This window comes from Electrophorus electricus, chromosome 25, assembly GCF_013358815.1.
Source record: "Electrophorus electricus isolate fEleEle1 chromosome 25, fEleEle1.pri, whole genome shotgun sequence".
Classification (NCBI taxonomy): domain Eukaryota; kingdom Metazoa; phylum Chordata; class Actinopteri; order Gymnotiformes; family Gymnotidae; genus Electrophorus; species Electrophorus electricus.
The window spans coordinates 3,648,848-3,720,936 of NC_049559.1; the positions used below are offsets into that span (position 1 = coordinate 3,648,848).

Below are 72,089 nucleotides of genomic sequence, written 5' to 3' on the forward strand. Positions count from 1 at the left end.
ACACTGTCCACCAACAAGTGCTACATAATGCCATTAGAAACAGGAACAGACAGGGGTGAGGAGTATTATGATAATAACATATCCCCCTTGCTTTTCAGTACTCTGATGTGATAAATATGCCGATTGATGCTTCAAATAATGAGCCTTATTCAGAAATCTGTCAAGCGCTGCCTAAAAATAAATGCAGACTGTGACTGCTTGTTTGGGCTGTTATTGTGGAAGGTCTGAAGGAAAAGATGACTGATTGCTGGTCAGCTCAAAAAGAAACACAGAATACAGCAATGAGCTTGAGAGACATGTTAAGGCATGTAAATCAATGACAGAGTAGGAAGGAGATTAGCTACTTGAAAAGCAATGAGTTACCAGAGAAGATGGTTAGGTGCTACCAGAACATTGCATATGGTTTTCTGCAGCTTTTCAGCTGTGTGTATTGACTCATAATATAGGACAGCTAATCAGCTTTCCACTGAAACTACCAGTTTCATCTGCAGTCATATGGAACCTGGACATTGCTGGACATGGCTAACTGAATCCAAAGATCTACACTGTAGACGAAATGTGGGAAATGTAGTAAAAGCCATCTGGTAATTTGTGTCATTGCAGTCACAAGGGCACTGCACAGTGAATATTTCTGTGTGCCTGTCTCACTTCACTGGTTAATTATCGAAGCTTCTGTAAGCTGAGGCAGTCATAGCATGGCAGCAGGGGAAGCACATAAATCTGGGATCCCCAGGACTGAGCTTGAGAAGCACTACTGTGGATAGAGGCACATGCACAATATCCATTATAATAATAAAGGTATATGCTCACTCCTCAACCTCATGTAATAATCCTTTACTCTTCCTTCACTTTGTCAAAAGACCATATGTTCTTCATACAATATAAATGCACAATTGCCAGTTTCTTTTAATGAATATATTGGCTTCTACCTAATGGCCTTTTTCTGCTGAGAGGGGCAGAAAGATCAGGCAAGCCGTGCCTTTTTGTGCATGCAAATTTAATATAGACAAACTTTGCAAGAGCAAATAGAGTAATTCATAGAGCTGCTCAGTAATAAAGAAAACCAAAAATGAAAAGAGAAAACAAACAAAAAAAAAACCTGAAGCCAGCCTGTTAGCTTTCAGCATAAACTCAAAATACCCCCCCCCCCCCCCCCCCAGCTCATTTCCTGCCCCGCAAACTCTGTGAATCATCCGGGACTGCGTGCTGAACGTGCTGTACCTCACATTTAATGTTGATCTAATCTCCAGTATAGCACGTTTCCCACTGTGCCACCCCAGGGAAATGGGTTAGTAGATGACAGAAGGCCGAGGTCAGGACGCCACGTGACACTTAAACCACTCCAGGGACTCTGTCCAGCACTAATGAAAGTTCTGACTCTTCCTACAGTCAGCCACACATGCTCAGTGTTATTTGTCCCCTTGAGCGAAAGGAAATATTAGAAGTAGTTATGTTCAGTGAGGAAAACAATCAAAGCTCTGATTTGTAAGATGCCCGACGAAAGTACTTGACAAATTTTCCCTGATTGACATTGCTTGAAACATTTATAACATATGTAACTTAATTAGAAGTCATGTACAGACATTTGTGAATGCTTAGGTATAAAGTTGATGGCAATGTTATGTCCATGGTTATTGACCTAAGTGTTCATGCCATTATATGCATTAGAAATGTTGAATGAAGTTCAGAAATAGGACTTTTTATAAACACCTATAATCGAACATTACATTGCAGATATCCATTTTTTCATGTCTGATAGTCTTTTGTGGCAGAAGTTGTCACTGCTGCAGAGTTCTTTGCTGAGACCTCCTAATCCCACAGAAGGTTAATTTCCATTTAAATGGTTACTGATCCCCACAGGTGAACTGTGGCAGATGTTTCTGTAAGGTTAAGCCATTCAACCATTGCATGTAAGAGACAACAATCAGGTACATGTAATTGATTTGACTGTCTCCTATACTGCTTACGTAGTGATTGTGAACATTATAAATCAATGCCAGGAGTGGCTTTTGTCCCAGTCCCATCGGTTATGTAGGGACAACTGGAGAGATGCAATCAAGATAAGCAGACAGATAAGCAATAACAATCTGCTCAGCATTTGGCCAATATTTATCACATTTCTTTGACCACTGATCTTGGATCAGTTTTTGTCATTTACATTCAGCACAGGTACTGCCAGACAAATATGATGTTTTTCATAAGTCTGACTACAAATGGGTTATCAAACCCATTTTATTATATATATTAAGATTAACACATGAATGGGGAAATCTGGAAGGGTATAGAGATTTTAGCTGTAGATATTAATGTCAAGGTGTAACATGTTTTATTAGTTTCCACGATTGTTGAAGCTCTCTACAAACCACAACCTTTAAAAGGTTTTAAGACATAAACTTTAAACTTGTAAGGACTGTAAATTTATATCCACCTCAGACTGCATAGTTGATGTTTTTTGAAAGTGTTTATATAGATGAGCAAAGATCATTAGCATATGATATTTAAAGCTGAATTGTACAACATGGATATGAGGGGGACTGGACGTCCAGTAGTTGGTCATATTTTGGCAAACAGATAAATTATCTCAATTATCTATGTGTGAGATCTGTTCATTTTACCAGACTAATACAATTACCAGACTAATAATCTTTTACATCAGTACTTCCAAATAACAGACCCTGTGCACATATTTTCTGAATCTAAATAACACACTTTTATCTATCTATTTATCTATTTAGATATATAGATATAGGATATACACATAGGATGGCTTCTCAGTTACTGTAAATTAAATAAAGGTATTGACATGCTCTGAAAGGCCCATTCTACCTTGTCCTAGAAATGCTCTATAAGATTAAAATCTGGGAACCGTGAAGGCCAGAGCTGCAAGGAAAACTCACTGTCATGTTCCTGGAACCAATCCATGACTATATGACCTTTGTGGCATGCGGCATTGCTGAAAGTGTCCTTCTGCCATAGGGTAAATAGCTGTTATGACGGGATGAAATTGGTCACCTATAATGCTTAGGTAAGCCCTACTGTCCAAATGTCCATCTACAGGCATTCATGCTGTTTGTGTCAAATTCTGTCCTTCCCAAAAGCATGGTACAACAGAATTCATTTGACCCGGCGATGTTTTTCCATTACACATTAATCCAAATTTTGTACTCTTTTGCTCACTGAAGTCTTTCTGTTTCCCATAGAGAGCAATCCCACTTGAACTAAACATCTGCCCTTATAGTCTATTCATGCTAAGGAAAGACCAGATGTGTTCATTATATTAGTTGTACTATTGTTGTATTCGGCAGCCTGTTCATCAGAACTATTCTGGACATCCTCATCTGACCCCTTTAATTGAAAAAAATTGCTTATGTCTATTGGATCCTCTTTTGCTAGATGTTTTCCTGGATTACACCATTCTCTGTAAACTCTCAGCACCGTTGTACAACAAAACAAGAAAATGTCACAAGGTTGGCAGATTTTGAAATACTGGTACCAGCTAGTCTAGCACTGTTGGCCATGCCTCATTTGAAATATTCTAGCGTGAACTCACACTGAAACTGACCAATAGCACAAATCACCATCAAGTGCAGGATTTACCAAGTAGATGCCCTTTACCCACTGCTCTTCTGCACAGGCCTGGACCACCTAAGTGAAATCATCACCAAGAGTGGCTACAGATACCAGCTACAGAATGGAGCATCCTTTAGCCACTTCCTCTTCATGCTGTGTGCCAGCTGTCATGCTGTATGCCCGAAGTGAAAGAGACAGTGACTAATTAATCTCACCAGGTTATACAGCAATGACATCGGAATGTCTTGGTTACAAGGAGAGGAAAAGTAGCTAGAACAGAGGGGATTGTACTAACAGAAGGTAACATAACCAATGTTGAGGACACCTACTAGTACCTTGTAATCCCACAAGCAAATGGAAATCTTGAAGAGGCTACAAGGAACTCAGATACAAGCAAATACCTATAAAGATTGAGGCAAGTCCTGAGACGTCAGCTGAATGGGGAGAACAAGATCCAGGCTATGAACACCTATCAACACCTGCTCTACCAGTCATCAGATACCCCTTTGGCATAAGAAGATGGCCAAACAATAAGAAACTCCTCACAATGCATTGCGGGCTTCATCCCAAATCTAGCAATCTAAGACTGTCACTAAGTGAAAGGAAGGGGGCCGAGGACTAGTGAGCATCAGAGCTACCATCTAGGATGAGACAACCAAGACCCAGGGGTACACCAGGAAGATGGCTCCAAGTGATGGAGTGCTTACTGAGTAGCTCAGACAGCAGACACCAGAGGAGAATGGGAATGAGGAGGTGCAGGAACCATCATGGAAGGTTAAACCCCTACACGGTATGGAACACCAGCAAATAGTGGAAGTGGTTATTATGGAGAAATCCTACCAATGATCCTACCAATCCTACCAAGCTCTGAATGCAAGACCAAGAGAGATGCAAGATGCAGACATAGTGTACATAGAATTCCATAACCAAGTGCCTTGCATAGTATACAGAAACATCTGTGCCAAGTACAGGCTGGAAGTACCAAGGACAAAGTGGGATACACCCCCATAGGTAGTGGAGAATGACCATCCTAGGATCCTGTGGGATGTCCAGATGCAGACAGACAAAATGGTAAAGTATAACCAACAAGATATAGTAGTGGTGTATAAATAGCAGAAGAGGACCATATCAATAGATGTAGCAATCAAAAGCAATAACAACATCAGGCACAAGGAACACAAAAAACTGTTGAAGGCAACAGTAGTTCCATTAGTAATAGGAGCACTAGGGACTGTGACCCTCAACCTGGGAGAATGGCTCCAGCAGATCCCAGGAACAACATTTGAGATCTCTGTCTAGTGCAGTCTTGGGAACAACTAAGATGCTAAGCAGGACCTTCAAGCTCCCAGGCCTTATATTCAGTATAGAGTACTATACACAATGGCCAGAGGAGGATGGGCCCCTCCTTCGAGTCTTGATTCCCCTCAAGGTTTCTTGCTCATGCTCTAAGGAGTTTTTCCTTGCCAATTTCACCCTTGGCTTGTTCACTGGGGGCTTGGACTCAGACATTCTGCTTTGTGAAGCTGTTTTGTGAGAACAACTGTTATAAAATGTGCTATAAAAATAAATTTGACTTGACTTGACACAACAACAATGTCCAGTGGTTAGAGAGCAGACCACAGCAACCTCCCTGAACAGGATCCAGTAACCTTAATGCCAGCAGACATACAAAAAAAAATGGTCTCTAGTATGAGGAATTGGACAGCTCCAGGCCCTGGGATGGTCCATGCCTATTGGCTTAAGAAGCTGACTGAACTTCATGAGCACCTGGCAGCACATGTGAACCAGCTGCTAATAGATAGAACCCATGTTAAATTATATATATATATATATATATATATATATATATATATATATATATATATATATATATATATATATATATATATATATATATATATATATATATATATATATATATATATATATATATATATATATATATATCTCAAACCTGAAGTCAAGTACGTAAGGATTCCAGAGAAAGGATTCCATATATATGAAGTGAATGATGTGTGTGTCACGGAATGCTCCCCTCACCACTGGTCATGGATCGCTGTGTGCAGTGGGAGTTCATTGTCTGTCTCATTTATAACCACACCTATGTTGTTTAGCACACACCTGCACCTGGTTTAGTCTTGTTGTCTGTCTGTATTTAAACTGCTGTAGGAGTGTGCTTAGTTGTCAGTCATTGCCCATGTTCGTATCCATGGTCATGTTAGTTGTATTCATGTTAATTGTTGATGTTGCATGTAAGTGCCAATTGTCTTTATTGATTGTTTATTGTTAATAAACATCTGTCTATGTCAAGGGAGTCTCTAAGTCCTGCTCCTTGCCCTGCGGTGCTCAGGCTGTTACAATGAGTTTTGGGTGTATGTGTGTGTTTCCATTTAATATTAATTGTCTATGACTAACCATTGTTCTGTGGTCCTAAATAGGCATGACTTTTTTGATCCCAAAAATGTATGAAAAACACACGCACGCACGCACACACACACACACACACACACACACACACACACACACACACACACACACACACACACACACACACACACACACACACACACACACACACAAATACAAACAAACAAACACTATGCAGCCACCTGCACCAGTCACAATCCATGTCCAACCCACCAGTCAGTGTCTGGGGTATGTGTTTTGGCATTCATGCTCTAACCCTCCCTCTGTGCTAAAGCAGGCGGCATAGATTTCCAGTTTCCAAGCATTAACACCTCCCACCCTCAACACACACACACACACACACACACACACACACACACACACACACACACACACCCTCTCCACTCTGTAGTCTGCAGGGGTGAGCTAGCGTGAAGTGAGGATGAAAACAAGGGTGAAGGAGAGTGAAGAGCAGAGCAGGTGGGTAAGATAGAGAGAGAGAAATAGGAATGATTGGAGAGGGAGGAACAGATATATACGGACAGAGAGATAATGGCACAGCTGTGAAAACATTACTTCATGGGCTACAGAACTGGACTAACCTATAGCTGCATTTTAAACCAGAACCTGATTCTTGCATTGTACTGAGTTTGTTCCAACTGAATATTGGAACTTCTTTTAAAAGGCACCCATTTCTGGTTAAAATAGTGGTAAATTTAGGTAAAATATTAGTTACAATGTTTTGTTAGCACTAGAGTCTGACAAAAAAACAGTTTTTCAACATCCATCACCATGCACTGGAAACCAAAATTATTTTCCCATTCCTTAGGAAACCTCTTTCCTATCAAATTTCTTTGAATGTTAAAGACCCAGGCAAATCACTGTGTGGTAGGCTCATGTTTCACTGCAGTAAAGAATGTTTCCATTTTCTGCAATGCTCACTAATATAATCTCTGATTTCATAAACCAACTTTAATTCCCAGTGTGTTCATTGCGTTTTAAAAGCCAATAAAAATGTTCGCAAAGAAAGCTATCATGATATCGTACAATGCCACACCACACCTCTGCAGTGGTTCTCCTCACTGTTGAAAGTCATTCAAGTCATGCATGTTTAGGGATCAGAGCGCCACCTATAGGGAGTATCAGTGCATTGTCTCATTACCTCCGTGTCATGGCACCTGACTGCTCTTTTTCCTTAGTTTTTTGGGGGAGTTTTGTATGTGTGGGTTTGATCTTTAAGATATTCCAGGCAAAATGGAACACAGGAAGCCGAGGGCTCATGGATGAAAGAGATGGTGTAATTAATGGATAATTAATGAGTTATTAATATGTCTGTGTACCACTCAGTACATGAGTGTACATCTTTACGTATTTGGGTGAGTCTCTCTCTCTCTCTCACACACACACACACACACACACACACACACACACACACACACACACACACACACACACAAAAAAGCTTCTCCTCACTGCTTCTTCTGCCCCTTCAGGGGGCAACGATATGGTGTTCAGCAGATGCATCTGTGCCTTCTATTACCTCACACCTCAGCACTCATCCAATCTTCCCCCTCAACTCATGACGGTTCTCTGTGATGGCAGCAGATCTTTTTTTTAAGGTTGTGACTCAGTCCTAACAAGCGACTCACAGAAGTCCCCAGAGCACTTTCACAAATGTAGCAAAAACTTAAAGATATGTTTTCTATGGCACAACTATCTGTGAGCACAGAAAGGGTGTTCAAAGATCACAGGGATCAAATGAAGCGTCTGCTGTTTTCATCTGGTCAGAAAGATAAAATATCTTTGTAATTATGTAATTATGGTGTTTTTATAAATTTTTTAGTATTCTTTTTTTGGTCATTTTTCAGTAGCTTTTGGTCCAAATGATTATTTTTGTTCTATGAAATAAGGTTTTTGCTGGAACACTGGGCTGTGGGTTTATCCATCTAGCCATTGATAAGTGGATTGACAGCACTAAACAGGTATGTAATAGATGGTAACACACTAGATGAATATGCACTAGATAGGTATGCACAATATGAGTATGCTCAAAAACAAGTATGCACTAGATGAGTATACTTTAAATGAGTATGCAATAGATAAGTATGCATTAGAGCAAAGTATCAGACTGCAGTCTCTGGTTGCATATTCACTAGAGTATGCTCTAGACAGGTATCATTACACGAGTATGCACTAGGTGAGTATGCTCTAGATGATTAAGCTCTAGATGATTAGGCTCTAGATGATTAGGCTCTAGATGAGTATGCATTAGAGTAAAATATCAGATTGCAATCTCCAGGCCAGGGCACAGCAAAGTTTTGTGTTTTCCCTGATTACACCCACCTAATTCAGCCAATCAGATAATTACAGAACCTTTCACGAGTAGCCCTGGGTGTATTGGAGCAGAGAGGATGCTGTAATCTCAGCAGTACTGCAGCCCTCAAACAAACATAAGCCAGTATCACCTTTATACTGTTAATGATGTCGCTGCCCTAATTCATCACATTTTGTCATTTATAGGCTGACATGTTCCATGTTGTAAATGAGCCATCCAAATGTATAAATAAGTAGAAATAAACTGTGAGGCCTATCTGCATGCTGAAAGCTGTTTGTAGGGCTTGTTAATTTTTTCACCTGTCCCCTAGATTTTGAACAGTTGCACAACTCCCTTTGGCCAGTGATAGCAGACAGCTGAAAAATTTAATCTTTGTTCATACTACTTGGGTAATTTTACCTGCATCCACTTTATATCCAATAGCACACGTCCTGGTCAAAGCTTAAAGTCTAGCATCACTACATTGTCAAAAGTCATTAATTCAGTTATTAGATACATAAATAAAAACAAGAAATGTACACAATGACTATTTAGGACTATGAAGGGACCTGCATGGATAGTAGTGATGGGAGAGATTCCTTACTGACTGCCTGTTTTTATTGAATCTGCCTGTCTTGAATGCTTACAAACAAATAACATATTAAGCATTTTTAAAATATGTTTTGCCAAATATTCAGTATAGTTAAGATACAGCCAGTGAAAGAATGGATATCAGTTCTGTAGGTTAAATTTTCCCACTTTCCTAACTCTTTCAAGTGCAACCTTCAAAGTTATTTATGTTACAAGGACAATACTAGTTCTAGTTGACATCATAAACAGCTCTCCCTGGTAACCTAGATTTGTTCTGGCACTAAAGAACTGCAGTCTCCAGAGACACTATCTTAATTACTGAAGTCAAACTGGCTTACAGAGAAGCACACTTCAGCCAAGTAAGACAGTGTATTTCTGGAATTTTCATTTGTCCACTTTATTTGCCTTTCATGACAGCCAACAGATGAAAGAGGCTTCACAGTGAAATGGGACCTGCATGAAAATGAGAAAAAAATTTTAACAGTGCTGCAAAAGTACACTAGCCTACAGAATTATTGGTTTTCTTGGTACCAGTGAGCAAAACAGGAGGGAATAACATATCAATAAAATAAAATTATTCAAAGGAATATATATATATATATATATATATATATACATTGATTAACTCATTACAGTGTCACCTGTCAAGGGTTGGAATATATTAAGCAACAAGTGAACAGTCAGTTCTTGATGACAATGTCTTGGAAACAGTAAAAATGGCAAGAATATGGATCTAAGCAACTTGAGATTATGATGGCTACACAACTGGGTCTGAGCATCTCCAAAATGGCAGGTCTTGTGGAGTTTCCCCTGTATTTTTTGTTCCTACAAAAACTTGTACAAGGTCCTGGCCTTGACACATACTATCCACATAAACATTATTAGAGTTCAAGTATACCCCTTCTTGGCAATGGTATACCCTTATACCTGGTGTGTGTGTGTGTGTGTGTGTGTGTGTGTATGTGTGTGTGTGTGTGTGTGTGTGTGTGTGTGCGCGTGCCTGTGTGTCTGTGTGTGCATTTTGTTTAGATCCGCTTGCACAAAACAGCTGACGGCCTATTTCTCTGGAAACCTTGTGTACCTTTTTTTTGACTACCTTGACTACATCAATTCATTGCAGTTACTCTCTCTCTCTCTCTCTCTCTCTCTCTCATATATATATATATATATATATATATATATATTCAAACCTTTAGTCATTCATCAACCAGTGAGTACAAAAATGAAAGGTAATGAAGTTGTTGACCATCTCTGATTAATGTTTCTTTTTGTTTTGTTTTTTTATTAAAAGTAAAAAAAGGTTTCATACCTTACAATGTCCTTACAACGTTTCAGAGGTTTCAGACAGCTGGAGCCAGATGAACCTTCCTGGGGCAGTTTGTGTCTTTTGCCCCCATATGCTCATCAAAAAGAGGAAATGCATTCTGCAAGGATCACTGTCAGTTCCATCCTAGGGTCACTGTGAAGCATGCTGGAGGATCAAGAGAACACTTGGGGTTCTAATTTCCTGACTGCTCTGAGGTGCTGCCTATTGTTGCATTTTGCTAATTTAGCATGTTTGCCTCTCAGCACTAGAGTCTTGGGTTTGAGTCCCTATCTGGGTGGAGTTTCCACTTTCTCCCTGTGTCTGTGTGGGTTTCCTCCAGGGTCTCTGGTTTCCTCCCACAGTCCAAAAACATGGAGGTAAGGTTCATTGGATATTCTAAATTGTCCTGCATGAATGTGACCTGTCCTGGTCTTAACCTCCTCCCATTCCCTTCTGGTGCAGTCCCCCAGGGAGCTGTGCTTTCTGATTGAGATTATGCTGTGCACAAATTGGCTGCCACTTCTCATCGTCGTGTGAGTGATTGTGAAAAGCAGATATCTGTCTGTAAAGTGTCCTTGAGTATGAGAAAGGTGCTATATAACTAATAAAAGTAAGGGCATATGACATTTAAAATCTGCAAGTGCAATGGTATTTTTGAAGATTTTTTGGGTTAAAACAGTGCTGGGGCTCCCAGTTCCTTGGACCTGCTATTTACATAAATGCAAGTTTAACAGTATTTTTCTCACTTGTTAACAATGAACATCACCTCAATCAAAATATATCTCAGTAACTAAGTACAACTGATTGGCTTTTTTTGTTGTTGTTGTAAGGACTATTAAATGTGAATCAGACAATTTGCTTATTACAGATGGACATGGACAGTTATCTAAATATTAACTGTATTCTCATCATAGTGAAAAATAAGTCCCATATATTTTGTGTGCCAACTCTGTACTTCCCTGACATGTATGTGTAACACAACACACCTGAGACAGATGGTCACAGATAAAACCAAATATATTAGGTTTATTTAAAGAGGGACAAGCCAGAGCTATAGTTGTTAAACAGGCATGGGTCAAATACCAGGGCACATAAAACTAATATGTAGGGGGCAGGTGCAAATAAAAACAAGAGAGCAGTCTAAAATCCACGTAACCAAAGAGAAGTCTGAGAGAGTGAATAAACCAGTAAGAGACAAGCAAATGATAACCAAAAAGGCCGGTAAACAGAGATGCAAACACAGGAGAAAATGCTTAAAATGCATGAAAATCCAGTGTGGAAGTGAAACAGACAGAAACAGATTGAGGAAGAGAGCGGTGATTGGTGGACATAGTAAAGTGATAGATGGGTGGTGGCAGTGGATACTGGGAGAGGTAGTCCGAGGCAGGCAAGGGGCTTGCAGGAAGCATGACAGTGCCGCCCCCCAATCAGTCCAGGCAGGGCATGATGACTAACACCCAAACTCCCAGAGGGGGCTCGGGACTGACCACCAGATCACCATGGCCGCAGTCACACCACTGGACATACGAGAGAGAGCAACCACCAGAGGATTCTACGGCAAAGTTCCTGGGGTGCCTCCTTAGATGGCGCCGGGGACAAGACGCAGGCCTCCCAAGATGGAATGAATGGTAATCAGTCACCAACCCCAGGTTCTGGATATCCCATACCAGCACCCAACACCTCTCCTCAGGACTATAACCCTAAATGACCAAGCATTAACATTCATTAATCTGTTTGGATATTATGGCACTTAACCACACCTGTTGATCATGTATTCAGTCAAACTCAAGCATTGTCTGCCACCCCCACATGTGCCTGTGCTGCAGTCATATGCCTTATTTGTGCGCTTGTGCTGGGTCCTCAAATATAGGGCCCTAATTGTGTTACCCTAGCAGATGCACAAAGTACTAAATGCACTGGTGATGACTGTGATCTTTTTCTGAGATGATTTTTAGGGATTTTGGTATTATATATAGTTTTACCTTAGTTAATGGTAACATATATTTTTTTGTAGTTTGCTCCATTCCCCAATAGTGCCAACAATTTGGAGAGCTCTGTGATGCATTCTAAAATACCCAGTATTCTTGATAAGAGTACTATGAAGTGGCTGCAAGTATTAAATTAGCTTCATCCACCAAAAAAAGCAATGATAAATAATCTGTTTTTTAGAGGTTTTTAGGGGTAGCAGCTTTTTATAGGCACAAGCCCCTGACTCATTCTTGAGCTACAAGCCCCTGACTCCTTTTAGAGGTATGAACCCCTGAATCTTGACAAACCTGCAAGGAATGCAAATTCAAAAGATATGTTTTCGTTTTAAAGTGTTGGCACCAATGAAGCTTGACTGGGCGATCCGCATGCACTCACAAAAGGTTTAGATGGTGTTATCAACATTAGGAAACAGAAAACTACCTGATTCGTATTTAATTACATTTCTACTTTAACACACTCATGCCCTTTAAAACAGCCACTTTCACAGATTAATTTTGCCAAAATTAATATTGTTTTCACAGTCACTAAGTAGGTCAATGAGGAAAAAATTGCACTATAAATGCATAAACCTCTGCTATATTACCTATTTCAGGCCAGAGTTGCATTAAACAGCCCAATGTAAAGCTTTACTTGTAGGTGCATATACAATGACTGATTTAGATTTAGGCTCATTCCATCCAAAATAATTAACATCTTGTAGATGAGAGAGGTGTTAATGGAATTTGTTGGCACAATTTCCCTTGTTATTGATTTCTCCCTCTCTCTCTCTCTTTCTCTCTCTCTCTCTCTCTCTCTCTCTCTCTCTCTCTCTCGCTCTGTGTGTGTGTGTGTGTGTGTGTGTGTGTGTGTGTGTGTGTGTGTGTGTGTGTGTGTGTGTGAGAGAGAGAGAGATACTGCAACATTCTCAGATGAAGCCCATCAGTCTGAACCTGCCTGCTCAGAAAGGATGGGGGCTTGTGATTTCGGTAATTATAGTAAACAACCATCTTGCTAATGGATGAGAATGAGTGGTCCCAGACAAGCAGTGGAAGACAGGAGAAACACTAGCTTCATGCCTGCTTTAGTCAAATTAGGAAAACACTGTGTTTTGTATTCTGTAGGCCAGTGAGGAAGTTGCATTATGCATTAAGTGGAAAGGTGCATGTTGCATAAGTAAATCCACATGGAATACTGAGCAGTCAGGCTATACTGCAGCCCCAATCAAGCGCAGCTCAAGCTTGATTTTTGGGAAGAGAAATGGGGCTTTCTGGCTGAGGATCCCACCAAGCCTCTCGCACTGTCATCTTCACCAATGTTATCTTTCACTTCTGTTGCTTTGGCTAAATCATTTTTCTCTTTAGATTACAATGCTAATGAATAGGTTCATCAAAGAGTCTGCAGAAAAGACGTCTCATGCCCCCAGGAGCGCGTGGCACATTTCAAGACTTTTCTTTTTCCTTTTTTCTTTAGTAATTGATAGAGTCATAGGAGACAATGGGTCGACATCTGGCCCATGCCAAGCAGCTCGGAGGAAAACCAATTTGCGCAGCATCTGTAGTCTCCAGCAGCCAGGAGTCAACCCGCCTTTTTTAAAGAGGAAAATGGCAGCAATTAAAAAGCCATTCTGCTTCCACACGGGCGAGCTTTAGTTACATCATGGTTAATCAATGTGGCAACAGTGTCCCAGTACGCTGCACGGTGGTAGAGTGATGGGAATGTGAGATCACATTTTACTTAGGGATTGATGTTTATGTTGCAAATCAGACTCTCCTGGGCTGTTCTACTGTTTGCATATTATCTCTAATTTCTTGGTTAAAAAATTATATTCTTACCCCATTTTACAATTAGAAAATTGATATTTTGTTTGTACATTATCTCTGCTGTTACCGTAATGCATAAAGTGTTCTGTTGCACATTGTGAAAAATTGAATTTTTTTTGTTGTTGTTGCTTTTTTTGTTGTGTACTATATTTATTTTGCCTATGCTAATTCAATATTAGTTAATTACTATGATGTACTTTCTAAAAGCTATGTGATTCATAATGTATTTTTCCTGTTGCATTTCCTTTCCTCTGGCAGCTGTTGCATTCTGTTGCTAGCTGTGACTCAAAGGTAGGACTACTGTAAAACAATGCATCAGCAATCTTAGCAAACTTAGCTTTCACTGAAAATTCTGCTTCTTCTCCCACCTGTTTCCTGTTTCTCTCTAACTCTCTCTGTCACGCTCTCTCTCTGTCTCTTTCCACACTTCTTTTTTATCCCCCTGTTCCCTCCACCCTCAGTTGTTTTTTTGTTTTTTTTCAAACCTTGTACTGACAACAGCTGTGGGTTATTTACATGGCTTGGGGGAGGGACCTGTCGATCTTCTGGTCGACACTGCAGAGATCATTCACATGGGAATAAATCAGAGGGGAAAAGAAGAAGGAAAACACACCCAAAAGTTCATGTACAAGCCACACAGCATAACCAAATACAAATGCTTTAGGTAGTTAGTGCTGTGGGACAGTGTTAAGCAGGCAGTTTTCCCTATCCTCTCCAGAAGAGGAAAAAGTTACTTCCCTGTGTGCTAAACGGTTTAAGGAAGCTTTTCCTGTCTTTCCAGAGGACTGTCGAGGAGGAGGAGAGAGGCAGAGAGTGTGTTCATGGTAAGCAACAACTTATTGCAGGATCAGGAAAGTAAAGTTTTTAAGATGGACCTCATTTCCACTTTTTTTTATCTTGAGCACGTTGTAATAATAGTGTTTCTTCAGAAAGAATAGCTTAAAATACTTTAATAGGAGCAATGCTATTTTCACTTGTTGGCACTTTCAGTTAGGACTCAATATGTAATAGATGCTGGAGAAGAATTTTCAAAGAAACATGCTTCATTTCAACTAATTGATATATTTTTGATCAAAATTGGCAAGTGTTTGCCTGTGTGTGTCTGTCTTCAGGCATTCTATATATATACTGATGATATCAAACATGTGAGATTAATTTTATGCTGTAACTGTTCAGTTGGGCCCTATAACAGCTGCATTAGGGTTGGATTTTTTTTATTATTATATTTATAAAGCCAGTTACTGTATTTGAAAATAAACTAAAAACTGATAGTCTTAAAATTATTAACTATTATTTTGCTGTTTATCTGGATAAGTTAATTATAAACTAATTATTATAGCGGCAGCCAAGTATTCCTGTTGTCTTTCAACGTGACTACAAAAAACAGTCCATGGGAATAATTCCTTCATATTTATAGAAATAGCATAAAACATTATGTTTGTCAAAATCAACTATTTGGTACATATTGTGTAAAAGAACAGCATTTTACAAAGAACCACAACAGTGGATGACCTGAGGACATATTCAGTCATGGGAAAAAAAAACAGTTCAGCAGTTCCAAAACATGGAACTAGGCAGAATATAGGCCTCTCCAGGATGTGCCGAGAGCATAGGTATAAATGTGTCAGAGCCTACCATAAATGAAAGAAGACACCAGCAGGATCTCACAAGATGCAAAACTGTAAAGCGAACTTGCTAAAGCTTGCTAAAGGTTTTGAGCTCTAGGATAGAATTATGAACATATAACTTCAATATCTACCTACGTGAGAGCATTTAAATAAATAATTATCATTACTGATGACGTGACTTCTGACAGCGACAGGATGAATTCTGAAGAGCTCAGACGCTCAGGCACTGCTCATATTCAACCAAAGGCTTCCAAACTCGGTGAAAGGGCTTCAGGACAATGATCCGAAACATATTACTATAACAACTTCGCAGTAAGCGTAGGTTTTTAAGCCCAAAAAGGAACTGCAGGGTTTGTCATTCTACAAACCCTAGGTGTCATATCATACATAATATGATTAAAAAAAAACATACATACAGTTCAGAGTCCACTTATATGTACTGTAATGTACGATGTACATAAATGAAGACATCTCCCAACCTCAATATTCATTTCTTGTTTTGTGCCCAATTTGTTGCAGTCCACCGGACGTCTCGCGTAATTAAATAGTCAAAGGATGAAATTATTCAGGACTCCTCACCACATGAAAGCTTACCATAATGTCAAGATTAATCAGTTCCATCTGTGACACAGTTCCAGTCATTAATAAACACACATGTACTGACATATACCTTTGTCTTATGGCATGGACTGATAGAAAAAGGGCCCATGAAGCGTAACTGCAGTGGGCTGTGATAAGGGAATCACTCCAATCTGCTCTTTTTCCTGTTTACTGGCTGTCAAAGAGGTCTGCAGTGTTGAAAACAAAGGCCAGTGCGTTCAGAATAACCCGATCTTGATTTGATTCTCCAAGTTTTTGGAGAAAGTCAGTTAGGGAATTCTTTGCGTAGTCCACCAGTCTTAGATTAACTTGTGCTCTGTTACCGGTTCTGCACGAAAGTTATATACTTTTGATACATGATAGAAAAACAAAAACAAGAACAACCACAGTAGGAAAATAGAATAAATGAACCTGATACAGCATTTATGGCCTCCCTCCCTTTAATAGTATTGCAGTGTATATTTTCAGCACTTTTACTTTTGGGTCAAGAATTAGGCATTAATTAATTGTGCGATGTGGGGGATATTAATATTTTTTGTTACAGGTATCATAATTCAGGTAGTTACCTTGATAGTTACCTTAAAATAAATATCTGAATTGATAGGCAAAGGAAATTTGGACAGATTGATAAGATGTTTACTTATACATGGTTGGCCACATACTTTCAGCCTAACGCACCATAGGCATTTCCTCTTTCCATCCCCACTGTGATTTGGATAACCAAGCACAGTATTTTCACCCCCTTCTCTTTCACCAGGCACCATATCATCTGTAAGCACTCACTCTCTTTCTCTTTCTCTTTCTCTTTCTCTCTCTCTCTGTCTCTCTTTCTCCCTCTATCAGCTGTCCCTTTCAATCTTTCCCAGGAAGCTTCCACACATATTGATAGGGGACAACTCTGCAGAAATGGCACATAATGGAACCTTCACTGGAAACAGGGATGATTTGGATACATACCTAAATATGCGTGAGTAAGGTGGAGTTAGGTGGACTTCACACATTTATATACTGTGTTACGCTGTTTGAGTGCGCATAGGTGCACCACTCTTATTTTGCTGTGTTTTTATATCTGCATTTTTGTCTGTCTCGTGATTTGGAAACAACATTCTGCAATGTTAGGGGCAAAAGATTCTGAGCCAATTATTATCATATATTTGTGAAACCTAAAAATTCACTACGTCCTTAACATCCTTAAGAAGTTACATATAAGTACAGGAACTGCATGGCATCCTGTGTCTTCGTAAAGTCATGTCAAAGATTCAGCTGGCATCACACTGCTTTGTCAGTTCTGAATTCAACACGTCAGTACTGATCAACAGTGTTCCAAATCCAGTAATTACACAACTGTGGCTGTGAAGTCCACACACAGGGGGAGTTGAGTATGAATGGCAATTCGCCTCACCTCTGGGCTGCTTCTGGGCTACAGGGAAAGGATCCCTGCTGCTTAGGGAGGAGGAAGGAGGTTAAGTTCAGTTCAGAGCAACAGGCACAGGGAAAGGCTCCGGCCAGTCCAGGAGCCACCGACTGTGCTAACCCAGCAGGCAGTCCTGGCAAGACACACACTAAGTACACGCACAGGCCCATGGCTGTAACAGTCTGCATTTTAGAGCAATTCTGCATTTTAGAGCCCTGGCTAAGGAACACAAATCAAGCCATACTAAGGCACTGCGAACTGGCCGGATAATTTAATTCTGGTTCTCGCCTGGACATTTAATCCAACAGTGTGATTTAGCTGATGATTAGATGCAGTGTGTGTCAGGACAATCCCTGTTTGTCAGTACCCCTGAGAGTCCAGTGCACTAAACATTTTATAACATGCTTAACCCAGCTCAAGACGGGTTTGGAAATGAGTCGTTGCACTAAATCAGGCTGCTTCGATTAGAGACAATGCAAACAAGTACAGAGCATGCATGGCTCCCTAGGGTGGAGATTAGGAGGCACTCAGGGTGGGGGTTGTATTTAAATGTTTGGAAGAGAAGTATACACAACATTCCAAATTCCCAAACCATAATACAGCTATGCAGATAATACTCTAAGACTTTATTTTGGATGATTTACTGATGCTGTTTTACATGGCACACATCAAAGAAATTAAATTAATTAAAAAATGCTGGCGTTCCAGTGAAAAGGCCAGAACATTCTCTCCTAGTTATCTTGCTAGACCTCCCTCTGCTTTTTCCCGGGTGTACAGAGAGACTCCAAACAGGCACTGCACACCCGGCTACAAAGTGCCAAGTTGCTTCCCCTCAGACTGATGTGAGCCAAGAGACACTGAATAAGTGACACCCAAAAAAAAAGCAGAGCTAAAAGCCAGGGAGATGCATTTTATTTATAAAGCCGTCTACTCTCAGTCGACCGCCTCTTGCTTTTTTTTTTTCCAGTAATACATTTTTTAGCTCCATTTTCTCTGTGGAGAAGCATCAGAAAACAACCTTGGCGGCCGCTGCGGGAGCAAATTGCTGCTTCGTGACTCTTGAAGCACAGGAAACTCATAGCTAGCACTTCCGAGTCTCACATGCCCTTTCTGGTCACTGAGCTGTGATATTCCTCCCAGAGGTGTTGAGGAAGTGTTAAAGTGTGCGGCACTACAAGTTCCCCTCACGCCGCGCTAAAAACACAGAGACGATGCCAAGGTGGTTTCGGGGTGGCAGAAGCAGTACTTACTGTGCGAAGCAGCAGGAGGAACTCGTATTACAAACCATTTTAGTAGCCACATCAAAAGTCAAGGGCTCGACACCAATTTTCACAAGGCCCACAAGGTGGTCGCCTGCTGCTTGTCTGCATAGTGGAGTTTAAATAAGCGTGAAAGTTGCAACACCGGCGGCTGCCTGGGTCCCTGAAGAGGAACAAGGGCAGTTTGATCTCAGTGCTAATTGATACCTTCCTGCCGTGACACTTCACGGCTTGAGGTAGTGGAGGAGAAGCACATGCATAGAAATGAATAAAGCAATCTTCTAACACACTCATGTTGAGAGCAGTTTACTGCTTTGTTTAAAAATTGGGATTCCATTAGCATGGACTTAGATGGACTTTTTTCATATTGTTGTAGCATGAATTGAAAAACCAGGTAAACTATTAATATATTTGTAACACTGGGAGGCTAGGCAGGATGCAAAGGCTAGCTGTATAGAACTCAGTGACGTTTATTAGCACACAACTTAGAACAACACAGCTAATGGAAGGTTAAACACAGACACAAATACACAATTAAGCAAGACACAACTGGTGTGATACATGGGGAGGGCGTGGCTATACAAACGAACACACACACACGCACACACGTACACACGCACACACACATGCCGCCCAACGCAGTTAGTTTCCAGGAGAGCGACTCATCCAATCATCGACATTTCACCAGATCCTCATCACCTGCTTATTGAGTTCACATGTTTTTCATGTATATGAGCCATGCCATAACTGTTTGTCGTTGTGAAGTATTGCCTCCAGTTTACCTGTGCATACCAAGCGTTCTGTTCATGTTTCTGATCCCCTGTGTGTTTGACCTGGTTTTCCCATTTTTCTCGATTACGATTTTTGCCTACCTCTTGTTGGATTGGTTTGCCTGTGTTATTGCTCTATGTTTTTTGGACTCGGACTGTTTACCTCTATGATTACCCTGGACTGTATCACTTTGGTTCTGACCCTGGCTAGTTTAACCACCACGGATAATGATTACAATAAAACTCCTGCCTTTTATCCGCAAGCGTCTGACTGTGCTTTTGGTGTTACAGACTAGGAGAAGGGGCTGTACTGTGACAATATTTAGCAGATAAAGACATTAATTAAAATCACCAACTTTGCAGGTAGAGCTTGTAGGACCTCTGGTCCTTCATTGGTGTGTTAGCCATCCCCTGGTCCATCATAAATGGTTTCTTTTGGCTGAATATTTTGGTGGATCACCTCAGCAGTGACACTGACGTGTAAAAATTCCAGCATTTCTGCCAGGCTTATAAAACCGTCCCTGCTGAACTTTCAAAGCAAGCCACTACCACATCAGTGTTAATGCTGTGACAATGGTCTGCCACCTTCCACATTCAGTATTTGTCTTATGGTCAAAAACTGACCATTAATGGTGTATAGGGCAACTGTGCATAGCAACCTATGGGCTACAGTCTGTAATTTCACACTTAAAATCTTTTAAGATAGGTGTATGTAATTATACAAACAAAAACAGGTTACATAAAATTATGAGAGAAAACAAATAAACAAATATTCTATACTTCTATACTTTGGTTTTAAAAACATCAAAAAAAAAACTTTATAATACAATAAAACCCTGACTGCCTCTTTTTTACAGTCAAAAATATATATAACATCAATGATGACTAAAAATGACAAACAACACAAGAACAAATCATACATAGATGTACATAGCAGTTTTCAGTAAATCATTCAAACCTGTTGAAAGGTAATGGGACCATTATAGATCTTTCCAGAACCCCATTTACAATTTAAAAAAAAACTGAGAATGGATTACCATAAGCACATATGTAGTTCTTCCTACTTATGCAAAAACCTGACTGAAAATGGCTGATAAATGCTAAAACTGAGTGTCGTAGATTCCAAAATTTTAAAAAGGCAGATTAGAGATTAGAACAGAGATTAGTCTGTTCAAATTGTTTAATTTATTTACATCTCCTCCTACATGAAGTGGAGTGACATAAGCTGCTTTCCATTTTCAGGGATTTAGGGGAAAACCTGAGGTAATAGGTGGATTAAATCTTAGATTAAATATAGATTTAGTGTTAGATATTAGATTGAGTGTTTTATTTCATTTATTTTGTGGTTGTTGTTGATGCTTTGTTTTCTGTTTTCTATATTCCGTGTTTGTTTTCTCATGACAATTAGAGAATGAAGTAAACGTTGGAGAGGGAGTGACATATAGGTGGGCATGGGGAAAGAAAAGTCCAATAAACAGTTAGTGAGTACAAGAAAATCAATGTAAAAATGGTGCCAGAGTGCTTGAACAAAAGGGAAAAAAGAGAAAAACTGCATTTTTCTTTCTTTCTTTCTTTCTTTCTTTCTTTGGGGGGTGGAGGCACAAAAGGGACCCTTAGGGTTTGGAGATGTTTCTATGTATGCATGTGATGTGCACTTGGTTTGAAGTAGGAGCCCAGCAGGCCATGATGTGCTGGTTTATCTTTAGTTCTTAAAATGCACATATTTCAATGCCTGAGCAAAGTTCCAGTGTTATGTGTATGCATACCTAGTGCTTAAGTGTATTCTCATCGGTCAGTGTGGCAGCATAGTTTGTTACTCTTGCACAAATTCTAAAGTATAAAAATGAACATGTGCATAGGTTTATGCAAATAGAATATTAAATGAACATGTGTATAGGTTTATGCAAATAGAATATTAAATGAACATGTGTATAGGTTTATGCAAATAGAATATTAAATGACATGTGCATTTGCTTTTAGGGAAGCACCACCTGCTGTGCACTGCTATTTTGAGGAACCTGAGTGGGTTGTGTGGGTGGGGTTGTGTGGAAGGGTTAGAGTGTATGAGGGTATGTGACTTCCAGTTTCTCATGCTTCAAAATGTTGATTGATTATTCATAAGTTCTCTCATGCCTCCTTGTATTGTTAGCATGGATAATAAGCCATACTGTTTGTCTGTTGCTGCCTGCTTCATAGACTAAACAAGTTTTGAACATTGTCAGCACAATGCTGTAGGTAATGAAGTGGTTGTTTTTTGTGTTGGTTGGCTAATTACATTTCTGATTCAGCTCTATCTTGTCATCTCTTAGCCCACACATGATGATAACTGACTCATTCTTGCTGTTGCACAAATACTGCAAAAGATTAGTTTTGGCCACATGTGATTGTTTAAACCAAGACAGTTAGGAGCGAATCCTGCAGGCCATGAGCATAAGAACTGCACAAGCTCAAGACTTAATTTTGGTTAAAGATAAGCTAGTTCTCCTGCCTTTTTAACATATATCACATACATTTCATATGCTGTCTAAACCCTTCATAGTTTACAGTCTGGCATGCCCTGCAGACATTAAAGAACTTCTAAAAAAAAATCTAGAAAGAGCCAGGAACTTTTAGAGTCTAGAATCTTTGGAGACTGTGATAGATAGCAAATGCATGACTGAACTACAGTATGTCCGCAAGACGGCCATATTTATTTTGATCTGAACTTTAATAAAAGCCTAAAATATATCACTGGGCAACAGCAGGACCTGTATATGTGTGAGGCCCAAAAGAGTAATATAGATATGACAGTCAGTAAACTCAGTGTTATTGATATTGGGTTTTAGTATTTTCCATAAATCTTTTCACTGGCAAACTGTGACTCACCAAAGACTTCAGATGTTAAGTTATACAAGAACATTGAAGCACAGTTTCCCAATAAGTAATAAAAGAATTTCAATATGCACTGAGATAAAAGTTGAGATCTACTACCAAACTAAGGCTATCTAATGGGAATTTGCAGTTTTGTCTATAAAGGTTAGGTGCTTTTGCATGTATTACAGTTCAGGAAAGAAGGAATTGAGTGTATGATATCTCACCTGTTATCTTAACACCCCATTGCCTTATGATCCATCAGTTTCACACTGTCACCAGTATTAGCACTTTCAATATGCATTCATCATCAACAGTGTAACACACTGGTCTCTGCCATCTGCCCATAATCAAGTTCACAGGGCCAGGAGTCAACTGACCTCAACATAAGCTCTCATGGCTGCTGAAGCAGAATTCTGATGGAGAAAGGTTTCCACAGCCTTCTTCATGCTGCTATTCCAGACAGCGTCAGACCCTCGATCTGAACCAGAGGAGATGGGAGGGAAGGAGGAGAGGGCGGAGGGCTGAACCGTCTAGGCCAGGCATAGGCATATGGCAGGGTGAGATAGGAGTGGAGCTTCCACTTGGGCTTCAAATTCCCAACCAGATGTGACCTCAGGCAGCAGAGAGAGAAAGAGGGAAGGGGGCGAGAGAGAGAAGGAGAACATTGTCTGAGAAATCAACTGTAGCAGGCAGAGGGAAAGAGGAGGGGCTAAGGGGGAAGATGTGTTTGTAAGCCTCTTTCCAACCGAGTACTAACCCCATGGGGTAAGAGCGTGATGAAAAATGTGTGTGTTTGTGTGTGCATGTGCTTGTGTGTGTGTGTGTGTGTGTGTGTGTGTGTGTGTGTGTGTGTGTGCACATCTTTGTCCACAGAGAGCATCCAAAATGCTCCAGACCTCATGAGCGGCTAGCTTGCCCCTTGTGCACTTGAACTCCTCGGCAGGGTTGTGATGAGCTCCTCAAAACCAAGCAGTCACAGACTGGTGTTGGCACACTGCTGATAGCATTGTCTCATTTCTATTTGCAGATTTCAAGTTTGTTCGGTGACAGCTGGGTGCGGGTGCTAGCCTGTCGATGTGTGTCTGAACAGATTCCGTTGAATGCAGGAGTGCTGTCACAAACCCTGCAGACATGAATGCAACTGAGGAGAGGCAATGGCGATTCAATTTGCAGCTACCATGGATGTAGGAAAATACATCCTCACATTTTTTTACATTTATTTTCGGTTGAGCCAACTTTGCCTCTCTCTTCTTCACTCTTCTATTGTTCTAATTATTTTATTTGAAGGTTACCTAATTTCCATATATATATATATATATATGGGAGGATACAGAAGATAAATGTTATGAGTTTGTACATGTAATTTGGCCAGGATTTCCATGTTATTGAAATTTCTTTTTGTTAATTAACAAAAAGATCACAAACTAGTTTAGGCTACCATTTGGCCTACTTATTTAAAGCCTATGATCTAAGAGAAATAAGGCAGACACAACTAAAGTAGCCCAAAAATATCTAATGGGACCTTCCCCTCCTTCTAGAAGGGCTGTCTTTGTCCTGATATTCACACATTTTTCATTTTTAAGGAATGATTCATGTCTTCTTTAAGTGTCAGAGCATTATTTAACTAGGTATTTAGAGTATTTAACTAGGCTCAATTTTATTCTTTAATAAAAATAAGGTGAAGTTAATTAAATGAAGAGGTCCTTTGTAAAGGTTAATAAAACTTAATCAAACTTAAGCTTTTAAGCAAGAGTTAGGTTGAGAAGAAAAGGCAATCAGTTGGTGTCAAACCAAAAGACACCCTGAGACCTTATTTTGAAGACATGTCATAGGTCCAAGGAAAGCTATTGGCCATTTCCAACAATAGTGCACACATACAGAAACTAAACTAAAATAATACCATATTTCTTTTCATCAACAAACCATGTGGAGCCAGACATCAAGACTTTGCGGTCAGCTGTTTTATTTTTAATTTTTTTCTTCATATGCCACACTTTGAGTTCCTTTAGATATCTCTGCAATGGGCATCTTTATCACCACAGGTACATGGTGTCCCCTCTGGCTCTATTCCTCAATTTGATTTTCCCTCTCCCTCAGCACACTAATCTGATTTCTAGGTCACTGAATAACTGTATCTATGGCCAAGTGACCTGCAGGTCATTTGCAATTTCCTCTTCTTACATATTTCCCAGTGATATCCTAATCCGTTCCTTGCACTTTCACCGCTCTGAAAGATTAAATGTCCAATTCCTTGTGATTATGGAATGACCTTGACAAGGGCAAGCACCATCTATAGGAACAAGGATCATAATCAGACTTATGATGCTTTGATTACAGCACAAGGTATTGTGTGGCATATCACAATGACAAATGCAGCCATCTTGTCTGTAGAGGTAATTCAGATTCATTTTGTTATTGCTAAAAGGGATGTCTCTCATTGAGTACGATATGCACGTAATTACACAAGGGCAAACCTCAGCAGTTCACCGGAGGGTCAACAGCATCAAGTGGAGCACTGAGGTTAGGACTGATATATGGAAATGAAGAGCTTCTACTAATTGCGCTGTGGCGGCCTTTAATATTTTTATTTTAAAATGTCAAACTGCCTTCCAAGTGTCATCTGTTAAACCTCGGTCACCCTTAATAAAACTCTAGTACATTGTAACTATATATTCTCAACAGCCACTTTATTAGAAACATGTAGCTTTATTAGGAACATCTACCTTGCATTCTGTTTTATTAGGTGCACCAATTTTAAAAGTGCACTTTACAGACTGTAGTCTACATTGCATACAGACTGTAGTCCAAAGTCACCCTCCACCCCATTCACCTGATATGATTTGCATTGAAGACCATTTTCAACACAGACCATTTGCATGGATCAATACATGGTAGTGGCATGACAATGGGCCCTGATTACAACCTTATCAGACTCAACAGTGTTTTTACACATCAGTGTGACTGCTGGACTGAGGTCCATCATCAGTGATCCTGCAGTCAGAAAAGTGCCAGAGGATTGTTAATATATGTTGCATTATATTGCATTTAGTTTTTAACTATATACTGTTGTGTTTCTAACATATAGATTCATTACTTTTAGCTGAATGAATTCACTGTTTGCTTCACCGCAAAAGTATCAGCACTAGGAATGAAATCTGCTGTACATTTAACTAGGGAACGTCACAGGTGGTAACAATTACCAGATGCTGCAGAACATAATTCTTCCTCTAAGAAGTCCAGAGAGTGGAGCAAGGAAGTAACCGAATGGGAGTGAGATCACCGAACAAGGGCTGAGCTGCCAAATAGCTGAGACACTGTGTAATGAGCTAGTGCAGATGAAGGAGGTTCTTCGTCATGTCTTATTACTGCTCTCTCCCCTACAAACCAGAGACTGCCAAGGTGTGGCTTCATTCTGGCCCCAGCCAGAGATATCTCCCTCCCTTTCTCACTCAGACCTCCATGCCAAGATCAGAGCAGGCTTTTTGTGCAAAAACACCACCATCACCTATCTTCTTCAATCTCCTCTCCTCCAGGCCTGTCAAAATCTCACCCCCTTCAATTCTGCTTTCATCCTCCATCTACTTCTGTTCTCAAACCTCTATTAATTATTCTTTGAGAGAACTAAGGTGAGGTTGGAAGAGCTGGGATTTTTGTTTGGTTAGTTGGGTGGTTTTGTTTTGGTTTCCCCTTTGTATTCCACCTCTTCACTAGCACACACACCCTCTGCAGCTCAAAATGTAATGTCATAATCATAGCTGACACCTCTAGCTGATTGGCCTATTCGTGCTCTTGTGTTGGTTCAAGCTTTCCCATAGCTGCCCTGGTCAGAGCCTCATATGTAGTCTGATGGACATGCTGTATATGTTGTAGAAGCCATTTCTGTTTTGTGTGATGTAAACTCATGCAATATCAAGAGGTGCACAAATTTTTTATGAGTTTTGTATCTCACTCAACAAACACTTTGTTATTTTCTCACCTAGATTCAGCTGATAATTAAAACTGGTTAATATTTTCATATTATATTTACATGTAGAAAAATACAGTGCCAACAGCTAGCATTAATGTTGGAGCAGTTTCATTTTGGGGCATAAAATGAAAGTCACTTGTAGATGTTCAAGGTTTCTTTGTGTATTTGTCTATTCTGAAAGGCATTTACACAGCATAGCTATTCAACAATGCTTTCATTTTAACTGAGCCTATGAAATTGAGTGGCATTCAAAAAAAATAACTGGCTTGGTGTCTATCGGTCGAAACACTCTAGCTGGCAGACATCAGTCTGCTCAGCCCAGCACAGAGGAGACTCAGAGGTGAATGACAAGGAAGTATTCTGATTGGCTAAGACCTTGACTGTGCACCCCTCCTCCCATACCTATATTAGGGTTTTTATGTCAGCAGCTATGGCAACCTTTAGCATGAGCAACAGCTGATGATACTGACATAGTGTCATAGCATTACATGTTCCCTTTTATTTGAGACATGTGAAAGAATGAAAAGGTGAGTGGGGCCCCACCTGTCCTTGCAAACGGACAGCCTGAGCAATGTCCCATGGCCCTGACACCAGCTCCATCGAGCACCAATTTTCTGATAGGATCGTTTTTGCTGTCACATTTCAGCAACTGTGAGAAATACAGTGGCTACATCTTCCAGGCTTTCAGGTTTGATAGAAAATAGCGATAGTAAAAATGGCTGAAGGGGGTAGAGTAGAGGCCTGTAAAATCTTGTTAGTATATAGGTGTCTCAGAACTCCTGTAGGATAGCCTCTCGCCAATAACTGATAGATTTACTGTGCTCTTTTACAGTTTTACTAGAAGCTATTGTCTGGCCATTCTCAGAGTAGGACTCATTGCAACAGTAGTAAATAAATGGTTCTTCAATATGTCCCGTTTAGAACAGGCATGCTTTAAAATGACCTAATGTAATTGGCACTATAACACATTTGTGGCCATGTTGTCTCAAGGGAAGCTCACCAAAGCGTCTCCTTTGAATGCAATTGTCGCTGGAATGCGCCATCTCTTTTGCAAATCTGGCACATCTGGGGGGGTTTTCTACAAAGAAACAGAGCTGGCCTTCTCCAGCTCTGAAGCAGTTGGCTGTGGTGTACCAATGAAAAATGTACCTAATTAAAATGTGTTGATTAACTGTGCCTGAACATTTGTGTGGATGGTTAGAGCTTTATTAGAATCCGAACCCCTGCCCCCCCACCAAGGCTATCATCTATTTCCATTATGGTCATTAGCAATGCTTCATCCAGTAGGTCTGTCAAGCACCTTTTCCTGTTCTGTAGAGTTCCACTCTGCTTGCATTGAACAGGATTTTGGCTCAAGTGTGCAATCGAAAATGCCACCACAAGGGCATTGTCAGTTGACTTATGCCAAATGGCATGCTATTTGATCACACATTTCCAAGTCGACTGCATTCATTGTTTGCTATGAACTTCAGAAGAGTTTGTAAGCAGTTCGTGCAGGTATGAGGACTAATGACAGATTAATACAGTTTTTTAGAAGCTGAAAAGTCAACAACACAATAGATTACCTTTGCTGCTACAACACTGGTCAGCAATGAAAACTGTCATATTCTGTACTAATACCATGTTATATCTTACCACAAAAGATATGCCTCACCACCACAAACTGATTACCAGATGGAGTGATGTAACCACATTTTGAAAATGCAGACAGAACTTGAATTTTGGTAGGTAATATAGGCTGCTATTAAAATAAACAACAAAATTATCACCATACGTGCTGTCACAAACAGTGCAAACCGTAAAACCTCTGGAAATTGCTATGTTTCATTGACATATTTTGTTTGGCTGCACTTGTTTTTTTTGTTTGGTTGTTTTTTTTGTTTGTTTTTTTTTACGAAATGCATTTTCGAGAGTCCCATGGTGTGTTAAATAATAAACAACAGGCATTCATTTCTGACAGAGAGTGAGAGGGATTTAGCACGTGAGAGTGAGAGGGGTTTAGCACACGAGAGTGAGGGGGGTTAGTGAGGTATTTAGTGGCAGTTTTCACCCTCAGTTTAACACAGGCAATGAGCCACAGCTGAGTGCTCAGCTGACAGACGTTGAGAGCGCAGTTAATTCACTAGCTGGCCATCCCTACATGAAATATAATGGTCTCTCCTGACATTTCATCTCCACAGACATCATTGAGGGACCTCAGGCATAGGCGTTTTGACACTCGGACACCTGTCAGGATTTGGTCAGCAGAGATCCAAGGTGGTGATAACCTCAAGATAAACTGTATCTTAATGGAAGAGAGGAGACTACCCAGCCACAAGGACATATCATACACCATTAATAATCATTATAATTTCTGTAGTAACACACCATGAACAGAAACACAACTCAATAGAAAATGATTTATCTGAAATATTTTAATGAACATATAGTTATCTACAGTGAGGCTGCCACAATACCATTTAAAATGTATTAGCCACCTTTAACAATGCTAGTGACTACTGTTCCACTTGCCACTGGACATTTGCATAGGCTACTATTTTATGCATAGTCTGTGCATAGCCATTTATTAGACAAGGTGACATAGAATGCTTCCTGAGATTTAACTCCCTTGAAATGTGTGTAATTGTAACAGCTCAAGTGCCGCAGGGCAAGGAGCAGGACGCACAGACACCCTTGATGGTAATAAGCATTGCACACACAACGCAGTCAACGTCACTCACATATAACGTAAACAGTGAACATGAACACAATGAACATTAGGAACATGAACGTGAACATGAACAATGACCGACAACAATGCACACACCAGCAAGGGTTTAAATACATACAAACATAATGAGACTAAACCAGATGCAGGCGTGTGCTGTCAAGAGGGCATGGTTACAAACAGGACAAGTCAAACAGTCAACGAGAAACTCCCACTGCACGCGGTGGGCCATACCACATGATCGGCAGGAAGGGGAGAATTCCATGGCAGTAATGGTAATGAATTTATCATGTGATAAATGAGAAGGAGCAATGGCAATTTTGTGGATAATTTAGTGGGTTGCACACCAAGATCAAAAGATGTATGTTAATGTAGGTCTCTGATTCAAATGTTGACTAAATAGATTTATAAAATCTGACCAGTGGGGTACCATTGACCTTAGCAAATTCTATGCCTAGGGCCACAACCTCCACCAACTGGAATTTAGATGGGGGGTTGGGGGCTGTTGTTGTTTGTTTGTTTTTTATTGAATGTTTTCAGAATTCTACAGGTTGGGTGGAATATATGATTCCAGAGGGTCAAAATAATAAAACAAAAGATAATATACAGATATGGACAAGAAAGCAGTCCCGGCACCGTGAACTGCATGTCCGATAAGGTGAGGAACTGTGGATCATAGCTACTGTGACCTTCTTCAGAATATCCGATTTTAACTGCATGGCTCAAATTTATTGCTGGGGACATGGACATGTTAAGACCATTTCCTGTGAAGGCACACCAGGTGTTAGACTTAATGAAAATTTAAAAAGGTAACAAAGGCAATTTAGCATTAATTTACTCTAGCAAATATCAAACCTGTGCATACCCAGCCCTAGTACTAAATTATAAAATTAATTTTGGACTCCTGGTTCCACTATCCTCCTTATTGGGAGACAATTACCAGTGAGCTTCAAAAAGACACTTTTGAGGCGAGATACGCTCCGTGTCTGGGAAGGTGATGAAAGCAGAATCCTTGCCCCTGGGTTGGCTCCTCCCCCTGGTGTGTGGCAGCTGAAATGTGTGAAAGCAAGAGGAGAAGGGCGTAGAGCCGAAGGCTGTAATGCCGCCTGGCATGTGAACGCCTTTGACCCTGGACGACTGTCAGCTTGGACACTTTGAGTTCCATAGCAGCTGGAGAAAAAGGAGGGGGATATGGTTCTTCAGATCTGGCTGTGCTGCACAGATGTCCTCGTCAGTGTCAAGGCGGCTAGCGGATCTCACTAACGAGGCAAACGAGGGAACGCCTCTGGGTGAGACAGGCTCCCTGGTGTTTGCTCTGCAAATTTAGCAGGGATTTGGGTCTTCTTGTGCACCAATCATCACAAGACCCAGAGGCAACACAAGACCATTTTAAAGAGATGTAGGTTTTATATATCGACTTACATGGGCAGAAGGACAGAGACGCTTTTGTTTCTAGATGGGGATAGGGAACATTTTCAGTTATATTACAGTTACCGATATTTTTGGGCAATTAATTATAGTTGTGTCTTAAAGTTCTCTTAAGCTCTTAAAAAGAAGCATAGGAATCTTCATGGCACATCATTTAATTTAACACAATGTGAAGAACAGCAAAATCTGACATTTCTAGGAAACATAACAGCTGCAAGGCCTTTTTTGGGTGATATGCTCAGATTATAATGCCTTTTACATTAGTACACTAATGGAAAATTTTAATCAGGCTATCACTACTGTGTTATTGAGTCTATTTCTAAAGCAGCCTTACCAAATTGTTTGTAGGTTGTAGTAACAAAATCCCAACTAGACTCTGTATAGTTGTTATCATGATGGTCCTGCAGAATCAAATCTGATACAGTACATCAATTATGGCAGCATTTTAATACTCACTCTGAAAAGGACAAAGCTACACATAAGTAGTATAATTTATAAGTCTCCCTTTGTTAGCTGTAACATATATCAGCACTCTAATACACTCATGCATCTGTTTATGGTTTCAGGTAATACATCAAGCTTTTAAAATACTTAATAATGATTTCTAAGTTCCTCTCTTCCTTAAAACTACAGAAATGTATGTTAAAATAATTAATCACACAGATTCATCAGAACCCGTAAGATCCATCTGTGCACTGCAATATTTTTCTTTCGAACTGTGAAAAGCATGAAGCATGTTTTTTTTTTTTTATCCAAATCACAATATAGTATATTTTATTTCTTTACATTACAATATGCACATCATCAGTCGTAAGCGACACCCAGCAAATAGCCCCAATTTGCCTTATGAAGGAAATGGCTTCACAGGAGGGGAAAAAAAATAAAGAGCTTCCCTTTTGTCACCAAGTTAACGCCATGCTCTCTGTCCCCCAGAGCAAGCCAGACCTCTAGGGCAGGGGGTGGTGGGGAGGGGTGCATTGTTGGCTTGTAGTAGACATCAGGGACTTATCTTTCCCTTTCTGTTGGTATATCATTCACTTTAACGAGAACCCAGAGACTCAGCTTGGTGGATCTGTGAAGTCTTTTCCTTTTATCAAGTAGTATAAAGTTAACCTCAATGTTTTATGTTGCCTATTTATCCACAGGAGCATAACCTGAGATGGGCTGCATTTTAGTCTTTTTGGGAGCTGCACACTGACTGTATCATTACTAGAGGCAGTTAAAAGTGAGATAAAGAGGGTAGCGACTGACACTAGGAAAATTCCGCAAGGCAGTGCCTGATTGGTTGAGCATTTCAGGGACAGAGAGGTTTCCGCCATTAGTGGCAGGGTTGTCCAGCTTCAGTCTTAAAGGCCCACAGAATAGGCACTATTAAGCTTTGTTCATGCTATACCACATCTCTTAAGGCTTAATAAGTAACTGATGAGTATCCAAGTGAGGTTGAGTAGGGTTTCTGCAGGAGTGTCATCTGTGCACTCAGGCAAACATTCTCCAACCACTTGTAATTATTCTCCACTAGATGTTTCTTTTGTAATACTTCATAAAGCAATAACTGCTATATTTGAGGTATTGGTGGAACACTGTTCAGTGTGTGCTTAGTGTTCTTAGATGAACATTAAATGAGTAGACGTATTCGAAACCCAAGTGCCCCTGTCTGTCTCAGGCTTGTCGCCACATTCAAAATTGTATTACCCAGTATGGGACTCCACTTTTTCTGGCTGGCAAAGTTTAGTAATGTCTCTTTAACTGCAGAGAGTATGACCATTTTGTAAACATCATGGCCTGATGAGCTTTTAATGACAGACACACAGCTCAGTGTTATGGGTGATTAGCCATTGATGAGGCGCACTTAATTGCTCATGATTGGAGGCCTGTGTTTTTGATTGGCTCTATATTATCTTTTGCAGTATTTAAAAACTATTTCTCAGGTTGTGTTTCGCCTGTTCTGAGAGACAGATTCCCTGCACCACCAACACAACCAACTCATGCGTCCTTCGGTGAAAGTCAAGGCGGGCAGATGTTCCATGCGTAATAATTCATGATTATCTTCAATCGCTTTCTTTAACGAGGTTTTTGTCCCCATGGTGACGGAGACAATGAGGCACACCACCACACAGCAGGGAGACAGCTGTCTATAAAAACAAATCCTTATGAAAGATTCACAGATGTTATAATAACAAAGTCAGCAGAAGGTAAATATTTAATTGAGGTTAGAACATGATGAATACAGTATTTTAGGAAGGTAGTGATCAGGAAGGATAAAATATTTGGACCAATCCTTTACATTGTTCAGCTTGCCAGACTTGGCCTGCTATCATTTTTAAAGGTACACATGTGTTGTGTGACTTTCTATTACAGAATCTGAAAGATAAACAAGGCAATTAACAAGAAATAACTGATACACTCTACTTTTTAGTGGTTTATTTCTCCTCATGAATTGAAATAAACAAATAAAAAGACTGATAAAGAATCTTTCTTCCTGTTTTATTAATGTTTAGATGATTCAGATGATGGCTACTTTAGCGTCATAATCGGTGGTAAGTTACACACTTACTATTAAAAGAAAATTATAAAAATACTAACGGATACTAACTTTAAAATAGAGTGCATATCAGATTGCATGCACAGAATCTTCCCTTAAATGGATTAATAATTAAATAAATAGTTGTTATAGGATGAGCAGTTTTATATTCTATAATCTCAAAGATATTATGCTACTTGTTATCACAGCTGCTCACTCAGATTGTTCCAGAACATTTTACACTGTTCCTGAAGCCTCTGAAAAGTTCTTCTCACACTAAAGGTTGAAGAATATGAATATGAGGAATGAGAATGAGGATATGAGGCACACCCTTCAACTTTAACTACACATGAGTAACCAGTAACAAGATATGAAGTCAGGATCCCAGTTAATTAGAAACAATATAGCTCAGCAGAAGATATGTGGAATCAGGCTCTTGGAAACCTAGTTGAGGTTAATGGCTTTTGCACATTATAGCAAGAGCACTATGCTCACCAAAGACCCACTCAGAAATACTTATAAAATGTGGGTGACATGTAGGTGTTTCTAATAAAGTGGGTTCTGAGTCTATATAGTGCATATAGTGGGCATTATAGACTAATGTTTTATTTTAAATACCTTATTCTAGATTGGCTGATGTTTTCAGCTTGCAGTCTTATTGCAATCTTATTCTTATCAAGTACCTTTTATTAATTCTATTAACTGCCATTTAACCTGCAAAGATGTGAGCTATTTTTCCCCACTATAAAACTGACAGCCAGTTGTTAAACTTATTAACCTCTTAGGTATGTAAAATTGATTAACCTCTGTAATGTACTGCCGATTTGTCCAACAGCTGTTATTGCCGTGGTCATCCTGGTCATCGTCAGTCTGCTGGTGGTGATCCTTCGCTACATGTACAAGCACAAGGGCACCTACCACACCAACGAGTCCAAGGGGACTGAGCTGGCGGAGTCCGCCGATGCAGCGCTGCGTGGTGACCCAGGCCTGTGTGACACCATGGATGAGGGCAAGAGGGAGTACTTCATATGATACACCCCTCACCCCAACAAAACCTCCTCCCATACCTCACCATAACCTACCACCACTCTCTCTACCCTAATCACCTCTAATCACCCCAAACTCCATTCTACCATGGCCTGCCTCACATTACATCCACCCTCTCCTACCCACCTCTGCTGTACCCATTCTCAAGCCTTTTCCCAAATTAACACACTTCCACATTACCCCACATTACCCCATTTACATATAGACCTATGAGTTCCTATACCACTACTTTATTACAGTTTCAAAAAGAGCTTCAGGTAAATAATTTTATAGCAACCAGATCAGTGTGTGTGTGTGTGTGTGTGTGTTTGTGGGTTGTGTGTGTGTAGGCGGGGGGGTGGTAGGTGAAGGTGAAGAGAGTTGAGCACTGGATGTTCTGAAGTACTGAAATTGGCCAGAGGAGCCAAATAAGTTTGAGCTCAAAGAGGCCTCGCTTGCATCTGACATGAATCAGCAGTACTGCTGAACGGACTCCTCACTGCACTGAACACTGCACTGAAGGCCGGCCATGACAGATGTGGGATGTAGGACGTAGACAGATCAAGAAAAGCCAAGGGGAGAGTGGAGAATTACCACACCCTGCAGCAGTGTCTTCTGAGTCTCTAGAAACAATTTTGAATATCTCAACATTAGTCACTGAAATCTTTCTTATTCATATTCATATTCATATTCATATTCATATATATATATATATATATATATATATATATATATATGAATGATGTTTTACCATGTTTTCTATTGCAGTCCATAAGTAATTGTATAAGATACTTATAAGATACATAAGTATAAGATACTTCTTATAATACAATGCATTGGATTTGAAAGGAAATGATAATTACATCTATATTGGATGAACCACATATGGCATATAATTGTATCATTTTCAAACCTGTGCTCAAGTAAATGTCAAAAGAACAAATTAACTTAATCATAAATAAAATTATTGTTTATATATATATGCTTTATGATTATGATTCTTTGCAGTAGATGACTGCCTGAGGTGTGTGGCTCATAAGCATTACCAGATGTTTGCACATTCCCTGGTGTTGGTGACTTATAAAGCAGCTATTTTCAGTTCCTTATTCTTTCAAGGGCTTCTCCAGCAAGTGAAATGGTGGTTCAATTAATCCTGGTTAGGTGACTGACTTGGCCAGTCAAGAACATTCGATTTTTAGGTCTTGAAAAACACCATAATTGCTCTAGTTGTTGGCAGTAACATTATAGGTTAATACAAGTAAGCCAGGGGCACTGGTATATATGGGCATTTCACTGTGTTCCACAGATGAGCTGATATCATGTGGCTCATGGATCATGTGCAAGTTCTTTGTTTTTTCTCCATACTTTCCTCATTACCTCAAGCTATTAAATGTCTCTTTCAGTCAACTTCTATGAAGTGCAGGGTTGTTTGCTATTTCACCAGTATAATCTTGCTCAGTAAAATGGACCTAAGAGTTGATTCTGACACACTTAGTGGGTGGGCTGTCAGCTATGTCAGATTTATTCTGATCTCATTTTGATTTTATTTTTTAGTTTTGCATCCTTTACTGGTGTCAACACTTATCATGAACTTCCCTCCCCTACTGAAGATAAACTTCAGCTGGCATCAATCCTTTGGTCATGGCTGAGAGATGACAGGAAAAGTGCAGCTGCACATTCAGAATCAACTCCAGCCCGATTGCTAGCTCTCTTTTTAGTGAAATGGTAGGATGACACATAACTTGCTAATAACCAAATGTCAAATGGCTAATTACTTCAAGTTGTATAAAATACTAGAAGTATGCATTAGAACTCTGGTAATTCTTACAAGGTTGCTCTGAATGAGAAACACCCTTTAATTAATATTGACAAAGAGCACTTTAACTTCACCTTTATTGTTTAAATAAAGCCAGAGTAGACAAAAAACTGTGAGCAACTAATTACTAAATTTCTACCTTCAAGTAACTACCAAGGAACTATAATGAAACATTATTTCTTCTCCTAGCAGTGCTTTATAACATTGTTGTTTGTTGTAAACATCGCATTTGGAAGCACCTGTTAAAGAAGAAAAATTAAACCCTTTGCGCCTTTAGTCATTGAAATTAGCCCACGCTCTGCCCAGATTAATTTCACAGGACAGAAATTGATCAAGATTTATTAATATGTGAGAGTAGGAATATTTTTAGAATTACCTGTAGAGGTGAAGCCCCATAAATAACATGGTTTGTGACACAAGTGCTTGTCATGTGAAGATGTGGATTTTTGAAATCTAACCCAAAAAGAAAAAAAAAAAAAATCGCACAGAAGGAAGAACACAAAGCAAACCGAATAAAGTACTTTTCAAAGCTCAACCTCCTAAACTTTGTACCTTCTCACTTCAGCTCCTCTGATTAAAGGAAAATCAACCCCAAAACAAGTTTTTTTATTTTTTGACTATTTTTTCTTTTCTATTTTTTGATTGTGAACTTTAACAAACCCTAAATCTTAAGGACCTGCTATGCTATAGAGTAGCACAGGTTACTTGGTATCACTTGCACTATGACAACCAGAGCTGACACCTTCATGATTAACCTCCCCAAATACACGAACAAGGTGACGCAATAATGGCCTCATGCAGGGGCCTGTGCTTGAGATCCACATCAAAGTTGCCTGCTCTATGCCCTCGCTTTCATCCCACCTTGTCTGCTCCCCCAAATGGAAATCAGGCTTCAAAATTCAATCATACAGATGGGGTTTGGCATGAATTACTTCTATTGTGTCCTTTTCTTATATTGTCTCCCAGTCAGTGTAGTTTATGTTGAATGAATCACATATTGTAAAATTCTTGGTTGGTTATACTTGCTGGTTTACTGCATTAGTAGTGTTCAATACACCAAACATACAGTAAAAATACAGTAAAAAAATCACTGCAACTTTAAGAAAAAAGTGCACAAAAAAGACACACTATAATAGAGGCATCTCCAGGTAGCCTTTTATCATGAATGTGCTCCCAACGCTTAAAAAATTGCTATTACATAATTTTGAAGCCTGGATGATTTATTGATTCCAGTGAGCTAATTTAAACTAAAAGCAAATAACAAATGTTCCATCTGAATAGGCCTGACTTGGGAAATGACAGAAATATATTTGTGAAAACGGATATCAGTGTTCTGTTCTGTATCTTGCGTCATACAGTTGCATATAGAATATGACGACTTTTTGCCTGAAGGAAAATATACTATAAACAGGGACAGATTGATGAATGATATATATCTTACGCCCTTGTATATATCCATATATTGGACAGTCAAGGGCGCATATGCATATATATATATATATATATGCATATATATATATATATATATATATATATATATATATATATATATATATATATATATATATATATATATGCTGGTGATGAACGCAGGTAGGATGGCTGAATACTAACACCTTTGTTAACACCTACTAACACCTTTGTTAAATGATTCAAGTATTGTGCAAGTAGGTATAACTTGCCATGTTTCTTAATTCATTAATTCATTAATAACTTTGTTATTAGTGACCATCTGTCAAAGCTGAAATGGACCCAGAATATTACATCCTGACTTGAGCTTCATACTTACAAATGCCTTTCACACACAATTTCCAGACACTCAACTAATCCATCACCTCTTAAGTAAATCCTTATCCTGTTGACTAAAGCTTCTCATGTGCAAGACAGGCTCTGACTGTTAATTATCTGTAACTAAGATGCTTCTTAGAATGAATCATCAATTCTAACATGAATTCTCTGATTGATAACAGCTAATAATATTTTTAAAACTATTTTAAAATAGTAAGCCAAGCTGCCACTGTTGGGCCCCTGAGCAAGGCCCTAAATCCACAATTGCTCAAGCTGTAATTAGTAATAATTGTCAGTCGCTTTGGATAAAAGCATCAGCTAAATGCTGTAAATGTAAAAAAAATATATATATATTATGTCAGGAAACTTCCAGTCTTTCACAGTGAGAGAGATTTGGATGACAAAGTGATTTAGTTTCCACAGCCATTACACCATGACATAGATGTCAATAGTCCATGTGAATTACAGTTTAAGTCAACAAATTGTGTTGCAAAGAAAAAATCATACTCTTGCATTATCATACAAAGATAGCACAAAGATGATACTTCCTATTAAGTCTGCAAATATCATGCATTACAATTTACTTTCATTAACAACATGCATAAAGAATTTCGGTGCATTTATAAGGTCTTTTTTTCATGTCACACATGTTACCAAACTGAATAAAAGCAATTGTAAAGGTTGCTGATAATAATTAAACTAATTAAGGCATATCAATTATAATGTGGAGTTTAAATTAACATTTCAAAAAATGTTCCAATCTTCACTGTCTCTTCTTTCATCCTGTTAACCACAATTTGTAAGTTAATAGTAAATCTGCTTTTGAAAAATATTAATGAAATAATAGTGTTAAGCTATATTTGTAATATTTTAAAAACGTTAGATCTTAGTTTAAAATGTGAGATAAACGTATAAAGAATTTACCATAAGCACACTGCCACACGGGGGTTCTACCAGTATCCAACTCTGGATTACTTTGGATATATTTGGATATCATCTCTGGATAATTCTGTATGTCTCTGGATAACTCTGGATAACTCTGGATAGCTCTCGATAGCTCTCGATAGCTCTCGATAGCTCTCGATAGCTCTCAATAACTGAATCTGAATTACTCTATATATCTCTGGTTAACTCTGGATAATTCTGGATGATTCTGATCATTCTTCTGGGTAATTCTGGATAACTCTGGATAACTCTTGGTAACCCTGGCAGGTTGGGATCCCACTGAGGTACAATGTAAAAGTGACCTTTAAAAATAAACCTGTGGAACAAGGCTTTGCTTTCAGGAATAGTTCCTGAAACATTTGTCATCAAACGAATATATATCTCCATTATTCCAAATACATGGTCCCCAGGTTCAACCAATCAATGCTTTGTATTGTTATAGCAGATAACATTATTTTATACAATGGTAAAGGCTGACCAAATCCTTAATTTAGACTTTAAGAAAAAGACCATTATTGTTTTAAAGAAAATCACCATAATACAATATATAAGGAACTCCTATTTATTTTATCAATTACCAAAAAGAAAAAAATCTTAAACCTGTCCCAGTCAAAAGCAGAGCTCTGTTTGCATATGCTCCTGCTGTTCCCCTTTCCACTCTGTAGAGACTCACTACAAAGCTCAATTAGAAAAGTCTAAATGCTACTGAAGCCTTTGATATGACAATACCCAGCATGCCTTGCCACTGTAAGGCACTTGTGTGAATCAAACAGCTTGCTAAGCTTTCAGCACAAAGTCAAAACATTCCACCATATTTTATTTCCTCTTATTCTTATCCCACAACACAAGAGGGGGCCTCTGGGAAAGAAGAGGGGAGGGTTGAGAAACATTGAAATAAACTGCAAGAAAGCTATTAGTCTTCTGCAAGTGGCATGGCGCATTGTGGAGTTTCCAAATAGATTGTGGCTACTCAGTCACAATCGATGTCACAGGGAGCTCATCGCTGAAGAAAAATGGAAAACACAGGAGGGACACAAAAAGAATATGAGGCCCTAGGTTTGACTTATTTATGGACATAGGAGAATTATCTTTTCTCTGACCCCTACTGAAAAATAAATGACTTCCAGAATACCACATGTTAAATGGTGTATATATAAATTGTGTGTGTACAGAAACACACATACACACAATATACTCTCTCTCTCTCTCTCTCATTATATATATATATATATATATATATATATATATATATATATATATATATATATATATATATATATATATGTGTGTGTGTGTATGTATGTATGTATGTATGTATGTATGTGTGTGTAACCTGGATATTTATACATGTTGCTCAGACTGCACATTGTGGGTGTTGAATTTCAAGACCCACAGCAATTATAGACATTTATGGGTATTTTGTACAACCATCTTGATTATATATTTCAATACTATAATCATCTATAATCATCATCCATAATTGTTTAGTATAATGATTCAGATCACAGTTCAGCACAGTAAACATGGCACTATTTTAGATTCTGTCAAGAGTTGTATTTCATTGTGAAATACAGTACCGATATTTTTGTTCTAGTGTTCCAATGAAACATTTACATAATGACATACACTAACAGAGCTGAACAACTGCTAAGCAGCTGTGTGTAGCTGGGGCTCTATACTGAGTTCTTTCACTAGACAAATGAAGTTAAAGAAATGCATGATGAAGAAAGCACATGTCTTGAAAGTGAGAGATGACTGTGTTTAAAAGAGGCAAGTGACAGAGAAAGAGAGAGAAAGAGAGAGTAATCTGTGCTATTTCCATTAACCTACTTTTCTTTTCCTCATTTTTTGATTTGCCTAACGTTGCTCTGGGCTCTTGGCCTCCTGTCACTTGAATAATGCAACCCACAGTCTCCAGCAGCAGCAGAGGGTCTAGCTGTTGAGGTGACAGTGTGGTCTTCCAGCAGAGGGAGACACTGCAGAGGTCAGCATAGAGACGGACATCTGGACTCAGTCGGGTGAGATGGAGTCTGGGTGTAGGGAGGGTGATATATCATGCCACTGGACCTCTACTGTTTATATTTAGACCATTAGGACAAGGTTGTACATCTAGAAAGTGACCGTGACACTCAATGACCCTGGTGCCCTCGGGTACATAACAGGAGAACAAGCTCCTCTCGGCAGGTCCATGCCTAAATGCTGACCTGGAGGTGTTTCTGTGCCTGCTGCACCTACATGCTCCCCGTGCTCGAGAAATGTTGCGTGTAGTTGTCCAAACAGACACGACAAAACCGTGCTTCACCACCCTGCTGAAGGCTCTTCTGAAATTATGACTATTCATGACTGGTTTACAGAAGTTGTCTGTCAGGGAGTACATCAGCTGCAGCCTCGATGCTGATGAACACAGCAAAATGGAAGGCGCACGGAAATATCTCTGATTATTGCATGGGTGTGGGAATATGTCTGATTACAGCATGATGTGGGAATTTGTCTGATTGCTGTGTGGGTGTAGCAATATGCCAGATTACAGCATAGGTGGTCAATGTATCACCTAAGAGGATGGGTTGCTTAACCCTTTCATTAAAGACAAAGGCAGCATGCGGAAGGCAAATGACTCACAAATGAACTGATGCTCTTTCAGTTTTACTATCAAAAACATCCTCAGATGGTGTGGAGCGCAAAGTGAAGGATTTTCATGTTCAAAATGCAGACATTCTAGTGAACTGGTTGTCATTTTGACGAGAGTTGTACCTGACATTTCATGTCATGGCTCCTGGTTTTGAAGCAGCTTTTCACTTGTCAGATTTACACAAAATGCTTCGAAAAAAAAAAAACAGCTTGCATGTTCTTGTAATAAAAAAATCTTGTTGTGTTCTTTTTATTACACCTAAACAACTAATGGTGCTTTAATACATTTTGTATCAGTGGTTCTCGGTGCAATCCAGGGCCCCCCACACATCACATAACTTACTGTTTTCCCAGTTGTAGCACATATGGTTCAGCTCCTCAGCTAAGCATCAAGCATTTCCCAAGCTCAGGCAGTTTTACTGGAGAAGGACAAAAAAACAGCACATGGAGAGAGAGGAGTGGTTTTGAGAACCCCGGCCATGCATAAGAAAAATTGAGAAATTCTATATTTGATATAGATATAGATATAGATATCCTGATTTTTTTTTATTTTTTTTTCAAACAAACCTTCTTCCAGACATAGAAAACCCTGGTTATGTACTACACAGCTTTTCAACAGAGAATCTCGTTTGCCAGTGTGAACTAGTCTATTAGGTTTAAACTCTATCCAGAGCACCAGCTCTCTGTATTTGTCTTGCTTATGTTACACACTTGGGGCTTTTCCCCTTGGAGAGATATTGAGTCACATTAATCAAGATGATGTAATGAACTAAGCAGCACAATCTGTGACAGTGCCCACCCTCATCTGAACTACAGGCGCACTTCGATTACTTTTTAATGACCTCATCACTTAGCAATGTTTACGTTGGTGCACACAAGTTAGGAATCGGGACCTCACATCTGGAAACCCACAGAGTGCTGGCCTGCTGAACCCAACGCAGCAGAATCTTCTCCATTTTACCCAGAGTCCTTCCTTCCTCTGATGTGTGCTCAGCCAGTGGAGGACAGTCCTAGCAGGTAACCAGAGACTGCTCAAGAAGTAGGGCAAAAAAAAAAGTTCTGCTGAGCTATAGAACACGCCGAAGCGTATCTGACGAGTCAGCGCCCGTCGTCGTCTTAATCAGTGTGCTTTAGAGGGCCATTACGTACATCAGGCAATCCCCTGAAAGGCACAATTACCAGCAGAAGATGCCCATTTATTGGCCCTTATTATGGCCTCGATATCACATGCAGCCAGGCCAGTGCAAGCGTAAGATAGCTGCCTCATGGAAAACAGCAGAGAGGTAATGGAAGTGCATCAGCTAACCTCAAGTTTTTGTTACTTACACCTTAAGCTCTTGGAAGGCTATTAGAGGTCTCATGGCAGATAAATCATATGCATAAAAACAGAAATCCCTTCTGAAAGAGTTATCTAATATCTCTAGTATACTTGTTAAATGCTATACATAGTGTGAAAACTTGTCCTAACTGACAAAACCAAACCGCCTTGATAACATAAATACAACTTTAACACAGCTTTAATTGTGCTGTAACTGAAATATAGCACACCTACAGTAAAACAGTGCAATTACAGTAAAGATATGTCCATCTGCCTTGTGAAGAATATATCAAGAATAAAATAAATCTCATTATACACATTAGTCAAACTCATAGCCAAAGATCTTTCTTGTCATCTGCACAAAAAGTAATTAAATTCTTACCCTCAATCCAGAGATGAGCTCTTATCCCATCACTAAGATAAACGTGAACTGTGTTTAGAGACAGACACAGCTCCAGAATATGCTTAGAAATATGGTTTTATGTATGTGTCAAAATTACTGCTGCAGCAGCAGCAGCTTCAGTTGATGTACCTTAATGGGGAAACTGCACAGCCTGGTACAGTGTGACACTGAAAACTGCAGCACTAACAGAGAAATTACACAAGTCCTAAACAAATCCTAATAATAAAAGCCAGTAATAAAAACCATATCCATCATCATAATAATAATGACAATAATAATAGGAATCACAGTCATTATAATATCTTATTAATACCTAATCTCTCCAAAAGTGTTTACCATAAAATAATAACAATTCTATGTTCAACTAAACTGACAAACTAAAAACTCAACATTAATTAAAGCAAGGAAAATATTCCATCATAACCGTGGTATAAAGATAATTATTCTAATTCTGACAAAGGTTTTCAGTCAGTGTTTTCTAATAGTTACAATATTGAGATATGTTGCATATAACTACATAATGTGTAAGAGAAAATACCCAACAAAGTATACTTCCATAAAAAGTCCATTACTTTCCAACATCAGGAGACCACCTAACAGTGTTTAAAAAAACAGAGGTTTGTTGTATATGTTTTGCCAGTGGCATGATATGAAAATAGTCATCTCTGATGGATGTACTACACTTCCTTGCATACTACCATTACTATGATATGTTTCGATATAGGAAAACACCAGAGCACTGCCAGCCAATCAAAACTTGGCTAGATTCTGCAGCAAGAGTGCATTAATGTGTTACACCTGTATAATATGAATAAACCTACTCGGGATGTCTTGTTGGCGTGGGATCCTTATGCGCTACTGTCACTGAATCAGTGAATCATGGCTTCAAAAAAATGCTACAATAATACATAATCGCCTTACACTTACTGCAGTTCTGAACATGCCAGGCTGAGGACAGGAGAGCGGCTTGGATCGCATCACGTCAGGACCCTCGCTGTGTATAGGAATTAATGAGCCATGTCCCAGTTCCTGTAAAACCCTGCCCCTGGCGCACTGCTCCCATGTGGAGACTTAAATCGAGCAGGTCACAATTCATTTAGAGGTGACAGACACTCCAGGCTTCCCAAAAGCCTAGGTAAACGCATGGGGCCCAAGGCTGGGCTTGGTCTGTGGAGAATAATAAAGACTAACGTGAAGGGATTTTCAATTTATCGACAGAAGAAGTTGCACATCATGTAAATATATAAATTCAAGGTTTGTGGAAAGCTGGCCCTTTTAAAAGGTATATAGCCTACTCCAGCTTTATTCCTAGAAACCTATATTTATATATAATTTACGCAAAACAAAATAAGAGTTTCAGAAATTAAAAAGAGACACATTGAAGGCACAGACAGAAAACCTGCAATTTCAAAAATTATTTCATTTTGTTTGTGACCGTAGCAGATGTCTGTCATCTATGACACATGCATCTTGTCTGAGGCATGGCAACACAGGGAACTAATACCACCATGATTTACATGCATATTTCAATTCCTTATAGGAGTAAAAAATCTCAAAGCTGACATGTTTATACCCTGACCAAATCATGTATCGCACCAAGTAATTGATGGAGGTCATGAAAGTTCCAGCAGGGCAGGTAACAGGCAAGGCAGGAGCTACACCGAGCTACACTGAGCACCAATCACATCTTAAGAGCAAGGCAATGTCCTGATGCTCCTTGACAGGCTGCAAAGGAATCCTCAGGGTTTAACATTTTGGAGTCAGGACTTCCAGTTCTTTCCTCACCCCCTTTTTTTTCTTGAAACAAACGAGACAAAGCAAAGGGCCACAGGGGTCTTTTTGTCTCCACTGGTGAATGGTACCCTTCCTCACAACGCCTATACCTTTCAGGTACACTCATTATCCCTCAAAACAAATAGCTCCTTTTTGCTATGGCCCCCTCCCCATTTGTTTAAGACAAAGTCATGTAATTAAAATCTAATCAAAGAGAGGAGGGAACCTATGAATATTTAAATCTGTTTGCCTTCTGAATTTTAATGAAATGGTAATTTATGAGAGCTCGGGGCTTTATTCTGGCCAGGGAGCAAATTAACTGGATTTCCAAAGATTCCCTAAAGTAATTTCTCCCCCTCGTATCCTCAGTGTGTTTAACATATGGAAATATGATTAAAACCTCTATTTAAAGCTCAGATCACCAGTGTTTGTAAAATCAAGTCTTTGTGCATTGTGAGATAGCAAGATTACACTTGTTTTCACAGTTCAAGAGAGGCAATGTGCACTTGTGAGGAAGTCAAATACTGTACAGCTAGCATGACAAATGCTGACTAGCCAATAGATTTGGTGGAAAACCTAGAGAAGCCTACCTAGAGCATCACAACAGACATGTTTTGATAAACTGAAAACCAGTTTATCATTGCTAATATTTGTCTATAAAGTAAGAGATGTAAAATTCCTGTATAATTAAGATTTCACTCAATACACTTGCGGCTCCACCAGCAAATTCTGAAAATTTTGAAAAACATGACAACTTGCAGTGTGGCATGAGATCAGTTAAGTATGAAATCATACATTCCTATGAGCAATGTTTACTTAGAGCATTTGCCATTCAACAACACAGATCAGTTTAGCCTTCTGAGGTTGCTGATAATTAGTGCTTCTATGGACTCATAAGTGAGTGTGCTAGCAATGCAGATGCTGGTTATAGCAGGCAGATTATCCGCAAGCAATGCTTTGAGTGGTTTCCTATTATGGCTACTACATTTGAGGAGAGAGGGAAACATTCGCATGTTGAGAGCTTGTGTTTCTAAAGTTGATGGCAGTATCAGCAAAGCGATAATCTAAAGAGACTCACAATTAAAGCAATTATCGACATTGTTTAGACGGCTGTCATGACTACTGCTAGGTGACAACCCGAATTATGTAAGAAAGCACCTACAGACCTACAGTGCCATTTGACTGTGGGTTTTAATGTAGAAATCCTCAAAATGTTTTTTCGGCCCAAAAGGAAAGTGTCATATGGTGTCAGCTACTGTGCACCTTCCTACTGAGATGCCGTTGCTTCCACAGATGCCTCAGCCTGATTGAGTGAGCCAGGTGACCTACTAGATAGAGGAGTGTTTTGAACCAATGCCTTGCATTCTCATCCAGCCTTGCCTTCAGCTTTGGGCTCAGTGCTACCTGTGAAAGCACTTAATCCAGCTTTACCTCTTACCTGCAAGGACACTCCTTGAAGCCTCCTTCATTATTTACTGGTCTGCTTGTTAGCTGTGATGTTCTCAACGCGCCCCCCAAGCCATTCAGTCCCAGTGCAAACAGCTTGCACTTAGCTGGGTGCCCCGATGATCCAGTGCCTCTCTCATCTCACAGCCTTGGAGGTGAAGAGAGAGGGCATCTCTCCTACAGTCACCTGGATACAGCAGAGGTCATAGCAATGTCTGCCCCGGCCGAGACAATATCACTAGACATCTGGATATTAGGACATGCACATCACCCGTGACAGAGGTCTTTCTTTTTTGTGGTTGTAGTTGTCCAGTGCAGCCTTTACCCTTTACTAGCAAGGATGCTGACTGCTTTCATCATTTACCGGTCATCATGTTTCTTTCATCATCAAACACCACATTTTCTTGCTGGATGTGGTGTTTTTAAATGTCAGAGGCCAATCAATCCTAGTGCTAACAGTTTGCACTTATCACATTAATACGGAGGCCTGTTTTTTGTTTGTCTGTCTGTCTGTCTGTCTGTCTGACTGACTGATTCAGACTAGGACAGCTCTTACCTCTTATCTTTTACCTCTTTTTAAAAATATTCTCACTATTTGTTTGGTGCAGACTGACAGACATGTACATATTGCTGAAAACACACTAAATGCAGTACTAAATAGCCAAGCATATATGAACAGGCAATTAAACACCTTTTAGAATGAAGAGCAACAGAGCACTTCCCCATCAAGCAGCTTGAGGAGACCTCTGTAAGGTCCATGTCAGACATTTAAAAAAATGACCCTTTGGCCACACCGATGGAGACACAAGAATAATCAGCATCGCACAAATCATGTGTTCCCGCCCGCATGTTAATTCATTCACGTAAAATGGAATATGAAATATGATTAAAGTGACAGTGCAAATAGAAAGGTGTCAAAAGAAGTCCCACTCTGCACAGGAAGGCTGGGAAATTATAGCCAAGGGCTTCCCGTCCTGTTACTGAACCCTGACTTCCTGTCCTTCAAGTCAAGGGCTTTCAGGGCAGCACCGATCGCAGACTCAGCAGTCAGACCCTGGGCTACAGTTAAAGAAGAACTAAATCATAAATTAAAGAGGTACTCCTGGATAATTAGATGAAATATAGGCCAAATCATACATTGTACATTTTAGAATTAAGTTTGTACATAAATGTAATAACAGCCTTAAATATGAATAAGTAATATATTTAAATGTAACATTAATTGCCCTATAATTTAAAAACCATGTATGATTCTAAATCAGATTTTAATTCAGCATTGAAAATACTATAATGTTTCAGATTGTGAAACAAAAAGGTTCATGTTGTGTTGACATGAATGCAAATGAATATAAATGAATGCAATTACCCCCTGCAGATTTTATATTTGGAGTTAACTTAGCATTGTAAAATTTGGATTGTAGATGGGCCTGGACATGTGAAATGCACTGCAGCAAAAAAAAACAAAAAAACACACCTTTCTCTGCGTTTTTTTTTTTTTTTTTTTTTTTTTAAATTTTGCAAAGTTTACCAGAGGGTCAATTATTATTCAACCCCTCGAACCACCTGAACTCTGATTGGTTCCCTCAAGTATTAAGAAATAATTGAGGTATTAAGAACAATGAGCTTCACATGCTTGGATTAATTTTCTGTTTTTTCCTGCCTTTTCTGACTATAAAAGCCCCACCCCAAACAAGTGAACAGCACTCATACAACATGGGAAAGACTAAGGAGCATTCCAAGGCCATCGGAGACAAAATTGTGGAGGGTCACAAGGCTGGAAAGGGGTACAAAGTCCTTTCCAAGGAGTTGGGCCTACTTGTCTCCACCGTTGGGAGCATCATCCGAAAGTGGAAGCCTTATGGAACTACTGTTAACCTTCCATGGCCTTGACAGCATTTCAAAGTTTCCTTCTGTGTTGAGGCCAGGCTTGTCCGAATGGTCAAGGCTGACCCATGGACAACAAGGGGGGAGCTCTGCGAAGATCTCATGGCAGTGGGAACATTGGTTTCAATAAATACCATAAGTAATGTACTCCACTGCAATGGTCTCCTTTCCAGGCAAGCCTGTAAGGTACCTTTACTTTCAAAGACTCATGTCAATGCCTGTATAAAGTTTGCTCATGATCACTTGGAGGACTCTGAGGCAGACAGGTTCAAGGTTCTCTGGTCTGATGAGACCAAGATCGAGGTCTTTGGTGCCAACCACACCTGGGGCATTTGGTAAGAGGATGGCACTGCATACGACCCCAAGAATACCATCCCTACATCCCTGCTTCTCAGCCAAGGGGCCCGGCCATCCGGTCCGCATCCACGAGAAGATGGATAGCACAGCCTAGCTGGAGATTTTGGCCAAAAACCTTGGTTCCTCTATCAAGGATCTTAAGATGGGTCGTCATTTAATCTTCCAATAGGACAATGACCGAAAGCACACGGCCAAGAAAACCAAAAGATCAAGGTGTTGCAGTGGCCTAGTCAGTCTCCTGACCTTAACCCAATTGAAAACTTGTGGAAGGAGCTCAAAATCAAAGTCCACAAGAGATGCCCAAAGAACCTAGACAACTTGGAGAAGATCTGCATGGAGGAGTGGGCCAAGGTTACTTCAGAGACCTGCGCCAGCCTGATCAGGTCTTATAAAAAATGATTAATAGCTGTAATTTCAAACAAGGGTTCTTCCACAAAATATTAAACCTAGGGGTTGAATAATAATTGACCCTAATTTAAAATGTATTATAATTTAATCGAGCAACTTGTACTTTTTGTTTGTAATATTTAGGCATCTATTACTAAATGCTACTCTTGTTCAAAGTTCGAAGCCTCTAAATTATTTGCAACTTGTTGAATTTAAATATATATATATATATATATATATATATATATATATATATATATTCCAGGAAGCTTTGCTGAAGGTCTGATCTGGCAGCTGTAATCAGAGTCTCCAAGCTCTCCTGCACACCTTGTCTCTCAGAGTGCATATTGGGAGATGACATGCATGCACATGTCAAAAAACAAGTAGAACACAGTGCCTAATCTGTTTAGTTCCACATATTACCTTGACCACTGTTTTTAACTTTGGATGTTGTTTGTATGCATACCACTAAATGCAGTGTCCTGTCTGGCCTTTTCCAGCCTAGTTGTTTCAGGCCCTTTATGTAATTTCACACTGGTGTCCTGTGTACATGTGTCTGTGTTATGCATTCCCTGTGTGTTGTCCCTAATCTTTTGCGTGGCCTGGGGGGGGCGGGGTGTTTGGGGTTAAAGGCCATTCTTCCATGCATTTATACTAAGACTGCCTACTACCAACCTGGCTTACTAGTTAACTGCCTGGTCTAACCACTGGCTGATACACAACTGCATTAGCTCCTTTTTGCTATAGAGGAACATTATTTGCCCATAACAGCTCAGTGTGGTGACTCACTCAAACAAAATAAATGAACAAATAAATAAATGTTTGAGTGAATGGAAGATGAATAAATCAAATTGAATATAATAGCCAGTCATTTTTGTCCAAAATGAAAAAAATTGCATTAAGATTCAGTTCAGTGAATCTGCTAAAGCATGGTAAAGCATTATATATTTCTCAGCTTACGAGGGAATCAGTCCACCCGATATATGTGCTTGGTGCCAGTGGATTTACAAAGCACTTTCCATTTCCTTTGCAATAATAGGAGTGGGTAGGCGCCTGACAGCAGAACGCACGTTATCAGAGTATCTATTAGGCTGCTTGAGAACTCGTCTGAATTCTCAGCACATCTGAAGTAGACAGCATATCATGTGTAGTGCTGTGGATCAGTAAAGCAAAAGTGAGATGCCATGTGTAAAATCACTGCCTTAAATGTTAACAGTGCTCAGTTGAGAGGCAACGAACTTAGTTTTGCATCTGTTGTTCATCACTGAAAATAAATGTACTTCTGTATACGTTTAGAAATAAATGGATGAGATATAACCTACTCCCACTGTGCTTATGTGCAATTAAAATGAAAACACTCGCTACATAGGAATATAAAGTAGGATCACAATCAGTTTTATTGTTCTGATCTTAAGACAGGCTACAGCTCCCGCTTTTACCATCATTAGCTCTTCCATACAGCTGCTCAGACACACTGTTATTCTGCTGTGTGTCAACAATGGAGCAAAAGCTTTGCTTATCTTTCCACTCTTCATTTATACCATACTGCTGAACAAGCCATCTGATCATGAACGTGACAACTCCCAAAACAACGGCACCACATCTGGACATGGCCGAGGCTTTCCAAAGTACATGCAACAGGGGGGATTCTTTACTGGGTCAGGAGTTTACTGGTGTAAATTTGCCTCCTAGCCCCAGCTTAGCATTAATTCACTGTGTTGAAGTTCTGTTCCTGTAGACTGCACATTGGATGTGAACTATTTAGCGTCTTTTTTATTAGCCAAAATTTAAGTTCATAGTGCGTTCACTTCCCCCTCACTGTCTCCAGCCATTATCAAAGCTGCACTGCAGTATCCAACAGAGTATACAATAACAACTGAGAGTGGATTCTGGAGCATAAAATATTTATATATTTAAAACAGTGCTATCAAAATAAAAGCCTCTTAATGTCAGCTACACCTAAAGCACAAGCTGAAGGGAGAAATGTCTTTGGCACCATGAAGCCTGAATTACTAAGATATTTTAGATCCATTTCTTCTTCAGTAAAATTCAACAGTGCTCTCTTTTGACAAGTGGATAAAATTGTAGTCCCGTCAGCCAGCACAGGAACATTAAGCAGCTGTAATAACTGTTGAGAGGTGTATGAAGTGTGCCCCCCAGTGGTTCCTAATAAGCTCTGTATTCCATGAACCACAAAATAGAGACAAGGATGCCGTTGCCATTCTCATCACACCCCAGAGAATATGTGCCGCCCCATAAACCCCAGCAACTGTTCACATTAAAACAGAACAGCCCAAGATGGAACACAGCTGCCCCCTCTAAATGTGCCCTCCCTCAGGTGAGGGGCGATTCTGCAGTTGGCCCTTACCTCTGCTTCTGTATGTTCACGTAGCGGAAGGGCTGGGTGCGTTGGCACAGCTGAAGAACCTTAGGCCTTCTGCAACTTAGCCACTTCACAAGAGCAGGCAATCAGACACTGGACATCAGGTCTTCAGAGATGAAAGTCTGAACTTTTCTTTTATATATATATATATATATATATATATATATATATATATATATATATATATATATATATAAACATTTTTTTCTCTTTAAATCCGAGATCCATTCCTGTCGCTTCCTTTTAACAATCACTCAGAAGGGTAATAAGGAGGATCCACTTGAGCCACTTTGGGCATCAGAGACACGGACACTGACATACACTGATCAAAGACATTTGATTGGCAGAGTTAGTATCATGTAAGGACTTCTTTTTTATCATTCCCATTTTCTGCAGCATAATTGAAGAGCTTCATAAATAATCAGCAATTTTTTTTTTTTGTAAGGGGTGGTATCTGTTCTAGCAATCATGAGTTGATTATGGTAATCTGAAACCTCTACAGCATACAAAAGACAGAAATTAATCACTAGTGGCTCACAGCACTGCAGCCTTTCTGGAATAGTGGGCTTCGTCCTTACTGGCAGAAGGAATAAAACTATGCTGCAGACAGGGCCGAGATAGCATCTTTGGGGTAACGAGAAGTGAGCGGTTTCGGGAGGCTAATGAGTTGGGGCGAGCTCTCGCTGTTGCACTTCTCAAAAGTGACTTTTAATTGGGGTGATTAGTCACTGTCGCAGCATACTGGAATGAGATGAAAGCACGGATCGGCAGATATGCCTCTTTGGGGCCATCTGTCTTTCCGTTGCATTGGGGGGTGTCAGAATGATAAGTAGTGAATTCCCAAACTCTGTTCATGACTGCACTCTGGAACCCATGACTACTTCTTATTCTGTCTGCTCCTTCTTTGGTCCTTATTGGGCTTTCCACAGTGGAGAGTTGGATTTGGTGGATATGGAAAATTAGGAAATATCCCCAAGGCTCCCAGTTCCACTCATCTTACCAATTCTGCCCATATTTGTGGACTGGGCAGGTGGAATTAGGGGACTTAACTTCCTGAATCCTACACAAATCACAAGACCATTCAGCAGCAGCACTTAATGATATGATTGATACTTTATGTTTTAAACACACTTTATTTTATTCTCTGATCATTTACAAAGCTTCAGAAGAGCAGAATACATAACGTATTTTATCTCAATTCCAACACCAGTGCAAACAGAATACGGAACGAGTCAATCAGTGAAGGGTTACTCCTAACCATTTAGTTACACTGGCACTTCAGCAAGAGGGCTTTGAGGTAAGCTTCTCACTTCAGCCAAATGTATTTGTCCCCGACGTCTTCATTATAACCCTTCGCATATTTGTTCCCTGGAAGCTGAGGGGAGAAACGGTAATGTTAGAGATTATTGCCAGTGACGGTGAACCAATCGCGAAGCACTACATGATCTAATTAGCACAGGTCAATTCTTTTACTGATCGAAAGGCTCTGAAACACACACAAAACAGAGCTAACTTAGGAGAGCTAGTTCTGCTGGAACCTGCTGTTGCTGGTTGTAGAAAATGTGGCATGAATGAAGGCAGGAGAATGTTCAGGATAGTGATGATGGACTGTTAGAGTATTAAAGTCCAATCGTGGCAGATTAACTCTATTCCCAAGGGTACTGATGAAACATGGGGCAGTTTACAACCACTCAACACTCTGCAAGTCATAGGCAGATTGGCTTCCCAGGGCTGATTTTTGCCAGCACAGATTAGGCCCAGTCTAACAGCACAAAGGCTTATCGGTGGGGAATAACCACTGGCCATGTGATTCAGATAAAGAACAGCTTAAACTGGAGCCAGGGTAAAGCTGCTTCCATGTAGCTGGTGTCACCCAGTAAGAGTCTGTCTTAACCACACTGACTTCTCCTTTCTTCCTCCTGGTGTTAACTGAGCAACCAGAACACTTTCTTACTCGCTGATATCTAATGGGCTCTTTCCCTGTTGCATACAGCTTTGTAACACTTGTTATGTGCCATTTGAACAATAAAAGTGGTTATTACAAAAAAGGAGGGTGAAACAGACAATCTCTGACAGGCCAAAGTGATTATAAAAGACTAACATTCATTTTGAATCATCAATAATTCTTGGAAACTAATTACTAGGAATTTCCTAAGTTGCTACAATGAACTGGCCGGTCAGTTTTATTTCCATAGTACATTTTAACAGCACTGAGATTAAGAGTTCAGTAACAAACAGTGCTGGGATTCATTAATTTTATCATCATGGATAATATGTCACAAAAATAGGTGGGTCAGTAACATGAATTCTTATCAAAGGGAAATAGAAATGGAAGAGTGATTGGTGAATTTTCTACTTATGACTTTGAGAAGAAGTTTTTTTGTTGTTTTCTTTGGCAGTGTTATAAAAGTGGAGGATTGCAGAGTATCAAGAATGAAGTGCAGAGAAATTTCAGGTGCCATGGCAACTTTGTTGCTTTTACACTTGGAACGGTTGCTAGTACCACACACAGTGAGGTAGACATTTTACAGGGGGGCCAAGCCACAAAGAGACAGTACAATATCAAGAAATTTTGGGATGAATGTGAGGCAACAGATCTGTTGAGCAGAAACTGTCTCTAGATGGTGCATATCAGACAGAAGCACAATCTAATGCCAGCTAATCCACAATTGCCAATCATACACACAACTGTTGTAACAGGAATTTATGCCAGGTTTTCCTTGGTAAAATAAACCAAGTCTTGGCACCTGTCTGGAACACATACATGAAGATGAAATCAAGGCAAGCACTTGTATTTTATTTTCCCTTCTACCTTCAAACATCCAGCTATAAAATGCAGAAAACCGAATAAAATGTCATTTGGAAACATCTAATAACGTTAATGTATGCTGCTATTTGGGGCGCAGCGAGGGAAAACCTCTAAGCGCTCGGGTTTGAAGGTCAGGCTGGAATATCTTCTGGCAGATGATGGTATCAAATCACCAATGGCATACTGAATGAGAGCTGTTCAAAATTCAGCTCCATCGTTTTTGTGTTGATAAAAGTGTATACCACCACTAGCAAAACAGAGAGACATCAAGTCATTCCGGATTCAATGTCCTCCCCTTTTGTCATTTTTTCCCTGTTAAAATACTACTTCATATAGCTTTTTATTATTATTTTTATAATTATAAATGTACCTAGTGTTTTCCTAAACAGAGCTATACATTTAAGAGTATACAAGAGCCTATCCACAACTACAAATGTTAAAATGTATAATTAACAACCATTACTCCTTATAACTAACATTTTATCTGTGATGTACCAGGATAATAAAAGTCTTTTTTATATTTGGGACAGTCAATTTTCACTTCAGAATGGCAGAATTGTAGAAACATGTCTGAAAGGACCTGAAAATCTGCTTCATGATTCATGTTTTCATAAAATCCTTATCCATTTCCTCCCTGCTTGCTTCTACTCCCAATGTAACTGGAAAGGATTGCCAAGGAAGGCAGGATCCACACCCTCTTGTGCTTCCAGTAGCCCTGAATGTGTCAGTGCAGGACCTGGCCCAGACCAGTGGGGTAGCGCCAACCCCACCCCTATACCCCGAACACATGGCACATACCGATTTGAAGGAGTAGTAGTCTCTGTCAAACTCATGAGCACCAATGGTGACCTCTGGTAAATATCTGGGGATGCAGGTCATGTTGGCCACCCTCTGTTTGTCTTCCACCCTAGGAATCATCCACTTTGTTAAAAACAAAGGTCATCTGCAAAAAGGAATGCTCAAGTAGTCTGTCTACAAAAGACAACCACCTTTCAAAAAAAAAAGGTAGCAAAAAGCAAAAGGTCAGCCAAACAGCAGCAGGATCTAACAAAATATACCACTGCTGCACCAAAAGGCCAAAACGCCCAGGGTCTGTCAGTGGCTCCTGGAACTCTGACCATGTGCTCAATGTAAAGAACATCTATAGAGCTACCAACATGCATCCAAACACCCTCAACCCCAGAAAGTAAAAGAGGCCTCTGGAGACCAAAGCCAGTAATACACACTCACAGTACTCGCATGTGGTGATAAGTCACATCGTCCTGATCTACCCACGGGCCTTTCTCAAACTTCAGGTATTCAATATCTTCTGCAACCTGAAGAAAAACAGAACAAATGACTTACATATATACACACACTCAAGATGCACAGTTTGGATTAAATAGATTAAAGGGATTTAGGCTGTGTGTTCAGTCATTAAATACCTTCTCGACATCCTGTATCTGTGTCACATCATAGGAAAGCACTTCTGCTTCCTCACTGAAATGAACACAAACTAAATGCATTACTATGGTTACAAATCACAGCTTCTCATGTTGCTTGAAAAGTGGATAGACAGACCAAACCAGTGTACCTGATCTTAGGCAGGAAGGTCTTCTTGTACACAGTCTCAATGCTTTTGAGGTAGGACAGCGGCACATTATGGAGATATGGCTGAAGGACAGATGCATAATTGCACAAATGTTTCATTAAAAACCTCTAAGGCAACACATGAAAAGTTAAACCTACTATTAAACTGTGCCATTCTGTCACATGATATATTCCACATCAGAACATCTGACTCCACACACCCTGGATATCCATCAGAATCAACACTGATCACTGTCCAAACAGCCTGAGCCTTGGGCATCAGAACATGAGACAGAAATGGTTTCATTAATGATCCAGTAATGCAATGTGCTTATGCTAGATGGAGTTCATACAAAACCCGCAAAAAAAACCAAAAAAAAAAAAAAAAACACTGCCAGAACTATAAATGCTTAATGCACAAATAATCACCTGCACCTGTTTCTGGCTAGTTTGTAAATGGGAATGATCCAATGAAAGCATGTAATGAAAGCATGCCGATGCATGTTCAATGGAATTTAGTTAGAGGAAAGCATACACTGAAACCATTTAAGTGGCAACTAAAACATGGCTTTGAGCCAAGAAACAAGATCTAAATAAATAACTCATCTTTAAGTTCAAAAGAACATGTTCATTTTATGGAAATCTCAATTGTCGGTTTCTGCAATATAACAAATCACCCTGATGCAAGCATTAATGAACCCTGATGCTAGCATTAATTTGCTGTCAGCCTGTATTCCAGCTCCATTCTAGAAGTGTGTCAGGCTGCATTCCATATTCCCTACTCAAACCCACAACTCAACTCAGGCAGCCGTAAGTGTGGTACATTGCACTTACTTTCTCAGATGCCTTGAGTTTCTTCTGCACCTCTTCAGCAGGGGAGTCCACATAGATGACCAGGTGAGGGGGCAAAAACTCACACAGGCTAATGCTCTTGATCTCATTATAATGATCCACACCTGTAGGCCAGAAAGGGGTGCATAAGTGCTTCAGATGAATTTCTATTTTCTATGTAAACATATTTTTGGATAATGTAAAGAGAAACAATTTAATTCAGAAATGGGCAATGTTAAAAACTATCCATGACAAAAACACAACCTTTTACTTGCAAATATCTTCAGTAATGCCAGTGCACTGCTCTCGTAGGAAACAATGCAATGTGACTACAGAAGGGTGTGAAAAATCGAAGACTTTTCTTACACTCCTTCCTGATGTAGCCTTGACTAAACATGGCCTCCAAAAATACCATGTCACTAAACGGAGAGCGCTCCAGGACCACTCCCTGGCCTGGATCAAAAAATAAAAACAAACAAACAAAATGAAATCTATAAACACCCAGGGCAATATCTATCACAAAAAAAGATGTTCCACTTTGCCTGTACTCCACCTGTTGTGAGCAGGTGCTCAATGGCATCTGAGTACTGGAGAAGCCTCATGAGGTACATCCAGGACTGCAGGCGGTAAGAGTTGCCATCTTTGTCTTTGGGCTCCATATAGAACCTCTCCAGACTGCATTTGCCATTATAGGCTGTGTCCAAGGGTGTCGGCTCCTTGGTCATTATGTCCAAGTAGTGTGTATCAGCCTCGGGCATGTACAGCATGCCTAAGTACACACAAGACAAGCCAGAGAGGGTATACTTCAACAAACTCGGTAATGTACACAAAAAGTGTCATCTTCATTTTTCTAAATTTCATCCCATCAAATTATTTTCAACAAACAGGCTGTAGGGTTCCAGAGGTCTTGAAAAAGAATGTTCAAGACTGAAAGCATGAGTTAAAAGCTGGAGAGAAACCAAAACAAGAGTGGGAGACCAAGTGTATTATTAGAACACTTCTGGTTCTTACCAGCACACCAGCACTGATAAACACAAGTAAAGTACTGGTCAGTTTTCTAAACTACACTTCATAAACAAATCTTTTGTATTTTTGAAATTAACCTTTAGAAAAGCAAGCTTCAACTTTATACATTTGTCATCACAGAATTATAATTCTTAAACACCAAACTGGAAATCTTACAATCTGACACTCGCCAACATAAGCTTATAATGCTTATATAATGAATAACTGTATCCACCATACAACACCAGTTGCCCAGAATGTAACGTAATGTCTCACTATTAAAATATGCATCGATAAGAGATGATAGTTCACCACAGGAAAATAAAGTCTCCAAAATGCAGGATTAGTTCCCAGTAAACTAATTTTAATTATAATTCTAGATATATATGAAATTTCAATAGTCTTTGATTTAGAACATAGGGAAATGGTCTTGTGACAATCTTGTTAATTCTATTTTTCTGCAGCTCAGAAATGCTGAAGATTTAGGATGAAGTATTATTACATTCTTAATACTTCGAGCACCATATTGAACTTCTAATCCACCTTGGTCTGTAAACATCTTGTTTAACAGTGTAATTTAACTATTTAACACTGCAACAAAACCACAAATTATACCTAGGCAATAATGTAATCTAGGTTTAGCCTACTCACCCAGCCTGTCAGCCAATTTCTGTGCCAGTGCTCCTTTCCCGGATGCAAGGTTACCATCTACACAAAAAATCTTACTGTTCTGCTTGAATCTTGCAGTAGTTCTCTCACCCAGAACAAATGCTAACCATCCGTATTTCAAATTTCGGACTGTGCATGTGTGGATTCCAGCCTTTGAAAGAATGACATTGGCCAAATTATATTCTCATTACATACATGTCAACACATTACATACATTACACTATATGTACATTGATTACACAAATAAAAGTATCTCTAGATAAAGATATTAAGATCTAAAAGACACAAATCACTACAATTGAACTAGTTAGGGCTTTTGCTAACATGAACGCAGGATAATTTAACTCTCTCGGACACGGGAAGGAGAGCCTGCAACTAAACACAGACACGGAACCGAGAGCCTGCAACACAACAACACTCTGCTCTGGTGCCCTCGTCTTAACCGGGACTCAATCTGTAGGCCTCGGCCTGCCGATCATCTGTAAGTGATTTTAAAACTTCGGCGACTTTATTGAATCTTACCGTTCGTACATGCCTGCCTGCTTTAAACGCTGCTGCACCAGTGGGAAGCAGCAGGCGAGCGAACCGTAAAGCCATCTGGACAGACTGTGAAGTCCTGTTCAATGTTACTCTCCGCCGGCAGACGCGACCGTACGAGTGGAGGACTAAGCGGCGCGTTCACCTTTCGTCATCGCGAGACGCGCGTTCATGTTTCGTCATCGCGGGACGCGCGTTCGCGGTAGTAGCCTGCTAGTAAATGGCGCTTAGAAATCATACGCTTACCTCCACATTTTTAAATAACTCGTCTTCTGTCTGCTATCGCCTCTTTGTCACATTAGCAGCTTTATTAATACATTTTCTCTCTTTGTAAATAAACCTGCATTCTAAATTACATTAAAAACAAATAGAAAGAAAGACTAAACTAAATGAGAGCTGGCGTGTTGTCACCAGATGGCGCTGCAGGGTGTCCAGCCTCAAAAAGTAAAAATGTACTTTCAAGGACAAACTCTTTAAACTGAGGTGTTTGCTAGATTTGTGAAGTAATATTCGGGGGTTGAGTTGGTTTCTAAATCATAGAATTGATCATGTGTATGAGTTATTAATGTAGGCCTTTGGCTCATGGCTTTTAATTTATGGAATAATTTATAAGACTTAATGTACATTGGTGGGACTCAGTATATTCAGTTTTTAAACAAACCATCAAACAACTTTATTGTGAGGAGGAAAAAGACAACTGAGGCTTAAACTTTATATATATATATATATATATGAACACTTTTCCAAAATTATACCCAGAGAGGTTATCACAATAAATGAACAATTAAGACTACTACTAATAAAATAGTTGGGTTATAATTTCCAAGGTTAAAGAGTTCTACATTACAGAACAGACATCACAAAGTTTAGGAAACTATATCTCATGAAACAGAATTACATTGGGTAGGATGATTATATCAAAAAATAAACAAACACTCTTGTGACCATAAGTTTATTATTTAACTTATCATTAAAAAAAAAAATCATGAATATCAACCATAGATATTTGTGCGGTACATTATTATAGCATACAATGGTCTTAGTAGAGGCCTATTAAAAGTTTTTAACGTTGTAATCCTCTCTGAAATGACACGATGCAGTTATAAACAATATCATATAGATGCACCATGAAAGGGTCATTACAAACAATAAACTACTCAATGCCCAGTAATGCCCATCTAATGCAATTACTTTAAACACTTAATTAAATGTTATCTCTCTTCTTTTCCTCTATATCTTCAGACACACCACAGACAGAGAACACAAGTACTGTTCAGTGTGGTGTCTTGTTTATTTGTCCAGATACATCCATTCTCTGAGTCCCCACTGACATTAGTTTGATGAATGGGAAGGAATCTCAGAGATTGCAGCAGTTGCCTTTGCTGATCTCAGAAAGGTACACTCCCCTGGCAAGTGTAGAGCAAGAAAAAGAACTGTCTTCAACGGGAACGATTTCGACCTGTGACAGATCAAAATGGTTACATTTACATTATTTGACTGATTCTTTTATACAAAGCAACTTACAACTGAACACAACTTGAGCAATTGAGGGTTAAGGGCCTTGCTCAGGGGCCCAACAGTGGCAACTTGGCAGTGTTGGGGCTTGAATTGGCAACCTTTTGATTACTAGTCGAGGGCTGTGCTCAAAATATACAATTGCCAGCTTTTTAAATTAAATTAAATTATTGATTTTGTGAAATATATTCAAATATTTCTCAGTGGCACATGATATCTGAACATAGTTCAAATTATTAGTTCTGACTGAATTGTAAATGTATTAACCTACACTTTATTGTTGCCATTCTTTTTAAATATAAACTAATATTTTTAATGAAATACTGACTTATAGGAACATGCAATATATAACCATGAGCATATAAGTAAATGTATCCTTTTGATATACTAAATTATCTTGCCTGATAAAATCACATGCAACCATAATTGTGATGTTACTAATGTACAGCATTCAAGAATGACTCTTTGATATTTTGATCACCTGTGTTTGTCCATTACAACCAAGGTATCGCTGGAAGGCCTTCCTCATATCCACAGGAGCAATGCCAGAAGCCATCTGACAGGATAGAGGGCTGATACAGGCGTCCTCTTGGGGAATTGAGCATGTGCCCACCACTGGCTTATTGTGCATCCACTGAAAATAACAAGAGGCCTGTGGGGGGCTGTTTTTGCTGGGCTTTGTCCTGCAGCCTGCAGAGATGGTCACTGCCTGGGCCTGAGGGTGCAGCTGATCTGCATTTGTATCAAGTGGAGAATGGTTGTCAAACATGCAGCTGCTGAGCAGTGAACACGGGCCACCTCTCAGTCTGTCAGGTGGTGAATGGTACATGTCGTTTAATAAGTTGTTGCGTTCCGCACTGCAGCTCTGGGAGCTCTCTGGTAAGACATCCACCAGAGGGAACCCTGGGTTGTCCAAAGCTTGAAAACAACACTCAGACACAAGTCTGCTTTTGAGAGGGCTGGAACCAGGCTGCACTGGTTGTGCCTGCTGCCACTGCTGGAAAGGCTGCATTTTGCTTTGTTGGGGGCATCTGGATGGATTTAGGTAACATGGATTCATGTCAGAGGATACACAGCTGTTGTGTGCAGACAAGGACAGAGTATGAGTCTCTGCGCCCAAAGCCATTTTGTTCCAATTGTTGATGGTTGGATGGCTTGGCTGTTGAAAATTATTTTGTGAATTATTTATTTGCATGTTTTCAGTCTGATTTACAGGGAAAGGCTCAGACTGGTAAGAGGACCCTGTATAACATTGCACCCTGTCTATGCCATTCTGTGTATTTTTTTGCAGTTGCAAGCAGCTGGAAGCATTAATGCTGAATATGCCTGGTGTAGCTTTAGGACCACAGTTCTTTTGAGTGAACAGTGATGGGTCTTTGTTGCCATACAGGATCAGGCCAGACTGCTCTGTGTGTGACAGGTTACTTAAGAGAGTCTGAGGAGATGTGTCTTCCTGGCCAGTGAGCTCTGCCTGTGACAGGTTATTCAAGAGACTCTGGGGAGACATGTCTTCGTGGTGTCCTGGAACATTGATCCCCATGGCAGCATTCGGACTTACAAGTGAAAGTCTCTTTGAATCCTCAGTTGCACTGGCCATTGTGACCACTTCCTGAAACAAACTGTTTGCCATTCCAATAGAATCCTGTTTTGTGTGGGCTCTCAGATCAGGGTTGTTTTCTCTGCTGCTCTCAAAGTTGGGACCTACAATGAAATCACATCCAGAATCTGCTGCAGTTGCTGACAACTGCCCAGAGTGTCCACCCATTAAGTCAGCATTGGTTGCTATTGGACCAACTGGTTGTGTTGGAACAAACCTATTGGTCTCCTTAGACAAGGCATCCTCCACATAGGAGAAAATGTCGTTGGTGAGAATTTCATCAGAACCAAAGGTTCTATCACTGTCTCTGCTGTCTTTGGTCATACTCAGAAGAGCATTCTCCAAATAATTCAGCTCTGTGTTGTCCACCTCTATTTGCTGAAGGGCTGTACAAAGGTCTCCATCTTTAGCCAACTGCTCTAAAACATCCATCATGTCCTCTTCCTTTACAGTTTCATCTCTTAAGGAATGACTGGGCACATTGAAGAGAGCCCAGCTGTCCAAGAAGGCATCATCCGCTGTGAATTGAATCTCACTGGGCTGGTTATAGATGGACTTCTCCTGGCTCTGCATGTAACCGAGAATGGAGGCTGGATCCGAGGCTTTCTGCTCAGTCCCATTCAGAAGGGAAGGTTGTGTGTTGTTAATTTTGGGGTTTGTTATGTTGAGGGTGGGATGGGTGTCATAGAGGACAGCCTCTCCTGTGGTTAAACTGAAGGGAAGCTGCATACTCCTTTGACGTAAATGTTCCTCACCCTCAGCATTCCTGAAGGCAAACATGAAACATTGAAAGTTGCATTTGTTTCTTGGCATGTATACCAATGCTCCTACACAATCTCTTCATTTCAGTTATTAATGCAACTAAAAATACATTAAAAAAAGGACAGATCTCAAACCTACACCAGAGCTCGCTGGCGGGCAATTATGAAGTCAGGGCGCCCTCCTTTGTAGACAAGCCTGGCATTGGCCTGGACCCAAACCCACCCTCCATTCTTCATTAACAGTCGGAAAACTGTCATTCCACTCTCCCCAGTCTTTATCACTGGCATAACGGAACAATGAAAAAGCAAACAAACCACAATAGTTCATTCACACTGCTTAAACAATAATATGGCTGAGGCACTAAGTAGTAAGGTGTGATTGCACAGTTGAACATTCTATTTGATATATGACCTCTACCACTAAACATGATACTGAACATACTTCTAACATGATTGTCTGCGCAGTACATCATATCAGCAGCATGGATGAACTGATAGCCAGATCCTCTCATACACAGCTCCATTTCAGTGTAACCCAACACGACTTTGCCCCTAAAATGACAAGAAATACAGTGTATCACCATCTAAGTTTCAATCTAATATTCTAATATATATATATATATATATATATATATCCCCTGAATAGTCTTAATAGTTACCTGGAGTCGATGCCCATCGGAGTAAAATCCAGCTTATGCTTAGTCTGAAAAATGAGTGTCTTCGTGCGGATCTCCAGAATAGCAGGTGTCTGGACAGGTGTGGCAATGGCAAAAAGGGCCAGTTGAGGCTGGATTAAAGAACCATCCTCCGCCTTCTGTCGCTGCCCGTGGAGGAGCTTCAACCTTCCCTGGAAGTTCAGTTTCTTGTAAGGACAGATATAAAATAGTGATTTAGCAAAGAATTTAACACCAAGTTATTGCAATATTTTATCTGCTCAACTACAGAAAAGTAAAGATCTACCAGAAACCCAGATGAGTTATCCAGGAGGCATCGGAAACGACATGCAAAGTTCCTCTCTAGGAAAGATGAGTTCTCTGGTGGGATGTGCTGAGGGTTGTAGGTCACAACGTTCCTTGTTATGTCACTGCTGTTCTCCACACCTTAAGGTTAAATGAACATGTAAAATATAACCCTCAAAAAAGTGATCACTGTTTAAATACTGAATAATACTCTCAGTGTGTTTAATACTGTGATCACTCTGTAAATACTGGATAATACTCTCACAGTGTTTAATGCTGTGATCACTCTGTAAATACTGGATAATACTCTCACAGTGTTTAATGCTGTGATCACTCTGTAAATACTGAATAATAATCTCAGTGTATTTAATACTGTGATCACTCTGTAAATACTGAATGATACTCTCACAGTGTGGTTATTACTTTTTTGTGTACCTTAAATGCAATCATTTGGGCAAATGGGAATAGTGTGAAAACGGCATTGATGAAGAGTCACTAACCATCCCCCTCCTTGTCAGTGTCTAACAGATTTGGGTTGAGAGCAAAATGAAGGTGTCGGCGGAACATGGCTCTGTCGTCTACATGGATGAACTCAAACACACTCTGATAGACCACATCTGACTACAAAAGAAACAAAAAAGTAATTTTGAGCACAATATCATTCTGTGCATATCCAGTACTTGATAGTACCTGTTATTCCAACAGCTTCTATTTTATTTTCACACATATTTGTACCACTTTGATATGGTTTCAGAGTTGGAGGACAAAGCAGCATGAATGTAACCACAGTATGAATAAATAAAAGGAGCTTGGAAGGTTCTAAAGGCAGTGACAGACAGCCATCCTGTTTTAAAAATCACCATAGTTTTTAAGTTGTATGTTATTGCATGGATAATTTTTGCAGTCAATATTATTGGATGAAATTTTAATTACAAATCCACTGAGCAGAATATTTTTTCTGTCTGTCTGATAAATTCCAAAACATTTCAGATAAGAAAATGGAATTTGAATCACTTGCTATTAATCCTGCCTACTTGAATATATTTAAATGTAATTAGCCAAGTCTCTATGCCTGAAACTACCAAAAAAAGTTGCCCAGAGTAAATCCTAAGCATTAAATATTAAATGGAAATGAGTGGGCTTCATTAGAAACTTGCCCTTCCCAAACATTCTTCCATGTTCTTTACTGCTGAGTCACTATACTGTAACATTTCCGGATGATACTGGTATTGGAAGATCTCTGTTTGAAACTGCAAAAGCAGTCATCTCTACAAAACCTTAAGGGCCACTCACCTGATGGAAGCCAAGGTAGTCCTGAATGGTTGGTGATGCATAGAAGACATAACCCTCTGCCGTAACCACCAGCACAAAGCCATTGAGAGCCTAACAACATAAACAATGCACAAGAAGTCAGTAATTATACTATGTATGGAACTTCAAGGACTCCAGAAGTCTCTGGCTACTACATTATGATCATTTGTAAGGGATTTGTCCTACATATCTGCATTGACAACAGTGACAGGTCTAAACTGCCTCTTGTGATTGTAGATTAATAGTGTAGGCATCCTGTTCAAGGCTCCATACCATATGATAATCCAGCAGCATATTTGATATAGTAATGATAATGTCATAATGTAACGGCAGCACTCACTTGCTTATGGACAGATTTAGCTTTCTAGCAAAACCCTGCCAATTTTCACTGAGAAACATTTGACACACCAGTTTGAAAACAAGTATACAGTTATGTCATGGATCAGGAAACTATACATTCCTTTGTTTATTGTTACAGGGTGTGATGGCACATTTATAACTGTGTTGAGGACATCCTGTCTACACTGGGATAACTTCCTTATTTTTAACTAATAAGATGGATTACATTGATTCACCTACATCAACTATGTCTCATGGGTAAGTTACAAAACAATTGTGGTGAGGGCATCCTGTCTACACTGGGATAACTTCCTTATTTTTAACTAATAAGATGGATTACTTTGATTCATCTAAATCAACTATGTTTCATGGGTAAATTACAAAACAAACTAATTTCTGTCTGAGACTGAGTCATACATAAACTCATTATTAATCACTATCAGCTAGTCCATCTTGTGTTCAACTGGCACTTAACATGAATGCATCAAATTTTGAAAACATTTTACCCTTTAAATATATTCCTAAAATTCTGGTCTTATTACTAGCACCAAATCTGCCCTTTTACCTGAAGCAGCAGGTCCCCCTCTGAGAAGCTCATAGCACCTATTTTGTTGATGTCTCCTCCATTCTTTGTGGGAAACGTGACACCATTATTCTCAGTGGTAGCTATAGGTGGGGGAGAGAGACAAGAAACAACCACCCCATCAGCATGCTAACATGAAAGTAATATACACAGTACTGCTTCTTTAACCTACATTCACAGACATCTGGAATGCAGATTATTTTGATACAAGATGGGATCTCTAGCAATACAGTGAGGGGTCTGTTCACCGCAAATGTACAATTAAAAGAGATCTCTCCGGGGGGGGGGGAGAACAAAACTCATTATTTGGAGTCATCATTATTTTACTGTGGAGAATAAAGGAGGGGTCTGTGACACACCGGGACACACAAGCGATACGTGAGTGGTGGCAAACGAGAAGCCACTTTAAAAGCAGAATAAAGAGAAGGCAAAGCAAAGGCACTTAGAGAAGCGCAAACAGGATGCTTGGCTGATCCGAGCAGGTTATTGAGAAGCACATGCTAGGCATGGGGCTGTAGCAGCTCAGTACCTGCAGGATATAAATAGGGTGAGAGCAAATGAGTTTCAGGTGAAGGTGAAAATTAGTACATTTGTGTTTGGGTCCAGGGAAGTGGTACTGACATGCGATTGGTGGAATGCTGGCTGAGAGCTGACTAGGGTGGGACAAAATCAAGTACTAATATTTTTATATAGTTTCTAAAAGCTTTATTTTTATGCTGATTACTCATTTAAGTAATTGTTTATAATAACTGAACAGTAGTTCCAAAATATTCTTGTTTATGTATTTAAATACATATATGTGTGAATGTCAACATAAAGATGTCATTGTGCCAAAGTGACTGTTTGCATGCATAGAAGATTCAGTAATGTATGTTTATGTAACTGCAAATTCTGCTGTGTAGTGTGAGCTACTGTATAAACAAAGACAAATTCCTTGTATGTGTGAATGGCCAATAAAGTCTGATGTTACTTCTGATTCTGATTATTCATACTCTACAACATAGCCCTTATACAAATGAGAGAATATTAGTGTAAATTAATTAACTCCCACCATAGAAACTATTGCATATTGGTACACTTACCACCAACTTTATTAGAAAACCTTTTTGTTAGGAACACTGCATAATTGTGCTGGTGCCATGTGTAATTTGTGTTGGCCATCCTTAAGGATCATTATCACTGGTGCATGGATATGTTAGAGGCCTGTGATGGTGTGATACACTGTAATTTATCCATCAACAATTGTTTTGCTTGCATGTCTGCAAGACTGAAGCCATCATTCTGTAGGCTGCACTCTAGCAAGAGACGAGAAAATCCAATTTTGTGGTAAACTAAGCTTTTGTTCAATGTTAAAAGAACCTTGCAGACAGAAAGGCAGGTTCAAACTTGCATAAATGTCGTTCTCACAAGGAAAATGTTTTCTTTTTTCCCATAAAAGCACCTACAGGATGCCATTAAATTCAGTAGCTAAGAAAGAATGAAGAAAAGCAACATGTAAATAACCACAGAAACAAAAGCAAGAGGCAAGTATAATAAATTAAAAATACAGCACAAAAAAAGTAAAAAATGAAAACAAACAAAGCAACCAGGGAGTAAAATGAAAACAATATATTTCAGAAAACAGTTATACTCTGTGTGTGTGTGTGTGTGTGTGTGTGTGTGTGTGTGTGTGTGTGTGTGTGTGTGTGTGTGTGTGTGTGTGTGTGTGTGTTTGGAGAGAACATGAGACAATGGAGCCCTAATTGGGCAGAAGCCAAAGAATTGCGTGACTAGAGTAATAGACCGGACCAGGGAGAGGCCACATCCTTCAGTTTTCCTGCAGCAGCTGCTCAGATAAGGGTGTTGTTGTTAGCGCTGCTTACAGAGGCCCCAGAGACCCTCACAGGAGATGCTTGTGTTTTTATGGTGGAGAGGGAGGGGCGGGTGAACAGCAGCAGGAGACCACTGTTCAATACAAAGCTCATCACTGCAGCCCAATGCACATTTTCTCCGAATATACCAAGCAGTATACAAGGAAAAGCGCTAAAGCTCTTCCACAGAGCAAGTGGAGGCAGAGCTGTAGCTCAGCTGGTTGAGCATGTAGCAGGTCTGAGGAAGTAATATCAGCTGTGTGTGAATCAGCATCCAATGACCACGCAATGTGAGGCTGTATTATTGCCTGGTAATTAACTTCAAAGCATAAAAAGGCAAAACAAAGATGGAATGATGATAAGGGTTTAGAACTCAGTGGTCAGAAAGATGCCTTTGAATTCTTTATCTTGCTCATTGCAATTAAGGTCATTCGATTTAGCAAATCAGACATTATCAGCTTCAGACACAGTAAAAAATAAAAGTTGAAAATGGTAGGTCTATGTTTTTTGGGTTTTTTTTTGCAGTTTAATTTCCAAAATGAAAACGATGTTATGAATTCAGTCACAATACGGCTGTTTGGAAAACACTGCCTCATATGCCACCGGCTCTTCCTTTGCCCAACAGCTGTGCTCACAGTACACATGAAAGTAATGAATAGATAAACCTGTGAAATACACACAGTATAACACTGAGTCACCATGTTTGCAGTACATGAATGTCACATGACTTGTGGAAAAGTCTGTGGAAAAAAAAAGGCTAACTATGTAAATTTATCTTTTTTGTTGTGCATTAGCAGGCTTGTGGCTATAGTACTACACTTGTAAGAAGGTGCGTTAAAAAAGAGCTGCAAACCTCCATGCCTGCCGATGTTGGACAGAAAACATCCATCGCTGTGTGTCTGGCAAGGTTGGTGGGTCAAACTGATATAACTGAAGTTTTAGAAGCCCTATATCTTTCCCTTCTGAATGTGACATTTCAGTTCTTTCCTGTGCCTCCTACCTACATACTGCTATTATGCTTGCATTCTGGGTACTCTGTGTATTTTTACTTTCTACTGGTGTATTGTAGCTCCTGTTAAAACATACACATTTTTTCACATACACATCGCTTCGTTTTTGTGTCTCTTACTTTAGTGTTAAATGCATTGCTGCTAATAGTTACAGAAATATCAAAAGCATAGTATGCCGACATCAGTACAGCACAAGAATGCTCACTCTGAGAGAACATGCAGTTCATTGTGGGGATTAAAATCAATAGGCGCCATCACGACTGTTTGCAGATAAATCCACTAACCAAATACTAGAATTCTTCTTGAGTGATAGGACACTAATTTATTAGGTTCCACTAATACTATTTAAACACAAATCCTCCCCTCAGCACCTTTAAAGGGAATCCAGAACTCCTCTCCTATCCTACCGATGCATATGAATTTACATCCCATGAAGCAGCCAGACATTTGTCCTCAGGCCATGAGAGTGGAAGTCTATTCAACCTACACCTCCATGAGAGTAGAAGTCTATTCAAGTTCCATCTTCTTGTATGAGCTCACCAGTCCTCATCTTACCAAAAGAGGGGGGGGGGGGGGGGGGCTTTTGATGGAGTCCAAAAGCAAATGTCATTCAAAAACATATTTTGATTGGGGATAAGGTCAATTTTATTTAATTATTTTCTTCCGGGGTCAAATTCCCAGGAAGCATACATAATGTCAGAATGACAGATACACAAGTTGCTCCACAATCCTCTGTTAGTGTTAATCATACAAACATTTTTCTTTGTGTGCCTAGTGTGTGTGTGTGTGTGTGTGTGTGTGTGTGTGTGTCTGTGTGTGTGTGTGTGTGTGTGTGTGTGTCTGTGTGTGTGTGCATGTTATGTGGTTCCTGATGACAAGTGACATTTGCAAACAACTGTTTAGATATTGTTCAACATTCTGGGGAAGGTGTGGTCGGTTGGGCAGTAATAGCAGGGGGTATTATAAGACTACATCTACACTGGTGTGGTAGTCCATGAGACCAGTCCTGAGAGCATAAATTCATGGTCTCGGTCTTGCCTCAGTCCCAACATAATTTGAAATCCCCACCTCAAGCTTGACTCAGACTCGGCTCTAATGTTTTGGCTATAACACTAATCTAAGTTTTTAAAGAGCATTAATTCACTTCTTCAACTCAAGGCTTGCACTTAGTGATGTTTGACCCAACTTTACTGTACATGTAATCCCTGTGAATCACTACAAACAAAACAGGAGAATTGCAATGCTGTATCTACATCATTCATTAAGTATGAAAACTTTGTAATTGAGCCCATGATTTAGAAGCTTGTGTGGAGGACAGCTGACATTCCTTTGTGTGTTTCTGTGAATCCAAAATCATTTATCTGCCTGAAGAGATAAACCTCACAATCTTTTCTGTCAGCAATATAAAGCATTATCAAACCTTTTAACTTCTCATCTAGTCCTCACCCACAGACCTATTTTTATACAGAGAGAAACAACCAGACAACATTCCACCGCTCCATTTCTTTCGGTAGATTAGACATGTTTTGGTTCATATAATGTCAACTAATGTCCACTGGCAAATCTCTGCCTTCACTTCACTTCATAATCTTTTCCATAAAACTTTCTCTCCTCTATTCTTAGTGACTTGCACTGGTTACCACGTGCATGATGTATCCAGTATAAAATACACCTCACTACCTATTTAATACCCCTCCATCCCTCCCACGCCTCTCTCTCCCTCTCAGATCCTCCAACATCTGTACTTACATTCCCTTACACTGAACTCTCATACAGGAGGCTGATCTTTCATTGTTGTAGCACCTAAACTCTGGAATTCTCTAACCCTCTTTCTACGAAACTCTCCTTTCCTCATTTAGGCCTCTAGTGAAGACCTTCCTATTTCAACACTATTTTTGTCTTTGAATGTTGTTGCATGATAAAGTGATCTTGGGTTTGTGAAAGGCACTATATAAATAAAACTTATTATTATTACTATTACTATTATCATTCCCTGTGGCCATTTGAGATAATTACCTGGAAAAACATCATTTGCCTGCACCCATCTTACAACCAAACGTCCTGATTTTACCACCTATCTGAGTCTCTCCACTGAAGATTATGTCAGTCTGATCCTTATCGTTTTCCAAGTTGCTAATCAAAGGCTTGAGAGGGCAGTGAGCATGCTGGCACGGGAATGTTTGCAAACAAAGATGAGATAGCCCAGTATCCGTCAAACATTAGGCGCCATCTGATAATTCAGTAGTTTGAATGGGAGGTGGAAGCTTGCTGTGATTGATGCACATTTGCTATAAATGAAAGGACCTGGTCAAAAAAACTCAGAATGCCATGTCAGGCTTAGAAAAGGAACCAGTGTAGCTCTGACAGAAGCATCGATATACCTCATGTTATGAACTGGATGATAAAAAGGTACCCTATAAAAAAAAAAAAAGTAAACCCTATAATCAAAGAAGCAAAACTACATTTTTAAAATTATTTGCTTCTAGGTGCTTATTTTTGTTGGATCAGTTGTTGTCTCCTGTTTCTAAAACAAAGGCCTCTGATATTTAAGATTTAGGTCAGAAAAGATTCAAAATTCACATATCTGTCTTATTTGTCTCTTAGACATAACAACAGAACAAACTTGCTTGTTATAACATCCATTCCCCACCCCCAACCACACTCCGAGAAATCCAAGGGTGCATTTTTTTCCCACTTTGCCCTTGATTTTTCAAGGATGGAAAGGTGGTAAAGTGAAAGTTAGTGCGACAACGACATGCAGGTGTAGAGCCCTGGCATGTATGGGCAGGAAACGCTGTCATCTTGGGTAGACTCCTCATTCAGACTCTATGTGTTGGTATGACTGGTAGTGGGCAGCCTGTGTATGCGATGCCAGAGCAAATCCTGGAAGAATAGCTGAGCCACAACTGGTAAGACATTCTGGGGTTTTATTTTGTCGTTTATTAATTTGATTGGCCTTTACACTGATTAAAGTATTTTATGAAATTATGATGTAATTTAGAAGTATTAGGTGATGGGTACTGTGCAGCTGTGGGAATATAGGTCTCTGTGGTATGTTTTATAAATATATTAAGATTTACAACAACAAAAAATTACTTTAGCATATTAAGTCAAAAAAATTATGATATTACTTTGATTTATTTTATTAATTATGCTTTGTATTGTTTAGTTTTATTCATTTATTGTGTACTACTAATTATTATAATTATTATGTATCTACTAATTTCCTGTAATGCTTTGCTTTGCATACTTTACTGGGGGTTATCAACAGGGGTAACCTCATATCTCGCTCAATAACGAGAATGTTATGTGAGAAATTCTCAGACCTACCTGTGTTCCAACACAGGAGGGAGCTGATTACTACGTGCAAGCATTTGTATCCAAGGGGACTTAGTGGGCTTCTCTATGATTACCCATATACAACACACAGGAAGCCAACAATGACCACTGAGGGATGTTTTCCTCAAA

At 39.6% G+C, this 72,089-nt stretch overlaps 3 protein-coding genes across 5 annotated transcripts in view; 1 reads left to right on the forward strand and 2 right to left on the reverse strand.

Annotated features, from left to right (window-relative positions):
* Positions 1-14,511: 14,511 nt before the first annotated feature.
* gypc (glycophorin C (Gerbich blood group)) lies at positions 14,512-35,126 on the forward strand. 2 transcript variants are annotated; one of them, XM_027010035.2, is made up of 4 exons: positions 14,513-14,799; positions 17,047-17,170; positions 33,100-33,138; positions 33,958-35,126. In XM_027010035.2, exons 1-4 carry the CDS (start codon positions 14,797-14,799, stop codon positions 34,152-34,154), a joined length of 363 nt encoding a protein of 120 aa, XP_026865836.2. In that variant the 5' UTR covers positions 14,513-14,796; the 3' UTR covers positions 34,155-35,126. The 2 variants fall into 2 exon arrangements, with proteins under 2 accessions (XP_035378684.1, XP_026865836.2); XM_035522791.1 differs by lacking the exon at positions 33,100-33,138 and having other exon boundaries at positions 14,512-14,799.
* A 17,263-nt stretch (positions 35,127-52,389) lies between these two features.
* ndufa10 (NADH:ubiquinone oxidoreductase subunit A10) lies at positions 52,390-58,843 on the reverse strand. Its single transcript, XM_027010055.2, has 10 exons — positions 58,682-58,843; positions 58,142-58,310; positions 57,039-57,254; positions 56,852-56,938; positions 56,489-56,610; positions 55,659-55,738; positions 55,510-55,564; positions 55,316-55,401; positions 54,884-54,992; positions 52,390-52,651 (listed from the first exon to the last, which is right to left on the reverse strand). Exons 1-10 carry the CDS (start codon positions 58,754-58,756, stop codon positions 52,583-52,585), a joined length of 1,068 nt encoding a protein of 355 aa, XP_026865856.2. The 5' UTR covers positions 58,757-58,843; the 3' UTR covers positions 52,390-52,582.
* Positions 58,844-59,634: 791 nt separating this feature from the next.
* The window catches only part of LOC113577413 (aryl hydrocarbon receptor-like), an 18,635-nt gene continuing 6,180 nt past the window's right edge, over positions 59,635-72,089 (reverse strand). For both annotated transcript variants that reach the window (XM_027010044.2, XM_027010043.2), the window contains 9 exons: positions 65,744-65,844; positions 64,822-64,911; positions 64,029-64,149; positions 63,530-63,669; positions 63,229-63,431; positions 63,012-63,121; positions 62,709-62,850; positions 60,693-62,574; positions 59,635-60,155 (listed from right to left, as the gene is read on the reverse strand). In XM_027010044.2, coding sequence (XP_026865845.2) covers positions 60,054-60,155; positions 60,693-62,574; positions 62,709-62,850; positions 63,012-63,121; positions 63,229-63,431; positions 63,530-63,669; positions 64,029-64,149; positions 64,822-64,911; positions 65,744-65,844 — 2,891 coding nt within the window. In that variant the 3' untranslated portion in view covers positions 59,635-60,053. The remainder of the gene's footprint in view (positions 60,156-60,692; positions 62,575-62,708; positions 62,851-63,011; positions 63,122-63,228; positions 63,432-63,529; positions 63,670-64,028; positions 64,150-64,821; positions 64,912-65,743; positions 65,845-72,089) is intronic.

Coding starts and splice junctions, on each gene's coding strand:
- gypc (XM_027010035.2), top strand. Junction 17,171..33,099: donor GGATACATACCTAAATATGC/GTGAGTAAGGTG, acceptor ATTAATGTTTAG/ATGATTCAGATGATGGCTAC. Junction 33,139..33,957: donor CTTTAGCGTCATAATCGGTG/GTAAGTTACACA, acceptor TTTGTCCAACAG/CTGTTATTGCCGTGGTCATC.
- ndufa10 (XM_027010055.2), bottom strand. CDS start 58,756: ATGGCTTTACGGTTCGCTCGCCTGCTGCTTCCCACTGGTGCAGCAGCG. Junction 55,565..55,658: donor ACCTTCCTGCCTAAGATCAG/GTACACTGGTTT, acceptor TGTTCATTTCAG/TGAGGAAGCAGAAGTGCTTT. Junction 52,652..54,883: donor ACTACTACTCCTTCAAATCG/GTATGTGCCATG, acceptor TTCTCCCCTCAG/CTTCCAGGGAACAAATATGC.